At 41.1% G+C, this 72,089-nt stretch overlaps 1 pseudogene across 1 annotated transcript; it reads left to right on the top strand.

The window, feature by feature from the left end:
• Nucleotides 1-36,738: 36,738 nt before the first annotated feature.
• Nucleotides 36,739-37,585, top strand: LOC311607172 (jupiter microtubule associated homolog 1-like; annotated as a pseudogene). The gene has a single exon. The product of its transcript is annotated as a jupiter microtubule associated homolog 1-like (transcript).
• The last annotated feature ends 34,504 nt before the right edge of the window (nucleotides 37,586-72,089 follow it).

Here is a 72,089-nt window from a genome sequence, read left to right as displayed (position 1 = left end):
AAACGGGGCAGGAACCTGGAGGCTGGAGCTGATGCAGAAGCCATGGAGGGGTGCTGCTTATTGGCTCATTCTCCATGGCCTCCTCAGCCTGATTACTTACAAAATCCACGACCACCAGAGTAAGGATGGCCTTATCCACAACAGGCTGAGCTTCCCTCATGAATCACTTATTAAGAAAATGCCCTATAGCCTGATCTTATGGAGGCATTTTTTTCAACTGAAGTTCCTCTCTCTTTGCTGAGTATAGCCAATAAAATAAAATAAAAAGTGAGAACACTTCTCTCCTACTTTCACATCTAGTTTTTTCCCAAAACCAGGATCTTGTAATCATTTCTAAAGTTGGATTTTTTATTTTATAAAATAAAAATATTTTTCAAGCTTCTTTTGAAATTCTGCTCACTTATTTTGTTTTATTCCTAAGAAAAGTAAGTTATAAAATAATCGCACAACTTACTTATATTTGCACAATTACTTGACAATAGACCAAAGACTAAAGGTTTTTCAGTTTTCTCCTTTATCTTAATTTGAGATAATTCCAATGATATCTGTTGAAGCCTTCATTATCTGCCTTATACTTCATCCACATGTAGAACCAGATTGTTGAATTAACTTTATTAATGTTTTGAATGAGTATTTAAAAGGTTCTGAAGCGATCTCAGAGGTTCCCACTACCACCTTTAGATGGCACAAGTTAGCTAATCCAAGCTCCTTATAGCTCAGAAATTACAAGAAAAGCTTATGGAAAGTAGGAATGAATAAGTTTAAAAAGTAGATGTGTTATCAGAAAGGCTTTCTGCACTCAGAGCACAGAACTCTTCTGAATGTTCCTCTGCAAGAGGAAAACACTCAGAAGGTTTTCTAGACATTCTCCAATCCTGCCAAGGTCAGAAGTCACAAGAAATTTATGACTTCTGGGATAGATTCTGGAGTAAGGTTAGAATTGGATAAGCTTCTGAATTGGATGGAACAGAACTCTTGGAGCTCTGTTTCTCCCAGCCCCTAGACACACAGGACAAGGTCTGTCTCCATTGGCCCTTACAGGTTAGTACAGCTGCTCAAGACATTTGCTGATTCCTGCTCTCAAGACTTACACATGCTGACTGACAAGCTCTCCATGTGCCTCTGTGGTTCACTACTACCCCACAATGCTTTGCACTTATTAGGGCTCCAGGTGTTATATGTAGGATTTAATTTTTAGTTATTTAGAATTGAAATAAAACAAAGAAGTTGGCTCTTCTAATTATTCTGCACTGGAAGTATTGATTGCAAACTCCCGCTGACATCCCAAGATTCATGATCCTTCTGACTCAGACTCCCAAGTACTGGGATTATAGGCAGGTACCACTATGCCCAACCTATCTGTTAAATTCTTAAATGCAAAGTGTTTTTAAAAAATATAATTTTTGGTGTAAAACAAATTGAATTATGGCTATAAATTCTATTGTTGCTCTGTTGCATCTTAATTGTGTTTTTTGTTGGGGCCGTCAGAGTTCTTGCATTCCCATCACTCTCTTAACTTCCACCTGGAAAAGGCAGCAAGTCTGGCTCCTTAGCTGGTGCACAGGGCAATTATCAGATGGTGTTGACTTAGGTTCTAGTCTGTTGGCCCAGACTTAGACTGCTGCGCCTCCTACAGCAGGAGTTTGTTGTCAAGGAAGTACTTTATGGCTTCATTAAACTATTAATTTTCAAATCGGTATGCAAATACAAAATAAATTATGTGTTTTAATGTGCAAGTGTTTGTGTGTGTGTGTGTGTGTGCGTGCGTGCGTGCGTGCATGTGCCAACATGCTGGTGGAAGTCAGAGGTAATCAGTTATCTTCTTCCACTATACAAGGTCCTGGGAATTAAACTCAGGTCATCAGGTTTGGCAGCTGGATTCTTTACCTACTGAGGCTCTCACTGGCCTGAGTGCAAATTTTGTTTGAATATAGTGTGTGTGTGTGTGTGTGTGTGTGTGTGTGTGTTTGTGTGTGTGTGTGTGAGTGTGCTTAGAGACCATCTTGTGTATTGTATGGATGCAACAAGTGTCAATAAAAAAATCTGATTGGTTATAGCATAGGTGGGAAATAGAAGGTGGGACATCTGGTAGGCAGAAAGGATTCTGAGATACGAGCATGGGAGAGTCAGCCTGCAAGATGTGAGGAAGATGGACACAATGTACCTAAGCACAGGTAACCAGTCATGTGGCAAAATGTAGATTAGTAAAATAGGTTATTTTGAGTTATTAGCTAGTCAGAGAATGAGCCTAGCTATATGACCTAGGTATTAGTAACATTGTTTTGAGTCTCATGAGTCTGTTCTGGGAGCTTGAAGACAGGAGGAAAAATCCTCTGCTGCAAAATTTGTGTGCTAGGTAGATGTTTCTACACCTGGTATTTTGGCTAGTTTTTTCCTATGTTTGAACTTAATGTTTTAAGATTAGCTTGTAAAATAAGATAAGATAATTTCATAACTTATAATGTTAGCTTATTAAATGGTTTTACTATGACATACATTTTCATGTCAGTATATTTTGCTTATAGTTTTGTCTACTTTTCCCTCACTCCAAATATCTATGATCACTTTCATATTTTATCTTTTGTGTTTAGAACCTCTTTTCTCTGCCTGTTCTTGGTATATGAGGTTAGTTTCTTCCTTTCTTTCAGTTTTGCAAAACAGGAATTTTCATTTAACCAGCTTAAATTGACCAGAAAATAATGTATGCTGACAGGCACTGATAAGGGATAGTGTTGTTCAGTGGCCTGGGCTGCCTGGGTCTTTATGCTGCTCTACTGTTACTGCTTTCTAACTGGGTAAACATGTCCATTCACCTTGTGAAGTGAAGTATGACAATTAAAGTATTTCCATTGAAAGTTGTTAATATAATTTATTGGGATAATCATTGTAAACTCCCCAGACCAGTACCTAGTAATCATGAATAGCAGTTAGTGTTACTGTTATTACTAATTAGTATTTTTATTCATAATTATTAAGGACCATTAAACATGAAATGTCCTAGAGAAATTTACAATATAGCTGAATTAATATTCATATATAAAGTATAAAACCCTAAGATCAGAATTAAGTAATTGATGTAGATTATGATGTTGGCAGTAAGAGCTATAATTAAGGAGGAATTCACAGAAGATTTAGGGATTTGGCCAAGCCTTGAAAGGTGGGTAAGGCTAAAGTCAGCCAAGAAACAAGGAAGACAATGTTCCTTTTATACAGCATGTGCTATTTAATATTCACTGAGTTCCAAGAACTTTGGGTCTCCCCATCTTTTATGGATAAGCTACTTCTGGGGCTTGATTCTGGCAAGGCAAAGAAGACTGTCACTTTGGGAACTCAAGGTTTGATGAACTTATGTTGTATCAATAGCAGACTAGATGGATAGATAACAGATATGGTAATTAAGCAATGTGACAGGATAGACTGTGGCATAGTCAGAATTAGTGAGATGTCTCAGGTGAGCACAGGGCAGACACAGAAGCAGAACCAAGAATTGGTGATGTCATTAAACAGCATTACATCACATGCGAGAGTGGGTTTATTGAAATTATAAAAAAGCTTCTTAAAAATAATAAAAATACAATTTTAAATACCCACAATTGATTCCAGTGAAGCGTTATGCCAGAAAGGATTCTAACTTCCAAAAAGTACTTCTAGAAAAAGAACCAAAAAGCTGCATTCCTTAAAGCCTGATGTAGCTCACTGTCAGCATGTGGTTCTGCCAACTTTACCAGATAAAAAGCTGTTTACTTCATTGGAAACCAAGAGTAGAGACAAACGAAACTAGAAACAAATTCTTAGCTTTGCATCTTTCTGTCTTGTATGCCTTATAATGTCACCCAAGTTCTCTGCCATGTGATTTTTTTTCCACATACCCTCTGGATAGCACACATGCATCTGTTGAATCTGAAACAATTAGGCGTATCTGCGCATCAAATGGGTAATGCTGTGAACTTGACTGTATCTAGGATCACCTAGGAGAGAAAGCTCGGCACACGCACCTTGAGGAAATATCTAGATTAGGCTGACTGAGCTGGGATGACCTGCCTCACCATGACAGCACCATGCCATGGGCTGGGATCCTCAACTAAACCAAAAAAAAAAAAAAAAAATGAAAGCCAAACATGAGCACCGTCGTTCTCTGCTTCCTGACTGTGGGCATGACGTGATCTGCTGCCTACTCAGGAGCCTGCTCTCATGATAGATGGTACTCTCAGAGTGTGCATCAAGATAAGACCTTCATTAAGATCATGTATTTTTGTGACAGCAATGAGGAACACTACTAATACAAGTGGATTTGAAGCAGGCCTCCCAGGGATATCCACTGAGCATGACATAACACATTACAATAAGACCAGATACAAAACCTATATCAGCGCTGGATGAGGCAACCCAGTAGGAGAAAAAGAGTCCCAAGTACAGCAAGAGAGTCATGTTGGAAGAGGGTCTCATGCACTGTGTTTCCAGATGCTGAATTCAGCCCCATGAAAGGCTGTTTTCCACATGGTTACCACCTGCCACTGGCATTGTTATGAATGTTGAACGTCTCCTGTATCCATGTGATGTAAGGAATGTTCCCCAATTATCCGTGACTGGCTAATAAAGATGCTGAAGCCAGTGACCTGGCAAAAGAGAGGTAGACAGAGTTTAGGTTCCCAGGCTTGGTGTTGGAAGACCATGAGGAGAGAGGAGAGATGTAATGGAAAGAGCAGAAGATAGAGCAAGAAAGGTGTCTCCATGAGGCAGGATGGATGATGAGCATGTGGCCATGAGGACAGACTGATGGAGCACAAGCTGCCCAGGAGTCATCAGATTGGCAAGTGATTGGCTTTTAAGGGTAGTAGGACTAGAATAGCTCAGAATTTGCCCAGCATAGTACCTACAGCTTAGTTATAAGTTGTAGTCTCTCTCTGTGTCAATCATTGGGGAACTAACTGGTTAAAGAAAACTGCTGCTGTATTAACTTCATGTATTAATTAATAGATACAGGACAATTGCTTAATTATAGAGAGTCAGACATCGCCCCTGCCACTCACTCTCACTGTTAGGAGTCCCACACATCCTCCAAGCTACACAACCATAACATATATGCAGAGGATCTTGCTCAGACCCATGTAGGCTCCGTGATTGTTGCTTCAGTTTTTATGAGTCCCTATGAGCCCTGCTTAGTTGATTCTGGGAGCTGTGTTCTCCTGACATCCTTGACCCCTCTGGCTCCTATAATCCTTCACCCCTGTCTTTTTTCAGTGTTCTCCAAGCTCTGTCTAATGTTTGACTGTGTGTCTTTGAATATGCTCCCATTGGTTTGTGGATGAAGCCTCTTTGATGATGATTGGGATAAGCACATACAAGGGATCATGTCTTTGACTTTTTTTTTGCCAGTTTTGTTTGGTCCTATCCTAAGTCTCTGAGCTACCCAGACTCCTGTTCCTGGCCATTTAGGAAGGGTCAGGCAAGGGCTTCCTCTTCCTGGCATGGGCCTCAAGTTAGATCAGTCATTGGTTGGCTACTCCCAGAAGTTCTGCAACCCCATTCTAGTCTCTTACTTTTTAGCTGCCCTGATTTGCTCATCTCAGCTTGGGTGTGGGTCAGTATCAAGCATTCTATATGTAATTAAGCAAGAGATAAACATTTAGATTCTAGTTTGGATGGAAACTCAAGTACCTCAGCACCTAGGAAAAATTTGGAAAAATATTTTTCTCAATGGAATTAGAAAATGCTGGAGACCAGAGTTCACATATCAGATGGGCTTTGAAAGATTAGGTGCTAGAGTGTCTATGTCTTCTTTCTCCATCTACAATTCCATGGTTAAATCTCTTCCTTCCTCTTAACCTTGGTTTTGGTGACTCATCAGGATTAAATAATTAGGCACTTTCTTTCCCTCTTATCTATTAGAGAAAACAAACACCAGAATTGTGATCTCATGCTAAAATAAACTAAAACAAAACCCTTTTCTTTCAAAAACCCATTCTGGTTATATAAATTCAGATCTCTCCCTCTTAAATCACACAGTGCTTTCAAACATTAACTTTAATCATGCTTTATAGTGGGTTAAATATTGTCTTCTTCAAAATATTTTGAACTGAAACTTGGAAATGTGAAATTATTTGGAAAAAGAGTCATCTTTGCATATATAATTAAGGCTGTCAAGAGGAGATAATCCAGGGTAAGAATGAGTCATAATCCAGAAACAGAGATGAGAAGACACACAAAAGAGAAGACTCAGAAGGGAAGAAAGTGAAAAGGACAATACAACTATTGGTAATGATACAGGCTTGATCCAGGAATACTCAGATTTTCTATTGGCCAAATAGCAGTTAGAAGAGAAGCTCTTGCTCATCCCAGCTCTGCAACAGAGGACCAGCTGCAGTCTTCCTTCCCCTCTGCCCTCATCTCCTGTGGATGCCACGGAACAGCTCCCTTACAGAACACCAGGTACATTGAACTAGAAAAGAACGTTTCCTTGCCATATAATAATCAAAACACTAAACATACAGAACAAAGAAAGAATATTAAAAGCTGCCATGAAACCAGACCAAGTAACAACACATAAAGGCAGACCTACTAGAATTACACCTGAATTCTCAACAGAGACTCTCAAAGTCAGAAGGGCCTGGAGAGATGTGATGCAGACTCTAAGAAATCACAAATGCCATCCCAGACTACTATACTCAGCAAAACTTTTAATCATATAGGTGGAGAACACAAGATATTTTATAATAATGTCAAATTCAAATAAAATCTATACAGAAATCCATCCCTACAGAAGATGCTAGAAGGAAAACTCCAAACTAAGGATGTTAACTATACCCATATAAAACGTTGACAATAAACAATCTCACACCAATAAAACCAAAAGAAGGGACGTGTGTGTGCTCATATGTGTGCGACCCACCCACTACCACCACTACCACTGCCACCAACAAAATAACACCAATCACTGGTTATTGATATCTCTCAATATCAATGGCCTGAAAACCCCAATATAATAAACATATTAACAGAATGGATGATAAAGCAGGATTCATCCTTCTGCTGTATCCAGGAAACAGAATTCAACATAAAAGATTGATACTACCTCAGAGTAAAGGGTTGGAAAAAGATATTCCAAGGAAGTGGCCATAAGAAAAAAAGCTGGTGTAGACATCTAATATCTAACAAAACAGACTTCAAACCAAAACTAATCAGAAGAGATAGGGAAGGATAGACTATACTCATCAAGGAAAAAAATCCACCAAGATGATATTTCAATTCTTAACATCATGCCCAAAACACAAGGATACACATGTTTGTTAAAAAACAAAGCAAAGCAAAACAAAACACTGTTACTGCTCAAGTCACATATTTAAAAAAAATTTACTTATTATGTATACAGTGTGCATTAGATCACATTATAGATGGTTGTGAGCCACCATGTGGTTGCTGGGAGTTGAACTCAGGACCTCTGGAAGAGCAATTAGTGCTCTTAACCACTGAGCCATCTTTCCAGCCCTCAAGTCACATATTTACCTTCACACTGATAGCAGGAGACTTCAATACCCCACTCTCTCAGTTTGTCTAGACAAAAACTACACGGAGAAATGCTGGAGCTAATAGGCATTATAAAATAAATAGTAATAAAACAGCATGGTATTGGCATAAAAACAGGCATACAGATCAATGGAATGAAGTAAAGACCCAGATATAAACCCACATACCCACGGACACTTGTTTTTTTAAAAAATATGTACACATCTCATTTCATTTTCTTTTTTTAAAGATTAATTAATTCATTAATTTATTTATTATGTACACAATGTCCTGCCTGCATAAACTCAGGACCTCTGGAAGAGCAGCCAGTGCTCTTAAGCTCTGAGCCATCTCTCCAGTCCCCTGAACATCTGGTGTTAAAGAAGTACATGCTGGAAAAAAGACAAAATCTTCAGCAGATGGTGTTGTTCAAATTGATGTTGTTCTATATTTCTGCACATAGATGATTGCAAATAGATTCGTATCTATCACTTTGCACAAAACTCAAATCCAAATGGATCAAAGACCTCAATATAAAACCAGATAACCAAATCTGATAGAAAAGTGGGGAATAGCCTTGAACTCATTGACACAGGAAGACTGATCAGAACATCTTTAGCACAGGCATTTGGATCAACAATTAGTAAATAGGACTCATAAAGCTGAAAAGTTTCTGCATGGAAAAGAACACCATTATTCAGATAAAGAAGCAGCCTATAGAATGGGAAAAGATGTTTACCAAATTCACATTGGATAGAGGGCTAATATCCAAAATATATAAAGAACTCAAGGACTTGATCTGAAAACAAATAATCCAATAGAAAACGGGATATAGATCTAAACAGAGTTCTCAAGAGAGGGAACTCAAGTGCCCATTAAACACTTAGAGAAATGTTCAACATCTTTAACTATTAGAGTAATGCAAATCAAAACTACTTTAAGATTTCATTTTACACCTGTCAGAATGGCTCGGATCAGTAACACACGTGACAGCCCATGCCAGTGAGGATGTGGAGAAAGGGGAACACTCCTCCTCTGCTGGTGGGAGTGCAAACTTGTACAGCTGTTATGGAAATCAGTATGGTGGTTTCCCAGAAAGTTGAGAATTGTTCTACCTCACGATCCAGCTATACGACTCTTGGGCATATACCCAAGGGATGCTTCACCCCACCACAGAGACACTTGCTTAGTCATGTTCACTGCTGCTCTATTCATAATTTCCAGAAACTGGAAACTACCTATGTGTCTCTTAACAGAAGAATGAATAAAGAAATTGTGGTACATTTATACAGTCGGGTATTACTCAACTGTTAAAAAAAATGATGAGATGAAAATTGCTGGCAAATAGATGGAACTAGGGAAAAACCATCCTGAATGATATATAATTCTGAATTATCTCTGAATGAGATAATCCTGAGTGAGTGTCCTTTGCCAGAGAACTCACCACGCTGACAGAGATCCTGCCTGCACCCACCCACTGAGCTTCACTCCCCTCAGTCCTGTCTGGTGTGCTGTGGGGCTGACGACACCAAGAGAAAAGCAGACACAAGGCAGCAAACCCCAGGGAAGAGGAGGCAGAAGGAGTGGGGGAGACAAAGTGCGTGAGGATACCACAAGAACAAGGCCGGCTGAAACAACTGAGCTACAGGTCCTCTGCACACGTGCTATAACTTTCAGTTTAGTACTTTGATGGGACTCCTGAGTGTGTAAACCAATGGGTCTCTGATTCTTGTGCCTGCTCTTGGGGTTATTTTATTTTTTTGTTTTCTATTTTAAAAAATAATTTACTTAATTTTATTTTAGAGTTAGAGTGTCAGAGGCATTGGAACTGGAGTTACAGACAGTTGTAAGTTGCCATGTGGTGGCTGGGAATTGAACTCCGGTCCTTTGGAAGAGCAGATAGTGCTCTTAACCACTCTAGCCCCTGGGTTACTTTATTTTAAAGTTGGCTCGTCTTGTCAAACTTTGATATGATGTTTTTTTTTTAAATCTTATCTTATATTTTACTTTGTTATGTTTTGTTATTTCTTTCTTAGAAGCCTGTACTTTTTCTAATGACAGACAGAAAGGGAGTGGATTGGATGGCAGAGGAAGTGGAGAGGAACTGGGAAGAATAGAAGGAAGAGAAGCTGTATTTAGATTATATTGTATGAGAGAGGAATCTACGATTCTAAAGTGGGGAAAAAGAAGAGAAGCACAGGATGGATTCTCTCTCTAAAGACCAAACTTTGTTGATACCCTGAGTTTGAACTTTCAGCCTTGAAAACTAAAGCTGAATAAACCCCTGCTGTTTTGAGTCAGCAGCTTTCTGTGGTTTGTAATGGCTGTAAAGAGGGCATTGCCTTGCAGAGCCTTCTTGGGTTTAGGTGAATGAGTGCAGAAGCTTGTTAACGTGTTGGCTTTGGGCTGGAGAGGTGACTCAGTGGTTAAGAAGAGAGACTGTTCTTCCAGAGGACCTGAGTTCAGTTCCCGGCATCGCCACCAGGCAGCTCACACTCTCTCATATCTCCAGCTTCGGGGGATCTAATGCCTCTGGCCTCCTCAGACTCCTGCACATATATACACAGCCTTTCCTCTCCATAACTAGAAAGAAAGGAAGGAAGAAAGAAAGAAAGAAAAAAAGAAAGAAAGAAAACATGTTGACTTTGTCACTTAGTGATAACCCTCTGTACTTCACTCTTAGGTTGAGGGTTCTGGGGCCAAGCAGACAGAAATCTTGAACATGGATGAAAAGATAAGTTTATTTCCCCCGCCAGACCATGCCATGATACTGATGTATTCTGTCCATTTCTGAAGAGACCATCAATCTTCTAGATCTGCACTCAGACCATGACACATACAAGGTACAGGCAGATGTATTTAGTTCAATGCCTTTTTGAAAACAAGGTACCATTACTAAGTGGGCTCAAAGAATGAGTTACCCCAATCATGTTCTGGTTGAATTGTTTAAATATTGCTCTGTATATGTGCTTGCTATTGTAAGCCCAGGCAAGAGCAGTGTTTTTGAAATATATATATATATATATTTGGTCTACAGAAATACTTGCTTTACTCACAGCACAGATTGGTTGGCTAACAAATAGAAAACAGAACTCTAACAATTGGGATTGGCTTCTCACCTTATTCATTCTCCTCCAAACTATTCTAGTCCATAGGTCCTAATCTGTGGCTCCGTAGGCTACCAGTGACTTCTATATACTGAAGTTTTTTCTCTTTCTTTAAGGAGATTTTTGTCTGTCTTTCAGCTGTGAAAAGCTGGTTGTTCTTGCACAGGAAATGCCCACAAAGTCAGTTCCTTTATTTTTGGTCAGTCAAAGTTAAAAATCACTATTGTGCTGGAAGTTCAGAAGTGGCTGGCCCAGCCCTTGCATCCTATAGTTCGGTAGCTTTCATGTTGTAGTTCTGTGAGTGGCCCAGTTTAGTTCCATTATGCAATAAACAATAACTGTAGGCTGTCTTAGACAGTGCATAGCTCTCGTGATGGTGTTTGGAAGGGGGAATATAACCAGAGTGTCAGACTAAAAACTCAAGGAGAATTGTAGAGCTTAAATTCACTCATCGCAAAACAAGAATAAACACCACGAGCTTACTTCCTAGAGAGAGTCAGAAAGCTTTCAGAGTTATTGGGGTAACAGCTAATGCATTCCTTTTTTTCTTTCCGGGAATAAAATGAGACATGTGTACTAAAATAGAGGAAAGGGGTGACGTTCCAGGGAACACGGAGTGAGCGTAACAGGCCTGTTGTAGTAGAGGCAAGGATGGGAAGCAGTGCTCTGCAGGGGATGCCTCGCCTGTCACATTTTGTTGATCAAAATATGGTATGTTTCTTTTTAGAAATGTACCTGATAAAATTAGATCCATTCCTCTTTAGGAATGAGGCCCTGGCATTGACACCGATGCTGTCTTCTAAGGCTCAGTGGTGATTTTTCCCTTCGGAGGATACTTGCTGGGCAATCGAACAGGTGGACAGAGACTGTATTGTGGGCAGACTTGGAATCTTCAGATGGCCATATAAAAATACCAGGCCGGAATTTCCTTTTCCTTCTTGTTTCTATTGTCCCATTGAGGCTGATGGAGGACAGGGGCTGCTACCTTATATTAGCTTAAGCATTTCTTTTAGATAAACTATGGCCACTAGGGGAACCTATAAGATTATAACTTTAAGATAATAAAAAACCATATTAATAATTCACATTTTACTGTACTTTACAATCTACCAAGTAGTAAATTTTTTTATAATTAAAAATTTAAATGTGGTCTGATATGTATAACTTAATCTCAACTACTTTAAGCATACCGTTCAGCATAACGTTATGTTCATATTTTTTACCGCTATCACCATCCAGCTTCAGAATTCTTTTCATCGTGCAAAACAGAAACTTTGTACCCATCGAACTACAATCTACTATGGGTTTTCTTAGACATTATCTCATGAGATTTTTCTCTTTGAAAGTAGGAGGGGGCATTAGGAACTCTGCAGAGTACGTGATGCCGGCTCTGCAATGGGGCTGTCCGGTCGAAAACTCAGACTTTGGGTACTAACTTGTGGTCTTAACTACGCAGGGTTGGCGTGGGGATTCCAAGAGCTCATTCCAGAGTGTTTAGGATACGTTTATCATCATCTCTGTTTTTCACCAAGAAGCTTAAGACTCGGCTACCTTAAGACGTGGCTAAATCTACAAAGTTGGTACATGGGTGGTGGAGCCTGAATTGAGGAACTAGCACAAGCACGTGGGTAGAGGAACCTGACTGATGACCTGGCACGCCTTCCTTGACGCCAGTGCACAACTAGTCAGCTCCAAGCCAGTGTCGTTCCAGGCAGAACGTAATAACCCAGACGTCATGCTAGCTTCAAAAGGCAGTGATCTCACTTAAACTGGTTTTATGTTTCTATTGAGGTGATAAGGCTTTGTAAATCTCCATTTCAGCCCTGGCGTCTCATTGGAGCTGAGCTCAGTTGAGCTAGGGGCCTTTATTAGGGAAATTGACACAAAGAAAAGGAATTTTTAAACTGCGGAATAGCACCGATGAAGGAACCAGGAAAGCAGCATTACGTTAGGTCATGCTCTCTAAAATAAGGTGAGGAATGAAAGAGAGTCCTGGCCCCAAGGTATGGAATTGCAGGAGAGGTTGTGTGCGTGCGTGCGTGCGTGCGTGCGTGCGTGCGTGCGTGTGTGTGTGTGTGTGTGTGTGTGTTGGTCTGGTCACCTTCTAGTTAAGAGAAGGAAGGGTTGTTATTTTAAAATATTTTATTTATTATCTGACGATTTCATATGTATATACAGTGTACCTCTATCATATCTACCCACAATTCTCTCTTCCCACTCCCTTGGTGCTCACCCCTCCCCAACACATGCATCTTCCATCTTCATGTTTTCCTTTTCTTAAAAAAAAATAACTCACTGAGTAGTCCGGTGAGAGCTGCCTGCATGCGCATGTGGGACCATCCAGTCTAGCCTGGGCTACATATCAGTGGCAGGTTGTTATTCCAGTGACAACCATGCTATCAGGGCATCCATGGGCACATCTTGCCTGGTGGATCAGGGTTCACATCTGGGTAAGACCATGGCGTTTCTCTTCCGGTGGCCTGCATAGCACATTTCAGCACTAGCTGGCAGGGTGGAAGTTTTTATGTGAGTTCCAGTTTTACCTCTCTGTGCACTGCAACCAAAACGTGTTGTGTCAAAAATGGGATGCTGTTGCCATACTTTGGAGGCAGAAGAGGGTTACCAAGTATTTTTAAAAAAACCCGGGACTCTAAGAGTGGAGTTGGGGAGGAAGTCTTTATACAATATGTGAGCAGAGATGAAGCCAGGGCAGGACCAATGCTAGAACATTTACAAAGCACTGTAGTTCTGTGCTTGCCATCCTGCGTCCTATTATTTTCCTCATGGAGACCACGCCTACCAAGCTTCAGTTGTTTTTTTTCTTTTGTACTGTTAACTTTGTTTTCTCCACTGGCACATCCTTTTTGCTCTATAAACTTGTTCCAGAATCTCATACCAATAGAAAGAAACAAAACCAGCCAGATGGATCCTCGCATATCCATCTATTCTAATTAATTGTTGAGTCTTGCTTTCCTTCATGGTCACACTCTGTGTTTCTTTTTGCAGTGCTGAGGATCTAGCACATGGTCTTATCTGCACCAGGTGGCTGTCCTACCACTGAGCTACATACATAGCCAGTGTTTAGCCTTTAATTTCTTTTTAATGAGAGAGTCTCACTAAGTTGCCTACAGTGGCTTTGCATTTGTTACACACTCCACACAGATCTTAAACCTTCCTTAGCTTTTTGATTACTTACCAGGCTGCATTATACTTATGGAAGCATTGTCTTCATTTTTCAGTTATACTTGCTCACCTCTTAACTCAGCTGGAACCCCTAAAATGTGATTTCTTCCTTCTCCCTTCCATCACACCTGCATGATGTTCTACAGTTCCAACAGCATGGCCTTTCATTGTCTTTTTAGGACAACTGTGTTTGTTTGCTCTGCTCAGCTCTTGCTATTCAGTAGCACATGCTTTTCACGCAGAAGGTGCTCAATAAATATTTGTGGAGTTGACTTGACCTCTCTGTGGCACCTGAGACTTTTCCTTAGGACAGGATCAGGCTGTGGTACTCCAGATTACGACTGTATGGCATAGGGATCATTTTCAGCTATATAAAAAAAGAATCAAAGGGTATTGATCCTAGGACTTCCAGGTACGATGACAGATTAGAAGCTGCATCAGAGAAAGTGGATGAAGCAGGACTGCAGCTGCTGCAACACGATGCAGTGCCAGGTCACCCCAGCTCGCTCCCAGACTCACTTACCTTGGCAGTGGCTGCTGTATGCTGCTGTCCTAGGTACCCTGCTGACTGGCATTGCCTGTGCCCACCACTCACAGCTGCTCACAGCAGTGGCACCAGAAAGTTCTAAGAAAGAAGGTTCACGTCCCCTGGATGGGGAGACCTGGTGGCACTCAGAGGAAGGATAGCAGGCTACCAAGAAGAGACTTGATACCCTATGAGCATATATAGGGGGAGGAAATCCCCCTCAGTCACAGTCATAGGGGAGGGGAGTAAGGGGAAAATGGGAGGGAGGGAGGAATGGGAGGATAAAGAGATGGGATAACCATTGAGATGTAATATGAATAAATTAATAAAAAAACTAAAAAGAAGAAAGAAAGAAAGAAAGAAAGAAAGAAGGTTCATACTGTGCCAGAGCAAATGCAGCGTTCACTAAAGCAGGATAAATGCCACAGTGTGTAGTGGAAGTGTGGCCCAAACCCTGATCCCAGACAGCAATCGAGGGGAGATGATGTGTCCTGGCCTGCTACCCGACTGCTGGCCCCAGAATCACTGGAAACGTGCCATGGAACCCAGTGCAATATCCTGTTGGCCCATGAAGGTACTCAGGTGGATGGGTCTTCTAACCTTTTAAGCCAAATCACAGAAAGCCCTGCCTACAGAAAGGTCAACCTTTTAAGTCACCAGGGGCAATATTGTAACTTGCTGGGAGGGGACTCTAGGCAGGGAAATCTGGCAGAAGTAGTTTTCTTTTACAAAAGTCCTTCTTATGTTGAAGTGCACAGTGACTTAAGATGTCTGAATTACTGAGATTATGAGTCTGTGTTCCCACTGTGGGGATGGATACAAATTACCATCCTAGGGGAGAGAGAAAACATAGTATCTCAATGAAGGGAAAAATTTGGATTAAGCATAATACCTCCTGTTTCATATCACTGCCTTTTAAATAATTTAAACAACTTAGTTATTCAGTTTCTTAAGAATTTGGTTTTCATTACTATTCATAATTTTGTACATTGTTAAGCTGTATGCTTTAACTTTGGGATACTGCAAAGGACATATGTCGCTGTCCTTTACTTTTCTACACCTACAAAATTCTCTGGTTCTGTGTCTGGTGGGGCTTCTGCCTCCTCTGCCTCCAGCCCACCCAATTCCTCTCTGACACCCTGTCTCCTAAAGACTGCTTTCTTCAACATGAGCTCTCTCAGATCCTCGGAATGAGCATTTCCTAGTGATATGGGACATTAAGTAACATTCAATAAATAATTTCCTTTCTCTATTCTTTCTTTGTTTTACAACTTAAGTATCAATTCCTTTATTTCTAACATCTAACAAGTGTACTTTCCTCACCAATATTCCAATGCGTCTGAAGCTTAAAGGGGACACAGATGAAGCCACAGGTGCCCCCTATTATAGAGCTAAGCCTGCAGTGCTGGGAAGTGGAGGGGGGGAGCGGAGGGGGGAATTAAACAGGGAGGATGGAGTAAATATCATGAAGTAATGACTTCAATTTAGAACCTAGACCAGAAGATGTTTTCACAGTAAAGGAAATGTTAAGTAACTTAGAGAACATTTTTTTTTCTAATGTAGGAAACAATCAGCAAGAAAATCACTATGCTGAAAAAAGTACTGAACAGGAATCCGAAAAATGAAAGAATCAATCAGCCAAATAGTAAAACAGAGCAAACTGGGAGGTGGTTCATCTGGGAAAGTGTTTGCTGTGCAAATACAAACCTGAGTTTCCATTCCAAACAGCATTTCTATCCCAAAAAGCCATATAAACAGCTGGTTGCAGGGGCAGTCAGGGCCTGGATGGATGGATCAGTGGCTAAGAACACTTCCTCTCTGATGGGTAGTTTTCATAATGCTGGAAAGTGCTATGCAGGCTTCTGGTGAGAAAATGCATCAATAGTTTTACCCAGCAGTAGTCTTGTGTACTATACAATTGAGTTGTCAGACAAGATGTTTTTACTGATGCGATAGTAGCATGGCTGTTAAAGGTGTAAACAACTAGTTTCTGATTGGATTTGAAGCCCACTCCACAGGAAGGAATTCATGCCTGGGTATTGTAAACCTGGTCAAAGCTCATCAATGAGCAAGTCATGCACCCAGGAGGAAAACTGCTACTGCTGTTGTGATAAATGGACGCGTTTTACCTGCAAATCTGCCTTTAACTATTTATATTTATGCCCATGCACAACCATTAAAGTGTTAAGAATAGTGAGTGTTGAGTGCTCAGTTCTTAATGGGATATCTATATGATCCCCACAAGGTTCAGAGAACCTCACGGAGGAAGGGCAGGAAAGAATGTACGACCAGAGAATGGGCAGGAGCGCTGAGAATGCTGTTGTCAAGATGTGATGGGGCCACGGCACTCACAAGCGCACAACAACTCTGTTTATGTGCACAAGACCAACACAGTAACAGGCCCATCAACAATCCATAATGGTGGGAAAAGGCTCGCAAGCCCCATCCTTTTCATGAGGCGCTACTGGCAGTGAATGGCTAATGGGAGAGGCATTTTCTTAAGTGGTGTAGCCATTGTTAAGTTTCCTATGCTCCTGTGAATAACCTCCATCCAAGTTCATGGAAGGAAGCCCAATTAACCTCAGTGGGTTATGCACCAAAAGATGTGAAGGTGTAAAGAGATCTTGTTGGGAAGAAAAGATGTAGCAGGAGAAAGAAGGGAACTAGAGATGAGGATGGGGTGACTATGATCAAGAAAAGTGTGTACATGTATGATATTGTAAAAGAAATAATTATAAGTCAAATTTAGAAAGAAGTGGAAGAAGACACCAGATGATGGAAAAACTGTCCATGCTCTTGGACTGGCTGAATTAATAATGCAAAATGTCTATATTACCAAAATAATCTATAAATTCAGCACAATTTTCATTACAATTCCAATGACATTCTTCAAGGAATTGTTAAAATACCATAAAATTCATATGAAAACACCAAATACTCTGAATATCTGAAGCAACCCTAAGTAGAAAAAAAACCATACTGCTTGAAATATCACAATATTTGACCTGAAATTATACTTTTGAGCCATAGAGACAATACCATAGTAGTGTTATAGAAACAGACATACAGACCAGAATACAGCACCAGAAATAAATTATAGACACCATTTGTTTCCTTTACAAGAGTGTCATATACATGTTTGAAGAAAAGCCTATTTAACAAATGGTGTTGACAAAACTAAATATCTACCTGAAGAAGAATGACAGTAGATTCATATCTCTCACCCTGCACAAAAATCAATTAAAGACATTCATATGAAATGCTAAAATCACTAAAGGGGAAACTACTGTACGATATATGTTCAGGCAAAATCTTAAATGTTATGGGCAATAATTTTGAGAATTTAGCATTGTGATTACAACAATTAAAAAAGTCTACACAGTACAGGAAACCATCAGCCAAGTGAATAATCTATAGATACTGAGAAAAAAATTGCCAATTGTATTTCAGAGGGGTTTAATGGCTAGAATATATAAAGAACTATAAAAAAGTTTGGCAGGCCACATCAGCCAGAAGAACAGGTGGGCCACTTGAGTGAAGAACTCTCTTACACACTCATTTCAGCTCCCATGGTCCCAATCTGCAGTCACCCACCCTACCCTGACCCCTGCTACTGTGTCCCTGCTCACAACGCAGGCAGATGACCCTGGCTCAAATGCAGGCTATACCAGTCAGAAGAACAGATAACAGATAAGCCACACACCCACAGAACTTTTCCACTTCTTCAGTTCCCACAAGCACATTCCTCCACCATCCCTCCACTCCCTGCTCAACATTGCCTTGTCCCTACTTCCAACTTGGGTGGATATGCCCTTATTAAGTGCAGGCCACACCAGCCAGAAAAACAGGTAGGAAAACCCAGGCAGAGACTCACTGCTGGACCAGAGAACAGAGCTGCCAGAACTCCAGAGAGGCTACCCTTCCCACACGCTCCCTCTGCTCTCGCAGTGCCTTACCCTCTCCTCATGATCTCCAATATCTCCTCTTCTCCTAGTTGCTGTGTCTTAACCTCTAACTTGGTCAGAGACAACCTGCTGTACCAGAGGCCTTGCAGGCTGACAGAATTCCAGGTAGGCTGCTGGTATCTCTTCTGGAAATATCCCCCAAACCCCCTTACCTCCTCACCATGTGCCATCTATTTTGGGCAGAGGCCCTCTGTGTGACAAGAGGCCATACTGACCACCAGAAGCCCAGGCTTTAATTTAGGAAGAGAATATTTGCTCAACCAGAGGCCACATGGACCAGAAGAATCAGAGAGAAAACAAAGGAACAAAACAACTACACAACAAAGACAAACTCAGAAATCAGACCTATAATCACCCCATATCCAGATTCCTAGATGACACAGTAAGAACACTATTAGAGGCTGATCTGATCCATTTTTATGCTAATTAATGGCTCCCAAGATTTGCTTGCTACCTTGGTCCTGTGTAACCTTGCCTCCCTGTTTGACCAGTAAAAAGACAACATACCAGGTTAAGATTTGAGGCTTGGGGAGGAAGGAGGATCTTGGAAAGAAACAGCAGAAGAGGAGAAGGAAGGAGGCTGCTGTAATTGGGTGAGGTGGAGTAAGAAGCACATGGCCAGCATGGATGGAGGATTTGGCTCAAATGAAGAACATTAGCAAGTATTTGGGATTATGGATGGTAAGTAGCTCAATAGCAAATATTAGAAACAGATGGTGTGAAATGTGGGCAGGGATATATGGAAGGGTGCTTAGGTGATTGATATCTACCCTGTCCTAGGTGAAGTAAGGGTGTCTGGTCTTTTATTGATTGATAGTGGTTTAGAAAATACCACCATACTAATGATAGGGCTAATTATAGACATTATTAGATCCTACCTTTAAATTAATAGCAACAGAACACAATCAACAATAGCCAGGGAAATATGACTCCAGCTGTTCTACTACAACAAGCTGTGAATATTCAAAACAGCTGAACACTAGAAAAAGACCTTAAAACCATGTTTAAAAAGATGATAGAATAAGTTATTACAGAAGAACAGAATAAATCCCTCAAGGAAATAAAGTAAAAGACAAAAATTGGAGGAAATGAATAAATCCTTTAAAGAAAGCTAAGAATAAACAAACAAATAAACATTGAGGGAAATGAATAAAACTGTTCAAGCCCTGAAAATGGAAATAGGAACAGTAAAGAAAACACAAACGTGTACTTCTGGAAATGGTAAATCTATATAAGTCAACAGGAACTACAGACACAAGCATCACCAACAGAATATAAAAGATGGAAGAGAGAATCATAGGCATTGAAGATATAATAGAAGAAATAGATACACCCATCAAAGATAATGTTAAATCTAAAAAATTTTTGACACAAACCACCCAGGAAATCTGGGACACAATGAAAAAGCCAAACATAAGAATAATAGGAAAAGATGATTTCAACAAAATCATAAAAGGAAAATTTCCTAAGCTAAAGACTGAGATGCTTATAAAGGTACAAGAAGCATACAGGAATGCTGCCAAGATGGCGCCGACCAGTAGGCACCATAGCTGATCTTCTCTGAGGAGACCAGGGACTTGAATGGAACCACAGACTGCTGGATTTTGAGAACTGTAGGTGAGTGGGGCCCCAAACTCCGCAGACCACCAGGGGGTCCAACCCCGGGACAAGTGACAGCCCCGAGGGCTAAACGCACTCCCCAAACTCTGAAAAGGAATCCACAATCAAGCTGTAGCCAGCACAAAAAACCCAAATTCGCCATTTGGGGAGGAGATTTTCCGGAGCCCCAAGCCTGAGGAGTCTCAGCGAATAGGGTGAAACTACCATTGATCCTGTACATCCACACCGCGCCGAACTGCGGACGGCACCTGCCTAACCCGGGTGGAAACACAGGTGGCGAGTCTCACCAAAACCAACTAGATCTGGGGACCGCGTCCGCGTCCTGCGCTCAAGCTGAAGCCAGACACAAAGGTTTGGACCCTGCAAACTGGGGCAGTTAGCAACCGGCGTGGTCTGCTCCCACAGCCCAGTGGGTCCGCCCACGTTATAGGGAGCCGAGGGTCACGCTTGCAGGGACTAACTACTGCCCTAAAGGGAACTGGCAGTACTCCGGCAGGAGATTCACGCCAGTGGTCTGAACTGCCTTTGGCGCCAGCTGCGTGGCCCGACTGCCGGCAATCCCCAAACAACTGAACTAACTGGGCCCATCTTTGTGGGCCCGCGACAGATCCACCCAGGTTATCGGGAGCTGTGGGTCTTACTGGCAGGGAATAACTGCTGCCCTAAGGCGACGCACGCTGCCTTTCTCTAGCAGAAAGGGAAAATACAGGAGATTTGTCGCCAGCCGAGGGGACGAGCTGCTGGCTCTGACTGGGCTCTACCTGAACAATAGACCTAGCAGGGGTCATTCTTGCGCGCCCGCGTTAGGACCGCCCACTTTATCCGGAGCTGTGGGCCTTGCTGGCAGGGAATAACTGCTGCCTTAAAGCGTCTGGGAGCGGTCTAACCTGCTTTTGTCCCCAGCCACGGGGACGAGCTGCTGGCTCTGACCGGGCTCTACCTGAACAATAGACCTAGCAGGGGTCATTCTTGCGTGCCCGCGTTAGGACCGCCCACTTTATCCGGAGCTGTGGGCCTTGCTGGCAGGGAATAACTGCTGCCTTAAAGCGTCTGGGAGCGGTCTAACCTGCTTTTGTCCCCAGCCACGGGGACGAGCTGCTGGCTCTGACTGGGCTCTACCTGAACAATAGACCTAGCAGGGGTCATTCTTGCGCGCCCTCGTTAGGACCGCCCACTTTATCCGGAGCTGTGGGCCTTGCTGGCAGGGAATAACTGCTGCCTTAAAGCGTCTGGGAGCGGTCTAACCTGCTTTTGTCCCCAGCCACGGGGACGAGCTGCTGGCTCTGACCGGGCTCTACCTGAACAATAGACCTAGCAGGGGTCATTCTTGCGCGCCCTCGTTAGGACCGCCCACTTTATCCGGAGCTGTGGGCCTTGCTGGCAGGGAATAACTGCTGCCTTAAAGCGTCTGGGAGCGGTCTAACCTGCTTTTGTCCCCAGCCACGGGGACGAACTGCTGGCTCTGACTGGGCTCTCCCTAGCTGTATCCCACAATATAGGGAGCTGAGGCTCATATGTGCAGGGTATAACCGCTAATTTATAGCAAGCTGGGAGTGGCCTGGCATACAGGGGCGTGGAAACTGCTACCTCCTCAGATACTCCCAGTGGCCTGAGACCGTATGGTTACAGGCACAGATCCTGTAATCTCCAACAGGCAGATCCTAGCTGTGTCAGCTCCTGCAGACCCAGCAAGAACTCCCAAATTCATGGGAAAGGCTGAACGCTCCTAAGACAGCTACAACCCAGAAGATCTGATCCACCTGGGGTCTTGGCTACAAAGCAACAGGAAAGACAGACAGCTGGGATCAACCTACACAACCAGAGAGCTTGTGTGCTGACCTTACTCTAGATCCCAATACTGCTGACTTGAGATACAGCAGTAAGGGGAAAAGGCCCAAACAGAAACCTACTTCGCGGGACTCAGCCTGGAGCCTAAGGTGTTGAGAAAAATCTACAGGAGTAGAATCTGATTCACCAGCCTGGTCCAGGGAAGTACTCCCTGTTCCCCACAGATTCACCAAAATGACAAGGGGACAACGAAAGAATGCTAACAAAAACCAAAACAGGATGGCATCTCCAGATCCCAGCAATCCTAATGAAAACAACCTGGAGAACCCAACATCAATGGATGTACATGAAAACCACCTCAAATCCTTAGTAAGTAAGATGATATTGGAAGAATCAAATAAATTTTGTAAACAAATGCAGGAGGAAGCAAACAAGAGGGCTGATGACTTAAAAGAGTCATATAAAGAGGCATTTGAAGAATTTCAGAAAAACACAAATAACCAGATGAAGGAAATTATTAAAACAGTTCAAGACCTGAAGATAAAAATGGAAGAAATCATAAAAGAACGCACGGAAGAAAAACGCGATCGAGAAGCATCAGAAAAGAAAGCAAACATCTCAGAGGTGGCCTTATCTAACAGATTGCAAGAAATGGAAGAACGAATATCAGGACTTGAAGATACAATCGCACAATTGGAAACAATCATCCAGGATAATGCTAAATCTGAAAAGTTCCTGACACAAAGCGTTCATGAAATAAAAGACAACATGAAAAGACGAAACTTGAGAATAATAGGGATAGAGGAAAGAGAAGGTAACCGACTCCACAGCCCAGAAAATATCTTTAACCGAATAATAGAAGAAAATTTCCCCAATTTGAAGAAGGAGATGCATACGAACATACAAGAGGCCTACAGAACACCAAATAGAATAGACCCAAAAAGAAAATCTTCCCGCCACATAATAATAACAACACAAAATATACAGAACAAGGAAAAAATATTAAAAGCGGCAAGAGAAAAAGGACGAGTAACATATGAAGGCAAACCTATCAGAATCACTCCTGACTTCTCAGCAGAGACCATGAAAGCCAGAAGGGCCTGGACAGAGGTTCTGCAAACGCTAAGAGAACACAGATACCAGGCAAGACTACTATATCCAGCAAAATTATCAATAACCATTGGAGGTGAAGACAAGATATTCCATGACAAAAACAAATTCACACAATACCTAGCAACAAATCCGGCTTTACAGAAGTTACTAGAAGGAAAACTCCACCCCAACCGGTCAAACTACAACCAAAAATACATAAGAAATAAATAACTACACCATTGCAAAATCACAACTTCACAAAAACTCGATTGTTATAAATACCAAAAATGAAGGGACTTACCAATCACTGGTCATTAATATCTCTCAACATTAATGGTCTCAACTCTCCAATAAAAAGACACAGACTAACAGAGTGGATGCATAAACACGACCCAACATTCTTCTGCATTCAAGAAACACATCTCAACCACAAGGACAGACATTGCCTCAGAGTGAAAGGTTGGGGAAAAATATTCCAAGCAAATGGCCACAAGAAACAAGCTGGGGTAGCTATTCTAATATCTAATAAAATAGACTTTCAACCAAAATTAGTCAAAAGAGACAAGGATGGTCACTTCATACTTGTCAAAGGTAAAGTCAACCAGGAAAACATCACGATTTTGAACATCTATGCTCCGAATACAAGGGCTCCGACATTTGTAAAAGAGTTATTAACAAAGCTTGCCCCATTCATCGATACCCACACATTAATAGTGGGAGACTTCAACACCCCACTTTCACTCAAGGATAGGACTTTGATTTCAAAACTAACCCGGGAAATAACTTCATTAACCAATGTCATGAATCAAATGGATCTAACAGATATCTACAGAACTTTCCACCCAAACGCAAAGGAGTATACCTTTTTCTCAGCACCCCATGGAACGTTCTCTAAAATTGATCACATAGTTGGTCACGAAGCAAACCTCAACAGATACAAGAAGATTAAAATAATACCTTGCATCTTATCAGATCACCATGGTCTAAGGCTGGACTTCAACAACAATAGAAATAACAAAAAGCATACCAACACGTGGAAACTAAACAACTTTCTACTTAATGACACATGGGTCACGGAAGAAATAAGGGAAGAAATAAAAGACTTCCTGAAATTCAATGAAAATGATGGAACAACATACCCAAATTTGTGGGACACATTGAAAGCAGTGCTAAGAGGAAAATTCATAGCACTAAGTGCCTTTAAAAAGAAAATGGAGTCATCCCACATAAACAACCTAACAACACATCTGGAAGCCCTAGAAAAAAAAGAAGCAGAAACACCCAAGAGGAGTAGACGCCTGGAAATAATCAAACTCAGGGCTGAAATCAATAAATTAGAAACAAAGACAACAATCCAAAGAATCAACAAAACCAAGAGCTGGTTCTTTGAGAAAATTAACAAGATAGACAAACCGTTAGCCAATCTAACTAAAAGACAAAGAAAAGCTATCCAAATTAACAAAATCAGAAATGAAAAGGGAGACATAACAACAGACACCGAAGAAATACAAAGAATCGTAAGGACCTACTTCAAAGACATTTATGCCACAAAATTTGAAAATTTAAGGGAAATGGACAAATTTCTCGACCGATTCCATTTACCAAAATTGAACCAAGACCAGATAAACAAATTAAATAGCCCTATTTCGCCTATAGAAATAGAAGCAACCATTGATAGTCTTCCAACCAAAAAAAGCCCAGGGCCAGATGGTTTCAGCGCAGAATTCTACCAGTCCTTCAAAGAGGAGCTAATACCGATACTATTCAAGCTATTCCGAAAGATAGAAATGGATGGAATATTACCAAACTCCTTTTATGAGGCCACAGTCACATTGATACCTAAACCCCACAAAGACCCAACAAAAAAAGAGAATTTCAGACCAATTTCTCTTATGAACATTGATGCAAAAATACTCAACAAAATACTCGCAAAGCGAATACAACAGCATATCAAAGACATCATTCACCATGACCAGGTAGGCTTCATTCCAGGAATGCAGGGATGGTTTAACATACGGAAATCCATCAATGTAATCCACCATATAAACAAACTGAAAGAGAAAAACCATATGATCATCTCTTTAGATGCAGAAAAAGCATTTGACAAAATCCAACACCCATTTATGTTTAAAGTTCTGGAGAGATCGGGAATACAAGGCACTTTTCTAAACACAATAAAGGCTATATATAGCAAACCAATAGCCAACATTAAATTAAATGGAGAGATACTCAAGGAAATCCCTCTAAAATCAGGGACCAGACAAGGCTGCCCACTTTCCCCATACCTCTTTAATATAGTTCTTGAAGTTCTAGCCAGAGCAATAAGACATCAAAAGGAGATCAAGGGGATCCAAATGGGAAAGGAAGAAGTAAAATTATCCCTATTTGCAGATGATATGATAGTGTATATAAGTGACCCCCAAAATTCCACCAGAGAACTCCTACAGCTGATAAACACCTTCAGCAAATTGGCAGGATACAAAATAAACTCAAAAAAGTCAGTAGCTTTCCTATATACAAATGACAAACAGACAGAGGAAGAAATTAGAAAAATTACTCCCTTCACGATAGCCACAAGCAATATAAAATATCTAGGAATAACCCTAACCAAGCAAGTGAAGGATTTATTTGAAAAAAACTTTAAACCTCTGAAGAAAGAGATTGAAAATGACATCAGAAGATGGCGGGATCTACCATGTTCGTGGATTGGAAGAATCAACATAGTAAAAATGGCCATCTTACCAAAAGCAATTTACAGATTCAATGCAATCCCTATCAGAATACCTACTAAATATTTTGAAGATATTGAAAGAACAATTCTCAACTTCATATGGAGAAACAAAAAGCCCAGAATAGCAAAAACAATCCTTTACAATAAAAGATCCGCTGGAGGAATCTCCATACCTGATCTCAAGTTGTACTATAGAGCAACAGTAATTAAAACAGCATGGTACTGGCACAGCAATAGGCTAGTGGATCAATGGAATCGAACTGAAGACCCAGAGATGAATCCACACACATTTGCTCACCTGATTTTCGACAAAGAAGCCAAATCCATTCAATGGAAAAACGACAGCATCTTCAACAAATGGTGCTGGTCTAACTGGATGTCTACATGTAGAAAAATGCAATTAGACCCCTATTTGTCACCATGCACAAAACTCAAGTCCAAGTGGATTAAAGACCTCAACTTAAAACCACAGACATTAACCCAGTTAGAGGAAAAAGTGGGGAAGAGTCTGGAACTCATAGGCACAGGAGACAACTTCCTGAACAGAACACCAACAGCCCAGGCCTTAACATCAACAATTAATAAATGGGACCTCATGAGGCTGAGAAGCTTCTGTAAGGCTGGTGACACTGTCAAGAGAACAAAGCGACAGCCTACAGACTGGGAAAAGATCATCACCGACTCTTCATCTGACAAAGGTCTAATATCCAAAATATATAAAGAACTTAAGAAATTAAACACCACCAAACCAAATAACCCAATAGAGAAATGGGGCGCAGAGCTAAACAGAGAATTCTCAACAGAGGAATATCAAATGGCTGAGAAACACTTAAAGAAATGCTCGACCTCCTTAGTCATCAGAGAAATGCAAATCAAAACGACACTGAGATTCCATCTTACACCCATCAGAATGGCTAAGATCAATAACTCAACTGACACCTCATGCTGGCAAGGGTGTGGAGAAAGAGGAACACTCCTGCATTGCTGGTGGGAATGCAAACTAGTACAACCACTTTGGAAAGCTATCTGGTGCTTTCTCAGAAAAATGGGAATAGGGCTTCCTCAAGACCCAGCCATTCCACTCCTTGGAATATACCCAGAGGATGTACTACCACACAACAGGAACATATGCTCAACCATGTTCATAGCTGCCTTATTCATAATAGCCAGAACTTGGAAACAACCTACGTGTCCCTCAACAGAAGAATGGATGAAGAAACTGTGGTACATTTACACTATGGAATACTACTCAGCTATTAAAAACAAGGAATTTCCAAAATTTGTGGACAAATGGATTGAACTAGAAATTGTCATAATGAGTGAGTTCACACAGAAGCAAAAAGAGCTAAATGGTATATACTCACTTATATCGAGACACTAGCCCAAGGTGTACGTCCCCATGAAAAACTGTACCTACCAGAATAATGGGTAAGAGGGGAGGACATCCTATTGAAACTTTAGGTGTGAGAAGCCTGGGAGAAAGAGGAAATGGAAGGATCCAGTGGGTCCTGGAAAACTACAGGCGAGTCTGGGCCCTGGGGTCCTCCGCAAACTGTGGCAACAGCCAAGGAAAAAATAGGCAGTAAAAACCTTGTACCCCTACCCGGACTAGCCGATGGACATTCTCCACTGTTGAGTGGAGAAGAAGATCTAACTCTCACACAAACTCTGGTGCCCCATATTTGATCATGTCCCTTGGATGGAGATGCCTGGTGGCACTCAGAGGAAAGATAATAGGTCACCAAGGAGAGACTTGATACAGTATGAGCATATTCAGGGGGAGGAGATCCCCCTCAGACACAGACATAGGGGAGGGGAGTAGGGGGGGAAGTGGGAGGAAGGGAGGGATGGGAGGATACATGGGATGGGCTAACAACTGAGATGTAATATGTATAAATTAATAAAAATGTATTAAAAAAAAAAGAAAAAAAAAAAAAAAGAAGCATACAGAACACCAACTAGATTGGACAAAAATAAGAAGCCCCCACCCTTGACACATAAAAAGCAAAAACTAAATATCCAGAGCAAAGAAAGAATGTAAAGCTGTAAGGGGAAAAAAGCCAAATAACATATAAAGTCAGACGTATTAGACCTATTAGACCTATTACTCCAAACTTCTCAATGCAGACTGAGAAAGCCAGAAAAGTCTGGACAGATGTCTTACAGATTCTGAGAGACCACAGATACCAGACCATACTACTACCCACAGCAAAACTTTCAGTCACCATAGTTGGAGAAAACAAGATATGTTGTGTTTGATTTGGTCACACTGTGAATTCAGAGATTGTGTTGCTTACTAGAAAAACCTGTTTCTAATTGTGGTATGATTCAGTCTTAGCACATACCTTTAATCCAAAAGCTTTCTCCTTGAATATTGTAAACAGGATTAAATAAAGTCAACCATAAGTTAAGAGGCAGAGAAAGCAACCAGTTGACAGGGGATGAACATAGGAAAAAAAACCATAGAGAGTAAGAGGAAGTCAGAAGGATGGATAGAGAAATGCACAGGAAGTAGAAGGGAGGGACATTCAGTTTGAGTGGTTTTTGTTCTTTTTTTTTTTTTCTTGAGACTGTATGGGGAAGGAAGCTTTCTTTTGGCACATTGGCTCAATGGGAAGATCAGCTGATTTTTTTTCTCTGTCACTATGATATAGCAGGCTTTCACCCAGCATCTGGCTTATGAGTCTTTTTTGTTTAAAAAACATTTGGTGCTCCAACATGTGGCACAACCACAGAGACATAGAAATAACTCCAGTTGAAGACAAAATGAGAAGCTACCAGATTTGGCAAGTCACTTGGGAAGTCCTCAAGGACACAGTTTAGGATGGGAAGTACCATAAGACAAGATGTTAGGACCCAGTACATTGTTACTTTAAACGGCTTAAAAATAGAAGCAAAAAATGAAAATCTAAACGACTTAAGTGAAAGTGGCTCAATATCAATTATGATTATTATCATGTTGGTATTTCATATTTTATTCTTAATAGTCATAGTGGGTTTCTGTACCCTTTCAAAGAAAAAAGCTTTAGAGTACAGGAAAAAGAAAAATGTAAAAAGTGGATTGAAAGGATACAAGCCTTAGAAGAAAACTTAGAGAGGCATAAAAATGAGAAAAATACTCAGACACAGAGAAATTTAGGCAAGAACTTACCATGCCACTGCATAATGACGCTGAGGAGGGGCAGCCCCAAGGTTGTTAGAAAACCAGCCTTAGTTTATCCAGTTACTCTACAAAACCTGCCAGGAGATTATAGGCAACCCCAAGGCTGAAGGTATGAGGAAGTTAAGTAGAATTTCATAGACATATTAAGATTTGAGGAGATTTAAGAAAACAATCATTTCATGTGCTGTACATTCACACTCTGTGAAGCAGATGTTAAATTTATGGGCAACTCAGAACAGAATTATCCTTCAAGACTAGGAAGATTTTGCAACAGCAGTATTGGAAGCTGGCCTTCAGTTACAATGGCTAACATGGTGGAAAGAGGAAGCTGGCGGCACAGAATAACTACGTAAGTCTAGAGGTATTAACATTTCCCAAGATCAGTTGCTAGGTGAATGTCAGTATGCTGAGTTACAAAGGCAGTTTGAATTTGATCACACCTTGGCGCTATGTCATTTAGCGGCTTTAAGTGCTTGGGACACGGTTGAAGAATAAGGAAAGAGGTCTGAGCCATTTACTAAAATTATACAAGGCCCAAAAGAATCTTTCACTGATTTTTTTCCCCCGAAGATTGACTTTAGCTGTAAATAGAATAGTATCAGATTCTGAAGTCAGACAAATTTTAATTGACTCTCTGGCTTTTAAAAATGCTAATTCAGAATTCAAAAGGGTACTCAGGCCTTTAAAGGCAAGATCAGCATGAGTAGATGGATTAGAAATATGTTTCTCATGTTTATGATGCTAATAGGAGAAGTAATTTCTAAAAATTTTAAGAACAATTAATATGGCAGATGCTTTAATTATGGTAAACCAGGTCATTTGGAAAGTGATTGTAGGCAAAGCATTCTAGAAACAATGTTTTTTTCTAGAGATAATTAAAAAAGAAGGCCTCTGCCTTTTGTTGTATGCAGAAGGTATAACAAAGGCCGATACTGGACTAAGAAATGTAGATTAACAAGGGACAGGCACGGTAACTCTTTGCCATAAAAACACCCTAGGGCACCTCCTATTGGCCCCGTATCAAATTTGATTCAATTGTCCCTGTCATAGTCACTGGAGAAACTCATCCACAGAGTAGTTAAAAGATTTACTGCTTGTTGTTAAAAACAGCACTGCTCTGGATGTAACCAAAGACATAGCAACTTCAGTAGATAAAACAAAATATTCGGGGGAGACTAAAAAACAAGTATTTTGGCACACTGCCATAAATGATCAAAGACCAAGGCTAAAATACAAACAAACAAACAGCATTGAAATAGAAGATTTAGTAACACAGGAACAAATGTAGCAATAATTTCACCAAAATCTTGGCATCTAGATTGGTCTCGTCAGGAGGTAAATATTCTGCTTCTAGGGATTGAAACTTTATCCCAGGTAAAGCAAAGTAAGAAGGGTTGCACTTTGAGGATATAGGGTCAGAAGGACGAATAGGAAAATAAAAACCACATGTGGCTAATATAGCCAGGAATTTATGGGGACATGATTTGTTGGAGCAGTGGAAAACACAGATTAACATTTTTCTAATCTCAGAAGCAAACGATAAAATAAAGAATGCTTCTGAGAAAAAAATATTACAAGGTATTATCAAGAACAGCCACAGACCATTCAGGTTCTATATAAGCAAACACAACAGCTGTTGGTCTTTCACAGGTACCAACTTTCCTACCTTTAACTAACTGATAGGCATACGTGGGTAGAACAATGACCTATGACAAAAGGAAAATTATAGGTACTAGAAAAGCTGGTACAGGAGCAGCTAAATTCTCAACACACTGAAGAATCTACCAGCCTATGGAATTCCCCTGTGTTTATTATAAAAAAGGAATTATGAAAATTGAGGATATTAACAGATTTAAGAGTCATAAATCAGACAATTTAGCCAATGGGCTCTTTACAGCTTGGAATCTCATTGCCTTCTTTATTTGATGGCCTAAGTCATGGCCTTTGATAGTAATTGATCTAGAAGATTGCTTTTTTACAATCCCTTCAATGAGTGGGATAGGAAAATATTTACTTTCTTAGTACCTATTTATAATAGTAGTTGTCCAATAAGAAGATATCATTGCAAAGTCTTACCACAAGGAAATTTAAATAGTCCTACCATATGCCAGTATTTTGTATAACAGCTGCTAGAAATAATTTATGAACAGTTTCCTCAATCTATAATTTACCATTATATGGATGATATCATACTTGCTGAAAAATTGCTCCTGAAAAAAATACAAGGAGGAGATTCTGTCAATTATGTAGGATATAAGATAGGTCTACAGAAAATTCCACCACAGAAAGTACAAGTCAGGAGAGATTAATTACAAACTCTTAATGATTTTCTAAAATTGCTGGGAGATATTAGCTGGCTACGGCTGATAATTAGATTAACTACTCGAGAGCTAAGTAATTTATTTCAAATCTTACAAGGTGATAAGGACTTAAATAGTCTGAGAGTGCAGCTGAAAGAGAATTAGCTCTTGTAGAAAAAAAATTACAGGATACACATGTAGATCACTTGTATTCAAAGCTGGATTGTATTTTAATTATTTTGCTTTCTCATTTTCCCATAGTAATTCTTATGTAGAGAGAAGATAACATCTTTGAATGAAAAATTTTTAAGCAAACAAACAGAGTAAAAAAAAAAAGACCTATGTAGAAAAGTTTTTCTGAATTGATTCTGAAAGGAAAAATGAGATTGTCAATGAGCAGGAATAGAGCCAGCAGAAACTGTGGTACCTTTTACTAATGCTAAAATTGCCTCATTATTGGCAGAAAATGAACATTGGCAAAGAGTTTGCACTAATGTTTTGTGAGAAATTACCAACTAATATCCCTAAAGCAAGAGATTTCAGTTTATAAAAAGAACTAATTGGATTCCCCCTTTTACAGTAAAAGGCATACTGATTTCTGGAGTGCCTACATTCTATACTGATACAAGTAAATCAGAAAAGGCAAATTGAAAGTAGGAAAAATAAGTCAAGTGTCTCAGAATCCTTATTATTCAGCTAAAAAAATCAGAGGTATGTTACTCTTATGGTATTATTAGATTTTCCTGAATATCTTAATATAGGTAATGACTGGCAAGATGCAAAGAGTTGTTTTGCACATTGAAACTGCTGAACTTATTCCAGACATTTAAGAATTAACGTTGCGATTTATTAAAATACAACAAGTAATCAGAAGTAGAAACCATCAATTGTACGTAACACATATCAGATCCCATGTGGCTCTACAAGGAAACCTAGCACAAGGTAATGATGAAATTGATAGTTATTAATGGGAAATGTGCAAGAAGCCTCAAAATTTCAAAGAAACACCATGTTAAAAGCAAAGGCTTGAGGAAAGATTTTTATATCACTTGGCAACAAGCCAAGGAAATAATATGGGAATGTTAAACTTGTTCTTTGTGTAACCAAACTCCATTACCTGCAGGAAGTAACCCAAAGGTACTCAAAGAGATAACATTTGGCAAATGGAAGTGTATGTACCATACCATAGATGCATATTCATGATCTCAGTGGACAATTGCTCTACGTTCTGAAAGGGCTGATTCTGGCATTACACATTTATTAGAAGTTATAGTTATTATGGGGATACCTGTACAAACTGAGACTGACAATGTTCCAGCATATGTCTCTAGTAAAATGAACCAGGTTTTTTGTTTGTTTTTGTTTTTTTGCATATTACAACCTAAAGCATGTTGCAGGTATACCACAGAATCCTACAGGAAAAGCAGTTATAGAAAGATCTAATCATACTTTAAAAGATAAGCTTACTAAATAGAAAGGGGTAATAATGATCCCTAGAATTAGATTATACAGTGCTTTATTAATTTAAAATTTTTAAATGCTAATGTGAGAGGAACAACAGCTATGGAAAGACATTGGATAAGAGAATAAATTGCTGAATTAAACCAGCTTGTGTATTTTAAAGATGTGTTGACCTCAGAATGGAAACTGGGATATGTGTTATGTTGAGGAAGTGGGTTTGTCTTTTTTTCCCCCACAGGAGATGAAAAGCTGTGGATATCATTAAAATTGATAAAGATTAGATTTGAATAGGAGAGATCTCCTGAATAAGAAGAGGTGACAGCTTGGTCATTGAATTCAAACTAACTTACAAAGACTAACAAATGCCTTTCATTTGATCAATCATGGAAAAAAAATAATATTGTGGAATGATGATTTACCAAAAGCACACTTGCCTTACTGGCATGAAATGAAAAATTGGTTTTCTTTTTTTTCTTTTTAAAAATTTTTATTTAAGTAATTTGTTCAGCTTACATCTCATTTGTTATCCCCTCACTTGTATCTTCCCATTCCCCCTCCCTCTTCCTTTCATCCTATTCTCCTCCCCTAAGTCTGTAACAGAAGGGGACATCGTCCCCCACTATAAGATCACAGCCTATCAGTTCTCTTCCTGATAGCCTGATTACTCTTCCTCTGAGTGTCACCAGATCTCCCCACCAAGGGGAAGTGGTCAAATAGGGGGCACCAGAGTTCATATCCAAGTCAGTGCCTGTTCTACACACAATTGTGGAGAATGTGGTGTCCATTGGCTAGATAGGATAGGGGTTCAAAGTTTACTGCATGTATTGACCTTGGCTGGTGCCCTAGTTTGAGCAGGCTCCCTGGGCCTAGATCTGCCCATCATAATGTTCTTCTTGTAGCTTTCTGGGACCCTCTGGATCCTTCTGTTTCCCCATTCTTCCTTAACTCTCTCACCTAGCATCACAATAGGAAGTCCTAGTATCTATCCAGTCTCCTGTTAAGTGAATACATTCAGGGGACATCTCTGTTGGGCTAGTATCAAATTATAAGTGAGTATATGCCATGTGTATCTTTCTGGGTCTGGGTTAACTCACTTGGGATGATCATCTCTAGTTCCATCCGTTTGTCCACAAATTTCGGGATTTCCTTCTTTTTAATAGCTGAGTAGTATTCCATAGTGTAAATGTACCACTGTTTTTTTAAAAATCCATTTTGGCTATTACAAATAAGGCTGCTATAAACATGGTTGGGCATATGTCCTTGTGTGGTGGAGAATCTTTTGGGTATCTTCTAAAGATTGGAATAGCTGGGTCTTGAGGAAGCCCTATTCCCAGTTTTCTGAGAAAGTGCCAGATTGATTTCCAAAGTGGTTGTACAAGTTTGCACTCCCACCAGCAATGGAGTGTTCCCCTTTCTCCACATCCTCGCCAGCATGTGCTGTCATTTGAGTTTTTGATCTTAGCCATTCTGATGGGTGTAAGATGAACTCTCAGAGTTGTTTTGATTTGCCTTTCTCTGATGACTAAGGATATTGAGCCTTTCTTTAGCTGTTTTTCAGCCATTCGTCATTCCTATGTTGAGAATTCTGTTTAGTTTTGAGCCCCATTTATTAATTGAGTTATTTGGTTTGGTGGTGTTTAATTTCTTGAGTTCATTATATATTTTGGATATTAGGTCTTTGCCAGATGTAGGGTTGGTGAATATCTTTTCCCAGTCAGTAGACTGTCACCTTGTTCTATCAACAGTGTCTTCTGCCTTATAGAAGCTTCTCAGCCTCACAAGGTCCCATTTATTAATTGTTTACTTTAGAGCCTGGGCTGTTGGAGTTATGTTCAGGAAGTTGTCTCCTGTCCTAATGAGTTCGAGGTTCTTCCTCACTTTTTCTTCTAACCAATTTAGTGTCTCTGGTTTTATGTTGAGGTCTTTAATCCACTTAGACCTGAACTTTGTGCATGGCAATATATATGGATCTACTTTCATCTTTTTATATGTAGACATTGAGTTAGACCAGCACCATTTGTTGAAGATGCTATCCTTTTTCCATTGAATAGATTTAGCTTCTTTGTCAAAAATCAAGTGTCCATATGTGGGTGGATTTATTTCTGGGTCTTCGATTCTATTCCATTGGTCAACTAGCCTATTTCTATGCCAGTACCATGCTGTCTTAATTACTGTTGCTCTATAGTACAGCTTGAGATCACATATGGAGATTCCTCTGGAGGTTCTTTTATTGTACAGGATTGGAAAAAAATGGGTTTTCTTAAACCATGTGTCTTAATTTCATGTTAGAATCTTAGATTGCCACTTGGTTCATGCCATTGTGAACATCAACTTTTGAGTTGTCTTCTTAAATAAAAAGGATTTTGTTTTGGGTTTGGTATTAAAAGTACAGATAAGAAATTTAAAATGTTTTAAGTAAATTCAAAGGGTTACTACTGTCCAAATTTGCTTTCTAAATGTCTAAGAGTTGGGGTGATTTGGAGTTAAGATAAAATATTTGAGTAGGATGGTGGTAGCCCAGGCTTTTGATCACATCAGAGACCCACACACCGAGGTTAGTTGCTTTCTAAATTCTAGAGTTACAATGAAGAAGGTGGTAGTGGGACACACCTTAATACTACGCATCAGGGACAAAAACTCAGATACAGCTTCTAATTGTTTGCACACTAGAGAAATCACATACCATTTATTTTTATTTCTTTCCTTTTTATCCCCACATATCATTTTTTACAAATTATTATAAAAACCTTCTACAGGGCCACTAGAAAGGCAGCTAATTTCCAGTGAGATCAGGAATAATGAGCAGCTCTTGTAAGTGCCGGTAAGTCCATCTCTGTGCACACAATCCTGAACCAGATGATACCTTAGTTATGTAAATCATAGTTATTGATGAATTGGCAACTGGGGACTCTTCATAAAGCAAAAAGGAGTCCACCAACATTTGTCTGTTGGTTTCTATTGCAATCTCTTCCTATATAAGGAAAATGAATATTCTCTCTTTGAGAAACAAATCTGGGCATTTTACGAGGCACGGAGAACCTTATACTCAGTCATTTCCAACCATCCGGTGGTCATAAGGGCTCCACTTACAATGATGAATTGGATCTCTTTGAAGACTTAGCCATGGAAGGAAAAGGCATTACAGTGGAACTGGTACCTATCTGAATTGCTTCCTGACCAGGATGTGGTAGCAAAGGGATTTGTGCCTTCCCACACTGAAGAAATAGCTCAGTTGCCTATAATCTCAGATATAGCTATTTTTTTTTCATGCCTGATCAAATGAAAATTCCCACCCTTCCCCCAAAAGAGGCCCCTATTGAACTGTGGGGACCCACTGAATGGCCACAACATCTGGATAATGCATAGTTTGCTGGTGATTCTTCAACCACTGATGGAACCAGAGCTAATGGAGAATGCTAGCCAATACACTGGGGGGTTGGAACGGCCAGTTCTGAAGAAGGAACCACAAAACCAGTGCAGCACACTGCCTATCAGACGAACAGCTAGGAAAGAAAAGGAAAGCCCCTATCTTCTCCAATCCATGGTGCATGTGCAGTGGTATAGCTATACGGCTATCACAATGGAAGCCCACTAACTTAGACAAATAGCAAAGATATCTGGTCATGGGAGGCAATGATGGAAATTATAAAACGTAGCAGAACTTAGGAAAGGCATCAAATTTTATGTAGCTCACCCAGGCAGGACAAGTGAACATCTGAAAACAATGAAATAGTGGGACAAATTGGCATCATGTGTAATTAAGACTAGAATATTAAATTTTTTTTCAGGGAAGAAATTAGGAATAAATGAGCAATAATGATAAAACTTGAACTTTTACCCTTAACACTAAAAAAAAAAAAAAAAGGGGGGGGGGAATGGAGAACCTAATTAAACCAAGTGGCCCTAGGAGAATCATTATTTAAGGAGTCCATAGCCAGGTGATGGTTCACACCTTTAATCTCAGCACTTGGGAGGCAGAGGCAGGCACATGAGAATTACAGTAATTTAAAATTAAAAGCTGATTGTAAATGGCAGGCTGAAATTCAAAGTGAATGTTTTATCATGATCTAAAAATGAATACACTTAAATCTTGAGTTTATATATGAAGAGAAAGGGAATATATACTTATCCACACATAGTAAGGTACATTTAATATCAGAATTTCAAAAAAAATTTTTTTTAAAGTTTCAGTGGAAATATAATACTTTTCCTGTTGTCAAAAAAAATTTTGCCAGCGGCAGAGGCTCGTAGAACGTGGAGCTGTCTGCGCCGGGTTGGTCCCAGTCCCTCGGCGTCCTCTTGGCGCCAGTCTACCTTGCCCCTTGGCTCCATGACCACTACTACCACCTTCAAGCGTGTGGACCCCAAGAGCAGGAACAGCTCCCGGGTTTTGAGGCCTCCAGGTAGCAAGTCCAATTTTCATTAGGCTTTGATGAGCCAACAGAACAGCCTGTGAGGAAGAAAAAGATGGCCTCTAGCATCTTTGGGACACCTGAAGAAAGTCCCTCATCCTGGGTCAAGTCAGCAGGTGGTGGTGCCAAGTCTAGTGGTGGCAGGGAAGACTCGGATTCACCTGGAACACAGAGAATCCTCTGAAGCAAGCTCTAGAGACTTAGACCTCAAGGGAGAAGGTAATATGCATGAAAATGCGGACACAGATTTCCAAGCCAACCTGGGGCAGATGGAAGAGAAGCCGGTGCCCGCTGAGCCTGTGCCCACCCCAGTGGCCCCAGAGACATCCAGGAGAAACCCCTCTGGTGGCAAATCCAGCCTGGTCTTGGGTTAGCTCCTTCTGTTGGAACTCTGTCCTTCTGTTTGTTTTTCCATGCTTGTGAACTGCACAACGTGAGCCTGATTGTACCTCTTTTGGATTTGTTTCATTAAAAGAGAAGCACTTTATGTACTGCTGCCTATTTTATTTTCCTTCTTCCTCCTTCCCTGCTTTCTCTGTTCCTTTTTCTTCTGTCTGACTCCTGGGTCTGTGGGCCATGGCATGAGTGTTTTCTAGTAGTAGACTGGAGTAGTAGACTGCTTCTAAGAGCAAATGATCTGGTTCCTGATGTGTTAGAGATTCTTTTGTACTAGGATCCTGATGCTGTACTTGGCTTCCTGTGATGGGACAGACAGCAGCCATGGGCACTGGCCCGCAGCCTTACACCAACTGTCTGAGGTCATCGCTCTACTTTCCTTGGTGTCGTGCCATCACGACAGGAAGGTGCTGTCCTGTGCCTCAAGGAATGATGAAAGCAGCTGTACCTCACACCCTGCTGCCCGTAAAGCAGAGGAGCTGCCGTTTGTACCCTGAGGATGCCAGGGCCCACTGCGACTGGCCGGCTGCTGGGCAGAGCCACCTGGGCACACAGGATGGCTTCAGGTGTCCAACCAAGCTGCCCTGGAATTGCAAGGTGAAGCTCATAAGGGAGGCAATCCCGGAGTGGGGCTGTCGGTGCGAGTCCCACAGGGACATCCTAACCTAACAACTCAACAACTCCATGTGTGCTGCCTGCATGACGCGGGTGCTTGACCATGAAGAAAGTCTCATCCGTGAGACTTGTACTTTTCAGTCTTGGACTGTTGCTTACAGTAAACAATGACACCTTTAAAAAACAAAGATAAAACAAAACAAAACAAAACATTTTTGCCCTAGCAAATATATAAATTGCCAAAAAAGATCCCTGAGTTAGGGTTTGGGTAGGGTTTTATTTTTACCTTTCCACGAGAATAAAAACATCCAGCTAAGGAGTCCAGAGATCACTGAACAAGTAAAACATCTGAAGAAAAAGGGTGGATTTTCAAGAGAAATTGTCCGAAGAAAAACTCAATTGGCCAAGTTGTATCGCCCACCTCCAGCTTGTCTCTGCTGCCCTCTCCAGACTTGAGTGGCAAATGGTCTTTATTTGGTCACAGTCCAGTTAAAAAATTAAAGCTAGCTTTGAGGTTGGAGCGATGTACGCATAACAATATTGTGTAATTCAAATGCTGATTTCTGCACTCCCCATGTCTGGTTGCAATCCTTGTTCTGAGAATCTCTGGTTTCAATGTTGTGTAAACACTGCTCCCCACTTGTCTCCTAACATGTAAATAAAGGACATTACAGCCAATCACTGAGCAGGGGAGAGAATAGGGCTGGACTTCCTACCAGCCAGCAGAGGAGGAGTTAGAAAATTCAGCTAGGGCATTTAGCCAGAGGCAGAGGTCTAAGAGAAATCAGGAGAGGAGCTGGAGCAAGGAGAGCTACAAAATGCCAAGTATCTCTGAGATGTATGCTAAGAGAAAACCAGATTAGCTTAGAGGGTTAAGAACAGAGTAATAAGTGCTCAGTTATTGTGTTGTGAAGCTTATTTTTAAACAAATATAAGGGAGTCTCAATTATTTGTGTGATAGCAGGGTTAAGAGAGAAACCGAGAAACAAACACAGTTATATAAAAATAACTGTAACATAGTGTGGCTTTTTCATTCTCTAAACCCATGCACGCTTGTTAAAGGAAAACCTAAAACCTCTGTCTCATATGAGAAGAACCACCTGGTATGGGAGAGGGGAAACAAATAAAAGAAAAAAAAAAAAAAAGAACTATTCTATTGCCATTAATTTCATAATTTTTCATTTGATTCTTTAAAACTTTTCTAAAGGTATAAACATCTCAAAATCTATAAGATTATTATGTATATATAAACTTCTGTCATGATACAAGTAGACATAGAGAGTACTAAGTAATTCTAGAAATAGGCTTCATTTAGCTTCCTGTACAGGAAGGGTTGAGTCTGAAGCTGGTAACTAGGAACAAAGTTTGTGTCCTTCCGTTGGATTCAATAGATTGTGGCTCTCAAATTTACAGAGACCTGCTAAATATGGCATTTAACATTTTTAAGTTTTCCGCAATAAACCATGACCATTCCTGACAGTAACTTATGATATCTCCGAGAAGATGATGGGGCCCTGCCATGACTAATCTACCTGGATTGTGGTAACGCTAACCACTGGACTAGTCTGCCCTGTGCCTCTGCTGCTACCAGGTTCTGGGTGAACAGTAGACACCTTTGGGATGACTGCTGTGTTCTATGTAGCCATGATTGCCACTAAGCTGACAAACACTACTCAAAGATCAGCTTTGGGCTACAAACTTCTCAGGATATTCAAATTGCTGAGTTCATAGGTGACTGACACAATCATTTTAGAGAACTTTGAAATAAAAAATACTTAATCCTAAGACTGCCAAATACAACCAAGCAGCATGTTGTGGAAGGCTTAGCAGAAATAGCTTTGTCATTGTAAATAGTTTTACTGTGTTAGAGTTAAAACCTTTCTTTTTATTTTAGACAAAAGGGGGAAGTGTTGCAGGATATTTGCTCACACTGTGAACACCAGGATTGTGTTGTTTATGGGAAAAAACTGTTCCTAGCTATGGTGTAGCTCATCCCTAGCACTCACCTTTAATCCACGAGCTTTTTGCTTGAACAGAATTAAATAAAACCAACCATAGATCAAGAAGAGGAGCAAGCAACCAGTTCACAGAGTGTGAACATAGAGAAAAACCATAGAGAATAATGGGAAATCAGGAGGAAGGATAGAGAGATACAAAAAGGAGCAAGGTGCTCAAGAGAGTAGGAAATAATTAAACCCAAGACTGAAATAAATTAATTAGAAACAGAGAACAATACAAAGAACCAATGAAACAAAGAGTTGGTTCTGATAGGTAAACCCTTATTCAAACTAACTAAAAGACAGAGAGAATATCTAAATTAACAAAACCAGAAAAGAAGGGATATAACAACAGGCACCAAGGAAATTCTGAGAATCACTGGTAATGCTTTAAAAACCTGTACTCCACAAAATTGGAAAATCTAAAGGAAATTTTCTCTGTAGATACTTCCTAACAACTTTAAATCAAGCTCATATAAACAATTTAAATAGAACTATAACACCTAAGAAATAGAAGCAGTCATTAAAATCTGCCCCACCCTGCCCCCTTAAAAAAAAAAGCCATGGGCCAGACAGTTTTAGCATAGAATTCTACCAGACTTCTAAAGAGGAGCTAATACCAATACTTTTCAAACTATTGCGCAAAATAGAAACAGAAGGAATATGGCCAAATTTATTTTATGAGGTCACAGTTGCCTTGCCACCGAAAATATACAAAGATTCAATAAAAAAACAGAACAACAGACCATTTTCTCTCATAACAGAGATGCAAAAATAATACTTGCAAACTGAATCCAAGAGCACATAAAAAAAGATCAGCTATCATGATCTAGTAGGCTTCATCCCAGAGATGCAGGGATGATTCAACATAGGAAAAATAAGTCAATATAATCCACCATATGAACAAACTGAAAGGGAAAAAACTATCATCTCATTAAATGTTGAATAAAACCTTTGAAAGAAATCCAACACCTCTTCATGATAAAAGTCTTGGAGAGATTAGAGATATAAGGGACATGCTCAACATAATAAAGATAACTTACAGCAAGTCAAAGGAGGGAAAGACAAAACAATTAAACTAAAATCAGGGACGAGACAAAAACTGTCTACTTTCTCCCTATCTATTCAATATAGTACTTGAAGTTCTAGCTGGAACAGTAGGACACCTAAAGGAGATCAAAGGAATACAAATTGGGAAGGAGGAAGTCAAAGTATCTTTATTTGTAGGTGATATGATAATACACGTAAATGAACCTAAAATTTTGATCAGGGAACTCCTAGAGATGATAATCACTTTCATCGAAATGTCTGGATACAAGATTAACTCAAAAAAAAAAAAAAAAACAAGATTAACTAAAAAAAAATAAATAAAAGCAACAGCCCTCCTATAAATAAATGACAAACTGGCTGAGAAAGAACTGGGGAAACAACACCCTTCACAACAGCCAAGAATAATATATCTTCAGGTAACTCTGACTGAGCAAGTGAAAGAGTTAAATGACAAAATCTTCAAGTCTTTGAAGAAAAAAAACTGAAGAAGATATCAGATGATGGATCGATTTCCTGTGCTCACAGATTAGTAAGATTTACACAGTAAAAACATCCATCTTACCAAAAGCAACCTACAGAGTCAATGCAGTTCCCATCAAAGTTCTATGACAATTCTTTACAGACCCTGAAAGGACAATTTTCAACTTCATATGAACAAACAAATAAACAAACAAAAAGCCAGGATAGTTAAAACAATCTTGTACTATAAAAGAATGTCTGGCAGTATCACCATCCCTGATTTCAAGCTGTGCACCAGAGCTATAGTAATAAGCACCAGATGGTATTGTCATAAAAACAGACACATTGATTAATGGAATTGAATAAAAGATCCAGAATAAAAGATCAAGGAAGAGCCTTAAATGCATTGGTACAGAGAACTCCCTGAGCAGAACACTTTATAGCACAGGCACTAAGATCAACAACCCAAACTCACTGGGTTTTTGATTAAAAAAAAAAAAAGCAGAATTATACAATTAAAAAAAAAAAGAGAGAGAGAGAAAGAAATCATCCACAACAAATGGTGCTAGTCAAACTTGATGGCTGCATGTAGAAGAATACAGATAGATCCACATTTATCACCCTGCACAAAACCCAAGGCCATGTCAATCAAAGACTTCAACATAAAAACAGATGCTGAATTTGATAGAAGAGAAAATGAGGAAGAGCCTTGAATGCATTGGTACAGAAGACAACTTCCTGAGCAGAACACTTTATAGCACAGGCACTAAGATCAACAATTAATAAGTGGGTCCTTGTGAAAGTGAAAAGCTCCTGTAAGGCAGAGGGCATCATCATAAGGACAGAGCAGCAGCTTATAGAATGGGAAAAGATTTTCACCAACTCTGTACCTGACAGTGCGCTAATCTCCAAAATATATCAAGAACTCAAGAAGCTAGACACCAACAGACCAAACACCCCAATTAAAAAAGTGGACAGAGATCTAAACAGAACTCTCAACAGAGGAATCTCCCGTGGTTCAGACACTTAAGGAAATGTTCAACAGCCTTAGCCATCAGGGAAATAGTGATCAGGACTACTTTGAGAGTCCATCTGACACCTGTCAGAATGGCTGAGATCAAAAACATCAGTGAGACTGTCCTCCTGGAGCTGCACTGCCACCATCATCTTCTGGCCTCCATGAAAGCCCAGGTACCAAGAGCACAGCCTCTCCTCTGGCTTAGCCAGCCTGACTCCTGACCCCTGTTGATGTGATGAGGACCCATTGAACGGCTCATGTCTTTCTATGGTCCTCCCTGAATTCTGGGGACACTTGAAAGTACAGGTTGCAGCAACATTCCCCTGCCCCCTTCCTCTCATCCATGGCAATGGTGTCTTTCATATCCTCTCATTTCTCTTTGGGAAGATGCCTCTTGGAAAATCCAGCATCTACACCTGATACCTGACCTGAAGGGCCCTCAATTTATTCACTTTTGTAACAGAATTTGGCCTCAACAGCCCTTAGATAACCAATACAAAAGCCCGCCTAATACCTAACAGCACTTTGCCACTAATCAGGGACGTGAAAAGAGATTCATTCCCCAATCCCTATTTCTCTTTTCTTTGCTCTAAGTTCTGTTTGTTATTGTCTGCCCTTCCCCAGTGTAAATGTCCTGTGTTTTTAGTTACCACTGATGGATTCTAAGTTTGTTGCAAATCCCTCACCTAGCAAGAGAGGGAGAAAGCAAAGGAGTAGGCCAGCACACACACACACACACACACACACACACACACACACACACACACACACGTGCATGCGCTTTGTTGGCTGATGCTCCCCTGAGGAATCCTCTGGATTCAGGTGTCTTTTAGGTCTGTGTGGCATTAGACTGTGTCTTTTAGGTCTGCGTGGCATTAGACTGTTGTTTTCTGCTGTCTTACTCTAGTTAAAAGCTAGCTCTGGAGTTGGGGTATGGCTCCTCCTCCTCTAGACCCAAACACCTCATTTAAAAGTCTCCTTCAAAATCTGTATCCCATATCAGGCAAGCCGCCTGACTGTGTGAGAGAGAAAGGTGAGAGAGATATAAAAAGGAGGGACAGACTATTCTCAATGGGGACTATTGGTATTCATCTCACACGCTTGTGGTTTTGGTTTAAATCTCTAAAACTTTTCTAAGGTATAAATCTTACCTCAATGTGTAAGCATGTTGGGTACAATTAGGAGCATGTAGATTCTGTAACAAAGGGGCCAACTTAAAACTCATAAGACTGGGGTCGATATTTAAAAATCCATACAGAGGCAATCCTAAAGAAAACAAGGAGCTTGCTGCCATCTTAGCTGCTATCCCCCCATCAGGACGGAGGCAGCCATGTGGGTTCTAGGGTGGGAAAGAATGGGTTTTGCCATGTGATTTTACTCTCAGCTTGAGAGTAAATGTGACCATATGGCATAAGCTAACCAAGGAAAAAACAATTTCTAGCTATGAAGGCCAAACAGGATGATTTCTCTACTGTTTATGATCATGCTGATAAGCCTCTGCTTTTTTTTTTTTTTTTTAACCTCAACCATAGTCCCCTTTCCCTTTCTAGCCTCTTAGGTCTCCCTTTGTCCCTGCCCAAATGAAGCCTCTCAGGTGGCCACTTTCATCCCAATAGCAGGCCTTAGCCCCCTGATACTCATTCCTGCTCTGCCGTGGGACCTCCTTTACTTCCCCTACTCAGCCTGAACTCACCACAGGGCTCTCCTTCTGGGAAGTTGTCAGGGTGGACAGCTTGGTGAGGGTCAAATAGAAAAGAGACTGGGGTCCTACACTGCTAATTCTTCCACCTTTATTAAATAATTCCAGTATATTACCCAATTGTACAGCATCATCACCTTTTGTGATGGCTATGTGATTCTCTGCAACAATCTCCCTGAGGGCACATACAGATAAAATAGACCAACCTAATGCCACCCACCCAGCTGGGGCTGAGGCAGTCCCTGACTAGGACCCAGAATGGAATTAAAATACCCCCAGGAGCATACTTGCAAGGGTTCAATTTATAACTTGCCTTCTGGCTGGTGTCTACAAGGCCACCCTTAAAGTGGTAAATTATTTTTTTAAATCCAAAAGGTAATCCAGGAGAAACAAGAAAGCCTGTCTCAATTCCTAGACCACCTTACAAAGGCCCTCTTGCAATAAACCAATCTGGATCCCAAGTCTCCAGATGGAAAAACAAATCCTTACGACCTACTTCTGCCAGCATTTACCTCATGTTAGGGCCAAACTTAAATGTCCAGAGAAAGGACCCATGACTCCACAGGCAAAAATCTCAGCCATAGCCTTAAAGGTGTACAACCAGAGAGATGATAAGGTCCAAAATAAAAGAAATACTTGATGCTGGCTAAGGATTTTCAACCAGTCAATAGCAGCTACCTAGGCTCCCAAAGCCCAAGAATCTCTTGGTCCTGTTTCAAATGAAGTTAGGAGGGTCAGTGGGCCCAGCTCTGTCCAAACCCTCACAAACCATTCCAGCTGTGCCCATGATCCCATCAAGAGGCAGGCTGGGCCACTGACTGTTCCCATGCCCTTTTCAGCACGAAGACCTCAAGTCCAGATCACCTTCCATGCTCCAGACCTCCTAGGTTTGGCCATGAATACCCAAAACTCCTCCATAGCCAAACATCACCTCCTCTTATCCAATTACAAAACCCTTTCACTCCTATCCAGGGCAAAGGGCAAGACATAGCCTGCTGACCTTGTTCTGATTGTTTGGAAAGTTGTCTGTTTTCTGTGTGCAGATTGGATTCTGCTTTCTGGTAAACAGCTTTCTTTGTAAACATGGGAGCTGAGATGGAAGTTGGTCAGGCTCAGCTGAATGTATGGATAATGATGGGTCTTTTAGTGTGTGAGTATTCTGTGTTCTGTGTTTATTGGTTTTCTTTTTGCTTTCTGTGCCACCACTGCTAATGCTCCTTGCTATGGCTGCATTGATGGATAGAGCTCAGAATTTACTCTGGGCTTTCTGATCACTGGATTCAGTTTATGAGAGATATGACTTAATAACAATGCTTGTTGCATAAAGCATTAAAGTTACACCTCCATGCACTCATATACAAGCCCATATATTTCTGGCCTCAGTCGAACTTTTTATGTATGGATCAGAGATGTTAACCTTCTGTTCACCCATTACTGTCTTCTCTCTTCACCCCTGCCCCACCTTCCAACATATAAGGGTCTCCAAACACTAACTTCCCAAATTCCCTCCTTAGCTAGCATCGGCAGAGGGCACCATACTCACCTTTCAGCCATGTTCACATCTCAACATTCTAAATGGACCCAGTTGCTAATTTGATTCTCTTAAGGTGTGCACAGATCATTTGTCTCTTCTGGCTTCAGCCACCTATCACATTTGGTTCCAAATTCTAGAGTTCACCTCCTCAGTTGCCCCTCCCTTCCACCTGCTCTAGTCATCTGTCTTTCCGCACTTATTCAGCAAGCATCCTCTCTTGCTCCTGGAGCTTGTTATGCCCTCCAGAGCCTCTCTAGTGGGAAACTCTCTAGTTATTAGGACACTTGTTCCTCTACCTGCTTCCTTGCCTCCTCCCCCAGAAACTTAAACATTTACCCACGTTAATCCTGCAAATACCATGAGACAAATCTGGGCCATCCTAATCGCATATCAGCTACTGAACAGCGCTCTGCCTGGACGCTTTGGAAAGTGCTGGCTTTATGTCCCTTCCAGGTCAAACTCAAGACCCCATTCACAGCCTCACCCACTGGACTAACTAGACTCCCACCTTGCCTCTCATTAGCTGCTCTGAGTCAAATGCCACTACTACCCCTTATCTCTCCCATCTCTCTCTCGTCTGTATTGGAGACTGTTTCAACTCCTCAGGGACATACTTTATGGGCACACTGGATCCCTCAGACTATATAAAATTTTGGCTCTGAGCACTGCCATCCAGCCCTTACTTCTGAACACTCACAAGGCCTTGATCTTCTATGGCGCTCAGGCTTCTTATCTCTCACCCACTTGGTGGTCTAGGACTTGCGCCTTGATGTACCTTTCCTCAAATTTGTGCCTTGATGTACCTTTTCCTTAAATTAGGAGTGGTACCTGGTGAAGAACACTTGCTGGTTCCCATCACAGGATATATGGACGGGCCAATGAGCAGTTCAGAACTCATCCTTTCTTATAGTCCTAGGTGTAACTGCTGGCATCACCACTGGAGTGACGGGCTGACTACTTCCCTAGATATTTACCATCAGTTTTAGTCTAAGTTCATCCAGGATCTCCTATGAGTGGCTTAGACCATCCTTACCACTAAGGGCAAACTATACTCACTGGTTGCCTTACTGCTACAAAATCAGCAAAGATTAGACTTACTAACAGCACCAACCCACCCACAAAACTTTCAACCTAATCTTTTTCCTGCCTATAAGATGTGCAGGGATAAAGATGGAGCAGATATTGAGAGAATATCCAAACAATGACTGGTACAATGAGACCCACCCTGACACTATTAATTATACTCTTATATGCTGCAGACATGAGCCTAGCATAACTGTCCTCTGAGAAGCTCCTCTCAGCAGAGGATGGAAACAGATGCTGAGACTCACAGCCAAACATAGGGAGTCTTGTGGAAAAGTGGGGGAAGGATAAAAGGGCCCAGAGGGGACAAGAATTCCACAAGAAGACCTATAGAGTAGACTAACCTGGGCCCATGGAGCTTACAGAGATTGAAGCACCAACCAAGGAGCATGCATGGACTGGACCTAGGTCCCCAACACATATGTAACTGATGGGCAGCATGGTCCCATCATGTGGGTCACCTAAGAAGTGGAGCAGGGACTGTCTCTGACAAGGACTCTGTTGCCTGCCTTTGAATTGTAAGACTGGGGCTTAGGCTAGATCCTAGTTCCCGGAGCCCAATGAGACATGAGAGTCCAGTCGGATGCAAATAGCAGGGGATGGTTTATTGATCCATCATGACAGGGTCTACCAAGCTCTATTGAGCTGGAGACCCTGAATAAGCAAAGCTTGGGTCTTTTATACTCTTACAGGAGCAGAACTGGTGGTTAAGCAGAGTTGTTGGACCATGATTGGGTCTTAAGAATGCCCTTTAAAATGATTGGCTGCTAATTATTTTATACCTGAGTGGGCAAGAGCTCAGCTTGGGACATCATGTGTTGTCAGGTGTTCAGGACAGGTATGAGGGTGTGGTTTTTCTCGGAAAGTATAGAACAGCCCTGAGGCCATCTTGGAAGGTACTAAGTGGCCAGGGTTGAAAAACAACTTTTCTATCTTTTCATTCCCCCATCTCTTATGTTACTCTTTTAATCTTAAAAGACTGAGACCATCACAATTCATGTTCTTGGAGGGCTGCTGTATCATTGAGCCTTGAGTACTGTTGTCTAAGCATCATGATCTGGACCGTATTTATACGTTCTCTAATAAAGGATAGCAAGCGGTTAAGAAAGAAGGGGCAAGGTACTTTGTCCTCATGACTATTAGCTGGATGGCACCCAATCTTTGTTTGGTATAAGGTAGGACACAAAGCATAACTAGGTAGGACACAAAGCATGGCTAGGTAGGACACAGAGCATGGCTAGGTAGGACACAAAGCAAGCCTGATATGACTGGTTTAAACAGAACTAAGAGTCTAATTTTTAAAAAAAAATTTTATTAATTTATTCTTGTTACATCTCAATGGTTATCCCATCCCTTGTATCCTCTCATTCTTCCCTCCCTCTCATTTTCCCCTTATTCCCCTCCCCTATGACTGTTCCTGAGGGGGATTTCCTCCCCCTGTATATGCTCGTAGGCTATCAAGTCTCTTCTTGGTAACCTGCTGTCCTTCCTCTGAGTGCCACCAGGTCTCCCCCTCCAGGGGACATGGTCAAAGGTGAGGCACCAGAGTTCATGTGAAAGTCATACCCCACTCTCCACTCAACTGTGGAGAATGTTCTGTTCATTGGCTAGATCTGGGTAGGGGTTTAAAGTTTACTGCCTGTATTGTCCTTGGCTGGTGCCTTAGTTTGAGTGGGACCTCTGGGCCCAAATCTGCCTTTCATAATGTTCTTCTTGTAGGTTTCTAGGACCCTCTGAATCCTTCTACTTTGCTATTCTCCCATGCTTCTCTCATCTAGAGTCCCAATAGGATGTCCTCCCCTTTGACTCAGTTTCCTGGTAAGTGAAGGCTTTCGTGGGACATGCCCCTTGGGCTAGTATGCAGATATAAGTGAGTATATACCATTTGACTCTTTCTGCTTCTGGGTTAACTCACTCATTATGATCATTTCTAGTTCAATCCATTTGTCCACAAATTTTGGGAATTCCTTGTTTTTAATAGCTGAGTAGTATTCCATAATGTATATGTACCACAGTTTCTTTATCCATTCTTCTACTGAAGGACACTTAGGCTGTTTCCATATTCTGGTTATTATGAATAAGGCTGCTATGAACATGGTTGAGCAAATTTTCTTGTTGTGTGCTGGGGCATCTTCTGGGTATATTACAAGGAGTGGAATAGCTGGGTCTTGAGGAAGGCCTATTCCCAGTTTTCTGAGATAGCACCAGATAGATTTCCAAAGTGGCTGTACTAGTTTGCATTCCCACCAGCAATGAAGGAGTGTTCCTCTCTCCCCACATCCTCACCAGCATGTGGTGTCACTTGAATTTTTGATCTTAGCCATTCTGATGGGTGTGTAAGATGGAATCTCAGAGTTGTTTTGATTTGCATTTCCCGGATGACTAAGGAGCTTGAGCATTTCTTTAAGTGTTTCTCATCCATTTGATATTCCTCTGCTGAGAATTCTAAGAGTCTAATTTTTGTAATCATTTGTCCCATGTGCCAGAGAGTTGCCCTTGACTTAGCGTTTCAGCCTATAAAGTGGAGAAATGGGTGAAGTCATTCTCTTCTGTAATTTCTTCTTGCTGATATTATGGGAACTGTTATCAGGCCTAGAAAGGCTGAAAAGCTAGTCAAAGGCTAATGGGGGCATTCATCTAAAGCATCTGTTTAGCTGATCCAGTTGAAGAAACAGGGAGTAGCCATATCTGTGGGACTGGCTTACATCAGCTTCCAGCAGGTCCAGATCTCAGCAGCTCTGGATGGAGTCTGTTAGCCAGGTAAAAATCTGCTGAGACAAATTCAGACTAGGGATAGAATTTAAAATTGTGTCTATAAGACAGCTAGAGTAGGCTATGCCTTTGAAACCCAGTAAATGCATGAACATTATTTTCTCAGTCCAGAAGACTTGATATACAGATTGGACAGACTCATTTTTAGCATAGCGAGAAGCACCCTTAAGTTTATATTCAGAATACAACCAAAGGGAAATTGAATCTTGAGCTTGGGACTGATTAATAAGCAACCAGTATTCTACCAGCTTATTGATCTCATTTTAAATCTATAACTTGTACTTATGTACCTTTAAACTTTTCTTAAGATCTTTTAACTTTTATAACATGCACTTACCAACATTTAAACATTTTCTTAGACCCTTAAATATTAAATACTTTCTCAGACTATCAAACACTTGTATTTTAACTTGAAATACTTTCTTATTAGCATTCTTCTCTTACATGTATCAACCATTAACCGCTTTTTCAAACCCTCAAATGCTTTACTTGTCCAACTTGAACTTCCAGATTCTCAAATCTCATATAAAACACACCTTTTTCTATCCAGTTATTTACTAAGAGACACAGGCAGTTGAGTTACACTAAAAACTGTTTCTCATTTAACATGAAGCCTGTGAGCAAGACAAACCTGTTTGTCTTTTTAAATAAGAGAGGAGACCTAGTACGTAGTAGTTTTGACTAGCTAATGAATTGACTATTGTATTAACAGTGGACCTAATTTTCCTCTAGCTGTCAATCTACTATTAGCTAAGCCATCAGTGTAATCAGAGACCTGAGAAGGATAAATTGTAACCTAGACAATTTTCTGTACCAATTAAAATGACAGAGGTCATTAGGTATATTCTGGTACCTAGACAGTTGACCCACTTATCTCCTGTGGTAACATGGCACCATGGGCAGAGACAGTCTGGCCATCAGGCACAGAGGCACAGAAGATGAGAGGCTGTTTTTGTGGAAGGAGAAGACAGAAGAGATTGACCTCACCTTGTACTCAGCAAAGTGAGACAGTGACTCTCCGGGTGTTCTGTTCGTCCACAGTACATGTTGGGCCTAGCAGCAGGTGAAACATTTGGGCAGTTTTGCCCAGTGGTTAGAAACTACAATCCAGAGGTGGAGTCATCTGCCATGCCTAGTCTTCTCAGAGACTGACTGAAGGAGGAGACAGAGAGATGACAGAGAGGACTGCAGCGTCGGACCATGAGGGGTGGATTGATTCAATCGGGATGCGAAGTAAATAAATAAATAAATAAATAAATTAATAATAATAAAAAAGATTTACTCACAGCAGAGAGAGGTGGCCATTGCTTTTTCTTTAAAAAGAAATGTTATTTCTGTATCATCCAGTCAGGTATAGTAAGAGACATGATCCGACATCTCCAGATATATTGCCAAAATGTAAGAAACAGCTGGATGCCTCTGGCCAGTGAATCATTGACAATCCAGTATGGAACTGGATATTACCCTTCTTAACTAACCCCCCCCCCACTTCTCCTTTTCTTACTCCTACTAATTGTACCTTGCCTTACAAACTTCTTGTCTACATTTCTTTACCAGCAGATCCAAAAGATTTCTTAGCAGACTTTGAATCAATGGTTATTACAGGATTATTAGCCCCTAGCTGTGGAGCCAGAAGCTGTTCACTCCCAAATATACCCTGATGATGAAGGTCAAGTTATACTAAAGGACTTCACCCCCTTTCCCAATCCCTGATTGTTTATCAATAATAAACAAAAAGGGGGGAATGTAAGGTCCTTGAGGCCCTGCCCCTGAGGACCTCCAACTGCCAGGTTCTATCTACAGAACATACTCTACTCCAACTGCACTAATGGCCTGCCCTGCCCTACCCAGCCTACAGAGTGAAAAGTCCAATTCCAGGACTTGAAAACCCACCTGTCCCCACCCTGGAAACCTCCACTCTGGAAAGCTTTGGCCCTCAAGGAACCCTATATACACCCCTCTTTCTCTCTGACTAGAGGCCGCCACCCTCCTGGGTTCTTCCCTCCCAAAAAATCTCTTGTAAGGTTTGTTGTGCAGTGCGACTTTGTGTATTCCTTGGCTTCCAGGATCTCCCCTGTGCTCCCCCCCACCAGAGCTGTAACACCCACAGTGCAGCCTTGATATGAAGGTTTGTATCTGGTCTTACTGTAACTTGCTATGCTGTGTTCAGTCAATATCCCTAGGATATTGTTTCCTTTTTTGGAAGGGAAACAAAGGAGGAGTAGAGGAGTAGGTGTGGGGAAGAGGGGAAGTGAGGGGAAATTAGGAGGAGTGGAGGGAGGGAAACTGTGGTTGGAAGTGTAATGTATGAGAAAAAATTTGAAAAATTGAAAAGTAAAAAAAATTTTAGCTAAAAACACTGCTAAATTTTTTAGTTGGTTCAATGAACTGAATAGATAGTTCTCAAAGGACGAAATACAAATGGCTGATAATATTTAAAAATGTATTTAGTAGCAAATTAAAACTACATTGGCATTCCATCTCACCTTAGTCAGAATGTCTAGCATTGAAAAGGCAAATGTCAGTTCCATCAGCAAGAGGGTGTAGGGGAATTGAAACGTTTCGCATTCTTGGTAAAGTGAAGCCAGTATAGAAATCAGGGTGAAGAGTTCTTGAAAAACTTCCCTACAACTCAGCTCTATCCTGCCCAAGCTACATCCAAAGCTAGCCTTCCTTCCTTCCTTCCTTCCTTCCTTCCTTTCTTCCTTCTCCCCCTTTTTAAATCATTTCCAATTTTCATCATTTGTGTGTGTGTGTGTGTGTGCAAATGTGTGTGTATGCATATGTGTGTATATGCATGTGTGTGTGTGTGTGTGTGTGCATATGTGTGTGTGTCACACTCATGCTACAGAGGACGACTTGCAGGAGTTAGTTCTCTCCTTCCACCATGTGGCCTCTAGAGACTGAGCTGAGTTTGACAGGCTTGCCTGCTGAACCATCTGGTCCAGGATTCTATTTCTCACCCAGAGATGCTTGCACATCCATGCTCACTAGATGTCCATCAATGGACCTTTGGATAATGAAAATATTGTCCATATACACATTGAAATTTATTCAGTCATAAAGAATAATAGACTTATTCAGTGTGGAGAAAAATGGGTATATCTGGAAGTTATAATGAGAAAACCTAGAATCAGACTGACAAATACTGCATGTTTTCTCTCATATGCAAATAGTAGTGTTAAATTTTTAAAAGCAGAGTTGGAGTATATGTGGAGATTTTAATATAAATTGTAAACACTAGGGTTGGGAGAAAGGAAAGCTCACAGAAGAAACTAAGGTACACCTGAAAATGTGGGTATGGATTTCTCAAAGGAGAATCACCCTAGCGTTTAGTGTTTACATAGGTTATGATTCATATTGTATGTATAGGTCATGAAACAGAAAGCAAAGCATGAGTGGGGAAAACAGGCTTTTGAGGGAGGGAGCATGGGAGAACAACAAAAACAAATTATGAGGGAAATGCCATAGTTAAGTTCATTACTTTTTTGGTAATTAAAAATAAATAACAAAAATAATAAAAAAATTGGGAGCTCTCTACTGAAGGCTGTCTTGATGTCGTCTTACCTTCTGAGAGTGCAGACTGCTCTCAGTCCTTCACCAGCGTGAGTCACTGCCATGAAGATGGAAACTTGAAGCCCACATGGCTCTGTACAAACAAATCTTGGTGCAGGACATTTGATCCCATCGTGAACCCCAAGACTGTGAATTGTGAAAACATGTTTCTTGTTTGGCACGGTTCAGCCCCAACACCCACCTTTAATCCAAGAACTTTCTGTTTATTGTAAACAGGTGATTATGGTGTGGTTCAGCCCTAACACACACTTATAATCCAAGAGCTTTCTGTACTCAGGATTTAATAAAGTTAACCCTAGGTCAAGAGGCAGAGCAAGAAATCAGCTGACAGGGATTAAAGAGTAGGAGGGAATTTAAGACAGTGTAGATGCGAAGAAGGGTTTTTTGAGCTTTGAGCTAGCAAACCTGTAGCCTTGAGTTTTTGGCCTTTTCCTCCTGGGCTGTCAGCTGAGCTTTTTGGGCTTTTCCCTCTGAGATGTGAGCTGAGTTAGGAGAGTCAGCTGGGTGCGTTCTCTGCCTCTCTGAGCTGGCAGGTTTTTCACCCCAGCTTCTGCTCCTGATTCTTCATTGGTAAAATTGAACACTTGGCATTTACTTTTCTTTTAAAACAACAAAATCCTTTTCAAACAGCCATTGTATCCCATTAGTTTCACTCCCATATCTATCTTTGAAGAGTTTGCAGTCCTTAGGATCCAAAGTCCTTTTTCTGTTGTCTTGTTACATTTCTACAATTTATCACTTTTAATTAAAGATGGGGGTTTGAATAAGGATGGTCCCCACAGCCTTATGTGTTTGAGTGCTGGGCTCATAGGGAGTGGCAGTATTATGAGGTGTGGCCTTGCTGGAGTGGGTGTGGCCTTGTTGGAGGAAGTGTGTCACTGTGGGGGTGGGCTTTGAGATCTCTTATGCTCAAGCTATGCCCAGTGTGATACACAGTCTATTTCTGTTGCCTGTGGATCAAGATGTAGAACTCCCCCAGCTCCTTCTGCAGCTCCATGGCTGCCTGGATGCTGTCATAATTCTTGCCTTGATGATAATGGACTAAACCTCTGAAACTGTAAGCCAGCCCCAAGTAAATGTTTACCTTTATAAGAGTTGCCATGTCACGGTCATGGTGCCTCTTCACAGCATCTCCTGCCCCTCCACCTCGCTACAACTCTCTCTCCTTTGTTCTTCCTCAGGTTTCTTTCTTCTTTTCCTTACTTAGCTGCATTCTAAGAGTCAATAGATGCTCTGGGTTTGCCCTTTGGCCCCTGATATTTCCATCTATAGAATTTTTGTGGGTGGCTTCACTTGAACAGAGTAGCTACTCCAAGATAATGAGTTCAAAAATCTCTGAGGGAGCTCAGAACTTATAGTCCAAGCGCCTACTGGAAAACACCAATTAAATACCTGAGAGCTGACACATCTTTCTTCCCCAGCTTGCTTCTTCTGTGGATTCTTGCTCAGTGAGTGACACTCACCACGACCTAACTCTCTAACTTGGAAAAGCGCAGCCATGTTTCTTTTCTTTCCTTGTCTGACATGTAAGAAGTTGTGAAATCTTACAAATTCTGACTTTACAAGAGATGTCAGATATGCCTGTTTTCTATAGCATCACCAACCCTCACCCAAGTCTAGGCCACTACTGTCTCTCCTCTGTTAACTAAGTAGAGATCTCTCATGGCTTGTCACTGGCCTGTTATTCTCCTTAGTCTCTTTGTCTTTTTTCTGTTCTTGGTGGCTTGGATAAACCCTAGTTATCCCTCAAGCTCCCACATTGAACCTTCCCTTGGGAAATTTTCCTGACTAAGCTGTCCCCGCCCTTTAGCCCCAGGGTGTGTGGAGTGCTTCTGCTAAATGTAGTCCAAGTACTTAGCTCATTTATAATTGCTTACTTGCTTGTTAATTGCCCAACTAACTAACTCACTGTACTGTAAATTATCTGCTTTGTAGTGTACTGTTTTTAGCACCTAGTATATGGTACTAAAAATATTTGTTGAATAAAGTTAAAAAGGCTCTCTAAAAAGGCCTTCATTATTTTCTCTAGAGAACCAACATTTTGTAGTTCATCTAAAAATAAACAAGATCAGTGGTTTAGCAAATAAATCTATGGTGTGTGTGTAAACCTCACACTTTAAGTTCATGTGGTTGAAGAACCTCAACTATGTAAGTGAAACCTTATTTTCCAAATTAAAAAAATATACAGTGCAAATGGAAGTGTCATAGCTTTTGGTACTCATGGCAACAAGGAGTTGCAACAAACAAAATTAGCCCCTCTCAAAAATCCACATTAACAAAACCCCATTTATGTATCCAGAGCTTTTCTGTTTAACTCTGCAGTTTTAACAGTTCAATAATTCAACTGAAAATTTGTTAAGACTCACTGCTTGCCAAGCCCATCGCATGCTCAAGCTCATTTTCTCGTCTCTTTCGGCTGGGAAAGTATTTTTCTGTGTAGTGGCCCAGAAAAAAAACTTTTTCCCATGTTAATTACTCAAAGATTAAGAAAGGTAAAATAACACAGTTTGTTTTGCTCCCGGGATTACTCAACAGTGAACATCTGTACTTATCCTTGCTCATTCTCGCAGTGCTGTAATTTTTTGAATAATATATTTTCCTCGTATATATCAAATAGGGTTACTAACTGCGGTCTTCCCATTCTCATAATTAATAACTTAGTCTCAACTTTTTTGCATCTGTGAGTTTTTGGATCTTCTGCTGTGTATAAAGCACTGTGAAAATTGCCGAGGGAATTACATGTGTACTAGATTCTCAGTTCCTGTTGGAGAGTGTGACACCCACCTCCCCCATGAGACACATTAGGATAGGATGTGAGAAGAAACTGGTACCCAAGACTTGGCAAGTAGGATGTCTTTCCATTAACCACCAAGCGCTGCTTTGGGGCTTCGTATACTTACTTGGATGGAACCTGAACTTGGCTACTTTACTCTGAGGTTGAGTGTTTATAACCAAACAGCAACAAAATGGGGGAAGCTGCTTCCTTTTAAAGTTATAGTCACTAGAATCATGGTTGCATAAACATTTTTATAGTATTATAATGTATAATGTACCCAGGAGTGCAAAACTTCATTTCTTCCTCTTTCCATCCCTTCTTTTTATGAAAATTAATATTTTGTTTGAAATCAAAGTAGAAAGTAAAATAAAAGTTTAAAAAGTCAACTAATGTTAAAAGGCTTATGGAAAAATTATTGTAGTAATTCTTCTATCTCAAATTGCCTCATATTTACCTGGGTCCCTTCCTCCATCAGAATATCATTTTCAAAAATTTCAGCTACCTAATCTGATATTTACTCCTAATATAAAAATACTATGTACATCTTGTTACTGCTTTGATTCATCATCTTAAACATTCAGTTATTTGGTCCTTTATGATCATTTACTCATTTTCATTTTTAAGAAGTCCTATCACAGTTGAATCTATATTCAATAATTTAGTATGATTTTTATGTAGTTACATATACATATAAATTATGTATATAACATAGTTTGTATATATAATTATGTATGCAGTATTATGTATAATTTGTAGTATTATTAGGTATGTAGTTGATTTTATATACTTTACACTTTAGTCACCTGTATTTATGGTCTATATATGGTCTATAATACTATATATTATACTATCAATCATATGTAAGATGTGGGATAAATATATAGTTTATGTTACAGTTCTATGCGTTGCATACTTTCTATACTTTCTTGGCACTAGTGATGGTCTTTATATTATCATGTGTTTAGTGTTGATCTTTAAAACTTTCTTCTTTGAGAAGTGGTTCCCATTAGCTTCTTACATAACAAGATCTGAAAGACAACCGGCAAGTCCCCCATGCTTTTCTGTCCTGATGGCTTTTACGCTTGTTTCACTTAGGACTCATGTATACCTCCTTACTAGGTCTTCACTTTTACACCACTGCATAGGTTGGCTTTGTTAGCGTCACACAAAGTCACCTGGGAAGAGGGAAACTCAACTGAAGGATTGCCTCCATCAGATTGGCCTGCAGGCAACCGTCTGGGACATTTTGTTGATTGATGAGTGACGGGTGAACGCCAGCCTACTGCAGGTAGTGCCACCCTGCACAAGTGGTTCTGGATTGTATAAGAAAGCAGGCTGAGCAAGCAGTAGAGATCAAGCAAGAAGCGTTCCACCATGGTGTTTGCTTCAGTTTCTGTCTTCAGTTTCTTGAGTTGAGTTCTTGCCTTGATTTCCACTGAAGATGGGCTTTGACCAACAATCCCTTCCTCCCACAGGGGCTCTTGATCCTGTGAGTATTGCAGCAGGAAAAGCTGACTGATGCAGCCATCTTGTGAGAGTTCTCTCTAGGGATTTTGTTTGCAATGTGCTGAGCCTTGCTCCTTCTGACTTTCCTTATCATGTCATTGGTGCAGCTTCCTCAAGGACACTCAGAAAATCCATGCCAGGGATTTGCAAGACACATGGACTATTCGAAATGGCTTCATTCTGCCTTTACATAATTTGATGTTGGAACCACTCTTCTTCAGAAACTGTATTCTTGTCTCCCTTGTTCCTCCTTGTGTTGGGATTGAACTCAGGGCCTTCCCATGATGGCAAGTGTTCTGCCACTGAATTCATTTTCTCTTCTTTCTTTGTGTGTGTGCCATTGGGTATATGTGTGATTTTTTGTGTGTGTATGTGTGTTTATGTTATGAGTAACATATGTTGCACATATGTTACTGTGTGTTGTGTACATGTGTCACTATATGTGTGTATGATGGTTATATGTATATTGTGTGATATGTCATTGTGTATGTCATATGTAGGTTGTATATATATGTCACTGTGTATGTGTGTGTGTGAGAGAGATAGAGATAGAAATAGATAGATAGGCAGATAGATAGATAGATAGATAGATAGATAGATAGATAGATAGGGCAACCTTGGGTGTCTGTTGTCACCTTCTACCTTGGTTGAGAAAGGCCTCCTTTTCTTTTATTGTGGCTTGCCACCTGTGCACAAGGTTAGGTGGCTGGGAAGCTTCTGGGTTTATCTCGGCTTGGTCTCCCATCTTCCCTTGCATCCATGGGATTACAGACCCAGAGTACTATGTCAGGCTTTTTCTGGGCTCGGGAGGTTCAAACCAAGGTTGTCTTGCTTCCATGGCCAGCACTGTACCCGTAACTGAGCTATCTCCCCGTTCTCCTGCGCCTCTCTTGAAAAGACCTTTTCAACTACCTGATAGTCTTTGGCCATTTGTTCACCTTAAAATGTGAGACATTAAAAATATGATAATAAAGCTATAATCCACAGATCCAGAGAGGTTAGGTAAAGAGGAGAACTCTGAGGGTGGAGCACAAGGACCTCCCTGGGAAGGGGAAATAGAATAAATTTTGTGAGAGTGGGAAGGATCAGGTAGGGGTTTGAGGAAGGATGGAGGAAAAGAATGCAGGGAGAGACTGCTGGAATTAGGGAGATGCGGTGGTGGTGTGGAAACCTAGTGTAGTGGAAACTTCCTGGAATCTATGGGGATGAGCCTGGTGAGGTCTCCTAGTGATGGAGGATACAGAGTCTGAGCTGGCCATCTTCTGTAGCTAGGTAATGCTTCCAGTGGTGGAATGGGATCACATTTCTTTGAGTTGTTGGCCAAGGGAGTCATGTGGAGATCACTAAACAACCCAGGCTGATGCTAGGACAGAAGGCTGCTCTTTGAAAATTGGCCTTGAGGGAGAGGGGGAATCATTTCTGAGGACAACATCTATACATCTCACTGAACATAGAGAGGTAGCGCTGGTGCAGGCGTAGAGTCTTCACTCCTGCCTTCTAGCCTCTATGGTGTGGGAAGGTACCCCACAGACTATAGAAGGAAAAACCTGGCACCAACCCAGCCACAAAACTCTCCACCTACAAACTGTTCTGCCTGCAAGATGTGCTGGGGCAATGGTGACGTAGAACATGTGGGAGCAGCCAATCAATGCTTAGTTTAACTTGAGGCTCATGCCATGAGAAGGAGCCCATGTCCAGCACTGCTTGGATGGCCAGGAACTGGGGACTGGTTAGCCCAGAGACCTGTGGTAGAACCAAGTGCATGTATGTGCACACACACACACACACACACACACACACACACACACACACACATACACACACACACACACATACACACACACACACACACACACACACACACATACACACACACACACACACACACACCCAAGGAAGTGATTCCTAATGATACTCTTCTATACTCATAGATCAGTGCCTTGTTCCATTGTCAGAGAGGCTTCCTCAATCAGTAGATGGGAAGGGTTGCAGTCACTCAGACAGACATTATGCAGAGAGAGAGAGTTTAAATTGGAGATCTCCATTGGGTTACTCCCCTTGGACATCAGAGAACTCAGCAGAAAAGGGGAGGAATGATTCTGGGACTCAGAGGGCATGAAAACACCAGGAGAGCAAGGCCCACGGAACAACCAAGCAGGGCTTATAGGGGCACACAGAGACTGCAGTGTAAGCAGGGCCTGCACGGGTGTGCGCCAGGTGCTCTGTGTATATGTGTGTATAACATGACTGTTAGCTTGGTGTTACTGTGGGATTTCCAACAGTAGGAGTGTGTGTATCTCTGGCTCTTTTGCCCTCTCTTGAGTCTCTTTTTCTCCTTTTGGGTTCCTTTGTCCAACCTTGATATGAGGACTTTTGCCTTGTTTTATTCTATCTGTTTTTTTCCTGTTTGGCTGTAGTCTCTTGGAAGCCTGCCCTTTTCTGAAAAGGAGTGCAGGGGGAGTGGTCCTGGGGAGAGGGAAGGTGTGCTGAGGAAGCTAGGAGGAGTGGAGGGAGGAAAAACTATGAAACTGTGGTCTGGATGTATTGTATGAGATAATCTATTTTCAATAAGAGGAAAAATATTTTAAAAAGAATGAAAAATCTAAAAACAGAAACAAAACAAAACTCCCCCAAACCAAACTAAACCAAGCCAAACCAAACCAAACCAAACCAAACCAAACCAAACCAAACCAAACCAAACCAAACTAAACAACCAGGTATTTCTGGTTTTGATGAGTGTAGCCAGGAGGCCCTGGGGAGGATTATGCTGTGGAGACCCTACAGCTTTGGAGCTTCAGTACTTGGCCCTTCCTTTTTTTTTTTTTTTTAATATTAAGAACAGCTGAAGAGATAGCTCAGAAGTGAAAAGTGCACATCGCTGTTGCAGAGGACCTGAGTTGGCGTCTGAGCACTTAATGGAGTGTTTAGCATGTGGTTACAGTCTGTATATTCTTTTGTTGCATAGATTCTGGGTCTGCGGTGTGGGGAATGAATGTCTTAGCACTGGGAACTTATGCCTGTTCCAGAGGCTGCATAACACATGGCAGGCAGGAAATAGAGGCAGGTTTGTGTGTGTGTGTGTGTGTGTGTGTGTATGTGTGCACTCGCACTGTGGGCAGGTGGGAGGGTGGAGGAGAGGGGAGGGAGGCACCAGGGTGTGAGCTAACTCCAAGGGCTTTCCTCAATGAACTAATGAACTACTTCCTCTAGTAAGACCCCACTTATTAAAGTTTCCAGCACCTCTCAATAGCAGCACCTGATATTTTTTTTTAATAGAAAAGAAACTACAGTAGCCCTCTTCAAACATGTAGCTACTAATGTTGGTACTGAAAGCCCCCCTGAAGCTCCCTAGCACATTATTTGTAAATCTTGAGTCACTTTTTTTTTTACTCAAGGGACTTAAACCAATCAATAGAGGTGATGGGTCATCTAAAGCTGGCACAACAGGCTTTCATTTAAACTTGAATCTTAAAAAGGTGTTAAGAATATATATATTCTTTTAAGAATGGACCATTTTTAAGGGATGCTCAGCATGCACACATCCCAACACATGTTGGAAAAATGATTTAGCATGTGCTGGACAGTTTCAACTGAACAATGACATCGGTTTTTCAGTCTCTGTGGTTGAAATTCCAGCACTAATAAACGCTACAGTCTGAAAACATAAGGCTATTTTGAGCCTGGGGCTTGTAGTCTTGTAAAAGGAGGATTGTTTCTGCTAACTGCTCTTCTTCTTGTGATTTAGTATGAACTAAGGTAGGAAAGAAAATAGGAGAGCTTACTCATGCTCTGCCATTTAAACAAAGAAAGAGGAAAGAAAAGTTTGTGTTCCCTCCACCTGTTGGATAGTGAGTGTCTTAGGGCTCCGCCAGGCTGATGTCTTCCAGATTCCCTGAAAAGTAGAGTTAATGAACACTTCTCATGTGTGTGGGAGCACACTGTATTATCACTTACACCGCGTACTTATTGGCTATATATTTTACTGGTGTTTGCAATTAAAGGATGCATACATTAAAATATAAACAGCTTATCAGAGTAGCAGCCCCTGCTGCCCATGGGAGGATGGTCTTGGTAGTTACTGGTACTGCAATTTTCCCAACTGCAGTGACCCAGCCTTGAACCAATGATGGGGCCAGAACGTTCTTGGTGGTTTGCTTGCTTGTTTTTCCTGTGGAGACCAGGTGGCTCTGTTTTCTAGAAGTTTTTGAGGGAGGTCTCAGCATTCCCACCAGAACTGAGGAGCCTCCTGTCTCTTTCCTCTCTCATCATTATCATTTTTTTTTAACCCAGGGAATTTTCCAGATTTCATGATGAAAATGGACCTCCAACTCAGCTTTGCATCAAAGTTCAAGAGCTTTAAGAAGGTTTATACAAAAGTGGTACACACTTGGTAGTGAAGGAGGGGACTTCCTGGTGTTTTATAATAGCCTAGAGGACAAATGCGCAAGTTGGTAGAAAAAAGAAAAGAAGAATTGCATGTTAGTAATGTTACTAAGAAATAATTCTGCCAGACTGGTGGAAAGAGAAGGAAGAACTAGTCTTGGGATGCTTAGTGATGCTTTCTGGGGAACCATGGGTGGCCTCTCAGAGAGTCCCTGCCAAGTAAGATGAGTAGTTTTCCCAATTGTCCTAGGACTGAGGATTCTTTCACAGTTTGAGGCTCTACAGTCTTGACTCAGCCTATCAGAAGGAGGTGCTTACCGCACTTCCAGGCAAGGCCAGCACATGTAGTCCAGCGTTGAATAAGAGCTTTGCCTTAGTGGAGGAAAGGATTAGTCAAACACAGTGGCCCATACCTATAATCTCAGCGTTCAAACAGTGCCTGGAAGATTCCAACTTCAAGGTCAGCCTCTTTTCAAAGCAAACCAACAAGCAAACGACTAAACTGAGAAAGGGAAAAGGTTTGTCTTGGTCCACGAGATTCTAAACACTTCTGTGCATGCTTGGCTGGCTTCCTTTCTGTGGGCCTGACAGGAAGTAGAAAAAAAACATCGTGGCTTCAGGAGGGTCAGCAGAAGGTGTGACTGACCACATAGGAGCTGGGAAATAGAGTGAGTGAGAAGAGACAGCAGACAAGGTACATCCTTCAAGAGTATGCCCTCCATGACCTGCTGACCTAGTTCCTCCAACCAGGCTCTGTCTATCTCCAAAGAGCCTTTTTAGCCATGAACTTATCCATTGATGAGCTGAGCTTCCCCTGGATCCAGCTGCTTCTTAATGGCAGCCATGGCTGGGAACTATGATTTCAACACATGGGTTTTGTGTGTATTTCGTATCTAAACCACAGTACTGAGTCATTTTGGCTGGGATCATCTGGGACAGGCTTCAAATGCTCACTGTTGGGGTTTTCCGGAAGCTGAGGCATTATAATTTCGGGAGACACTACATAAGAGTGGCAGGGGCCTATGTGAGGATAGCTGACCTTCATGCTTTCCATTTCGACAAGAGGCAAATTTAAAAACACAAATGTTCATGCAATTTAAAATTCAATTTATTTTCATTCTTCCCTCCCCCCGCCACAAAACAAAAACAAACTAAGAGCTCAGCTTACATACGTTAACATGTTCTACTCTTTTTCTATGACTCAAATGATTTAATGCTCACTGCAGTGACTAGGAGTAGGAGTTAAAAGGACAGTGAGAAGACCCACACAGAAGGAGAGAGAGGAAACCCGAAGGTAAACAGCTTGATGACCCGCTGTGCCAATACCCAAGGACAAGTCTCAGGAAACTACTCTTGTGGGAGTAGTAGAAGCTGGAAGTGAACTGTACAGGCCTCTGTATCTAGAGAGGATGCTGAAGAGGCTCACTTGCTGCCACCTGCCACAGCTGGCTTCTCTGCTGTTGCTGCTGCTGCTGCTGCTGCGGCATTTAGGACCCGGGCAGAGCCTCCGAGTACCACTCAGAACTAACTTTCAGTGTAGATATTACTGTAAAGTCATTTGTGTTCCCAACCGTCTGCAAACTGAAGCCACTGAACCCAAAATTTCCTTTAGAAGGCCGACATGAACACTAGTGCAAAGCAATTACTGATAGTTTGGCCTTCTGGAAGGAAACAAACCAAAATGAAATAAAGAGAAGTTGTCCAAAATTACAAGGTAAACCTATTAGTGTTAATTGATGGAAGAGCAACTCATTCTATGTTTTTGTTCGCTCATATGTAGTAACTAAGGGTTTAGAGGTCATTCTGAATAGCCAAGAAAAGCTCAGCTTCATTAGCATATCTTGTTTAGATTTGGGGTGGGGAGTATTTAACATACTAGAAAGCATTTCCATTGGACTTGTATTAACAAGCATTCCGCTATCTGAAAACATGACCCGTGGAGTGCTTTATTTGTCTATTTATTTATTTACTATCAATAATAAAAACACCACATATTGAAGGCAAAATAAAATGGGGGGGGTTCCTCAGTTAAATGAGTGCCTCTACATCACAGTGCCAGCCGTTCTGTGTTGCTGAGAAAGTTGACTTGCAATGTTCCTGTTGTGGCTCGGGCTGCACAGTGGACACCAAGTACAGGATAAAGCCGATCTTGCAGATATTCTGTTGCCCTGACAGTTGGCACAGAGCCATCACAAGCTTCAGTGTGGCCCCAAGGGGTACATATATTAATGAAGAAACACAAACCATGGTCCAAAATGGCTCATTGAAAATGCAAAGGGTAACAGGAGAGCTTCGTTTGGGGAAAGCCCAACTCTTAGAAACAGGATCATAATACTGAATCTTGGTTAAAATTGCTCGCTCTTGAACTAATTAGTTGGAGATTGAATTCCGCATGAGAAGTCAGAATGTGGGTACGAAGAGAAGAAAAGTGGTGTTTTTTTTTTCTTTTAGGTAATAGCCTGGCACTTCAGAATGTAGTAGCAGGCAGCTCATGAGACTTAGCCAGTTCAATGATATCATAAAATTATATAAAAAACACTCTGGCTGACTTAAAAGGGATTGTCGGAATGTAATTAGAGCCAGATGCCTGATAAAAGGCACTTTGGTGGTAGTCTCTTTGTAATGAGATATTGGCACATTTGTCATTAGGGAAAAATAAAGAGGAATGAATAATACAGAATTCACTGGAACAGTAAATAATATGTTTCCCCCATGTATGAAACCCTATTCCTACTTAGTACTTATATGCTATTGTTTTCTTTTCAAATCTCTTTTGTTTTTCCAAGTTGGGAGCTTTGTGGGAAAATTATACATTAAAAAAAATAAAAAGCCAAAGTCTTAAAAAAAAAAAGGGAGGGGTTAAGTGCTTTTGTTTTACTTGTGAGCCTTTAAGAAAATTATAGGCATGATAATAAAGTCATATTTCCTACTAATGATGTCTCTTACAGGATGTGAGTCCTTGACAGAACATGCCTGCATAGAGCAAGATTTTAACTTCTTAACAGGCCTGAGCTGGATTTAAAAAGTTCATGCCTAATTAGTTGTGTAAACAAATGTGGAATTTAGGGAATTTTCTATGTCACAGGGGAATTAAGGCTCGCTCACTCACTAATTTCCTTTGGTAGATGCTTGCCTACACCCTCAGCCTGAAGCCCACGGTATCTGAAATGAATACTATTTTAGTGTTTTTCCCTTGGAGCTGGTGCTGTACATCCTCAGTAAATGCTGCGACAGCTTTTAGGTGCCAAAGTAAGAGAGCCGTTTGAGAGAAAGTGCTACTGCCCACAAAGGCACGTTGCAGCTGAGGGCACCTGGCTTCTCTGGCATTGCCTGGACAAAGCCCCGCTGTTATGGGAGATTCCAATGCCCAGATCCCTGCCAACCATGAGGATTCTGAAGATGCCCCCCTAGTCAACTGTAGAGTGAAAGGAGTGGTAGAGATGATGCCAACTCAAGGGTTTGGAGACAAAAGGAGTAATTGGACATAGGTATCCATGGGCCAGGAGCACACACATCAGCACAAGGCAGGAATCCCTTGGAAGCCAGTTAGGCACATGGTAGGTCACCTGCAGGGGCTGCATCTTCCCAGCTGACACTTAAATGGCAGACTCATCTGATGCCGTTCCAGGCACTCCACTGGGTGTTTCTAATCTGGTGTTTTAATTAATGTTTTTATTGTACTTCAGCCCAGAGGCTGTTTCAACAGACCTGCATATATTTAGAAGTCTCTGGATAAATAAACGTAAAACAAAGAAAACGGACTCTGCTGGAATTGGGAGAAGGATTGTTGCAGACTCGACTGCCTGAAACTGACCCCTCAGCAGCAGCCCTGGTCTGAAACCCTTTGGGTGTAGCAAGGTCAGGGGTCAGTGTGCCATGCCTGCCTGCAGCCTGGGTCTTAGGGTGCTCAGAGAATCGTGTGGGGTTTGACATTTGTAAACATTTAACAAATGAATCGTAGGAAGCCTTTACTTGGATCTGGGTAGATCTGCTGCCGGATAGAAAGGACATTGGAATGGGTTGATGTCTCTGCCCTCTGAATTGTTTTTTTCTTGAATTTTTACATTAAGAAGAGTGTATATACTTCAGTAGCACTGGCATGGGCACGGGCATGAGCATGTGTGGTGTGTGTCAGTGTTTGTGTGTGTGTGAGTATGTGTGTTGCACATCGGTCTGGGTAGGGCTCATGGAAGCCAGAAGATGACATTTGGAATGCCTCCCTTGATCTCTCTCAACTTTATTTTTTTAGCTAGAGCTTTGGTTTAGCAGATGTGCCCCATTTGAGCTCTTCTGGCCACGTTCCTATTGTCCCATTGACCTCCAGGGCTGGGAGTACAGGTCTCTAAAGCTTTTTACATGGGTAGTAGGGACTTGAACTCAGGTCTTCAAGCTTTCAAGGGAAGCTCTTTCCTCAGCTTGGCACTAGCAAATGTTGAGCAGCTTTTCACCCCAGGCAGGAGCTAGACTGTATAAGTGAGTAGGGTACAAGCAGTGGGGAATGAATGCATTTATAAAACACACATCATGCGTGTGAACAAGATATTTGGGCTGAATTTGGAGAAGATGAAAACATGTTCTGTTTTTCCTGTCGGGGTCTCTTGTCCAGAAGGGTTAGCTTCTGCAGTGGTGATATTCTCTGACACCTAGAAATCTTGTGAAACGTACTCAAGATTGGTGAGGCCAGAGTGTCAGCAAATTACTTCTTGTAGTAAAGGAGGCCTGGCCTGGGCCGATGGATGAAGTTCTGGAACCTCATTCTCCGCTATTGCTTTTTTAGTTGTCTTTATTTAACAGTGGCACCTATGTATTCATTGATTTATTCCCTGTTCTCCATCTCGGCTTCAGAGGGCTCTAAATTAGCTCTTCTTCTTCTTCTTGTTCTTCTTCTTCTTGTTCTTCTTCTTGTTCTTGTTCTTCTTCTTGTTCTTCTTGTTCTTGTTCTTGTTCTTGTTCTTCTTGTTCTTGTTCTTGTTCTTCTTGTTCTTGTTCTTGTTCTTGTTCTTCTTGTTGTTCTTGTTCTTGTTCTTCTTCTTGTTCTTGTTCTTCTTCTTCTTCTTCTTCTTCTTGTTCTTGTTCTTGTTCTTCTTCTTCTTGTTCTTGTTCTTCTTGTTGTTCTTCTTGTTGTTCTTCTTGTTGTTCTTCTTGTTCTTCTTGTTCTTGTTGTTCTTGTTCTTCTTCTTGTTCTTGTTCTTCTTCTTGTTCTTGTTCTTCTTCTTCTTCTTCTTGTTCTTGTTCTTCTTGTTCTTGTTCTTGTTCTTGTTCTTGTTCTTGTTCTTCTTGTTCTTGTTCTTCTTGTTCTTGTTCTTCTTCTTCTTCTTCTTCTTCTTCTTCTTCTTCTTCTTCTTCTTCTTCTTCTTCTTCTTCTTCTTAAGATTTCATTTTATTTATTATGTACACAGTGTTCTGCCTGAATGTAGACCTTAATGGCAGAAGAGGGCATCAGATCTCACTATAGATGGTTGTGAGCCGCCATGTGGTTGCTGGGAATTGAACTCAAGACCTTTGGGAGAGCAGTCGGTGCTCTTAATTGCTAAGCCATCCCTCTAGCCCAAATTAGCTGTTCTTGATCGCACCTGGACCACACACCAAAATCAGTGAAAAGTGACTGCATAGCTGTATGCTACACCTGAGACCAAGGCCAAGCCACTGTGTGGTCACCTTCGAGTGCCTCTTCTGTATGCAAATGAGTATGTTAATTCATGAGAAAGGACCTGCTTATATGCTACTGGTTTCTTGATTTCAAGATGCCACTAGTTTTAAAAGATAATGTTATAATAAAAAAAGAAGAAAAATTATCACATTAAAGAACATGTTTATTTTAGGTCATGATATGGTTTCAGAAGCATTAAAATGTGAAAATCATGTAAATAAATAGATATATATGTATATACACATTTCATAAGGCAATTTGCACCACAGCAAAGGATACTTTTAAAATCAAAGCACTGGGCTAGAGAGATTGCTTGGTGGTTAGGATTGATTTCTGTTCATGTAGAGGACCTGGGTTCTGTTCCTAGTTGGCTTACAACTTCCCGTTGCTCCAGCTCCAGGGATCCAAATCCCTCCAAATCTCGCTCCTTCAGGCACACACACACACATGTGGGGCACATAAAAGTATTGAGGCATGCGTGCGCACACTTGTGGGCATGCACCTACATCTTTAAAAATGAAAATACTGCAAAAAATTAAAAATGGGTGTTTTATTAGGGAAGGGCCCCTACATCCTGGCACCATTGGCATTTGTGGTGGGATGGATCCTTGTTGTGGGTACCTATGTGTCTGTGTGTATATATATGCATGTGCACATGTGTGTCTCTGTGTGTGCATGTGTGTGGTGTGTGTCTGTGTGTGTGCACTACTGAAAGCAGTGCTTTAGATGGTCCAGCCCTAGTGCTGCTTCAGGAGCTGTTTGTGGAAACTCATCGCCAAGGTCTGTTTACTTACCCCATAGACCTGGCCACTAATACATCTCAAATTAAGCCAGCTACAATAGAGTCTGCTCCATATAATTGGGCCTTGGGTGATTCCCCAGACAGCTGTCCCTCCAGCTGAGCCAGAGACGGTCAGGGATAATGTTATTCTGTCCCAGAGCACATCAGACAGGTACAACAGTGCTGTTGCTGTCATTGTCTGGGTGGAAGAGGAGGTGACAAATGTTCTCAGCATCTAGTGAGCTCAGTCCAAAGAAGTTTCTGAAAATTCTACCACACTCATGGGTGCACACACACACACACACTTCTGATGAACAATGCAGGAACAGAGAGATCTGTCTATAGCAGCTTCTTCACACACTGTACTGCTCTGCATTCAAGTTATACAAGAGTGTTTGATGACAGTGTCTGTAGCTGGATTGTGAGGGGAGTGTGAAAAGAGGCTTTAGCTCACCACACTCTGTATATGAAAGCCTCCTGGCAAGCACAGTGGCATACGCCTGGACTCTGAGGGCTCCGGTGCAGAAGTAGAGGACGGTGGCTTGAGGCCAACCTAGGGTATAATATTTTGTCAAAAACAAACAAACAAACAGACAAACAAACAAACAAACAAACAAAACCCAGGGAAGAAATAGGAGACAGGAGGAAGAGGTTTGAGTGGATTTTAAGCAAGCATGTTCTACAGCCTCTTTCCAACAGTTAGTGGCCCGTTCTGGGTAACTGTTGTAGCCAAGATGCCCTCCTCACTCCCCAAATTCATGTCTTAAGACAGCAAGTTGGATTCATTTTCCTTCATTGCCCAATTTCCTTTCATTACTATTCTTTCCACACCCCGTTTCTTCCTGCTCCCACACACAGATCCTCCTGACGTTTGAAGACCATATACTTCATCCTTGGCTCTGAAAAGGCTCGCTGTTGGTGATGTGTGCTGAGTCCTAGGAATGCAACTGTCGCTGCTGGGGTCTGTGGTGCACTGTGGGAACTTGAGGCCTAGGTTTGGCCTTTGAACAGTATTTTCTTTCTATCTAGAAGAGTTGAGTATCAATTAATATAATTAGGTGATCTAATTTGACCTAGCTATTGATAACTAGCCTTAGTGACAAGTAGGTAAGACTTTAACTACGTCTTTTGTCTTTGGAGTTGAGGCCTTCACATGTAAAAAGTGGTGACTCCAGTTAAGCTTGAAATTAAAAAAAAAAGCTCATTTACCTGACATATTTGTTCCTTTACTCTATTGCTAAAAATCTGCTAATTATTAATTTGGTTTAGAGTATGGAGACTTTCACTTAGCCATTATCTTCAGGAGAGATAAAATGTTAGTCACTTGCTTTAAATGCAGGGCTTCTGCATTAAATGCAGGGTAAGTTCAAATTGAGCTTCAAATAATCAGTGGTTAATTTTTTTTTTTTTGTATTTTGAGAAAAGGATTCTCTGTGTAATAGGCCTGGCTGTCCTGGACTTGCTCTGTAGACCCAGCTGGCCCCAAAATCACAGAGATCTGCCTGCCTCTGCCTCCCGAGTGCTGGGATTAAAAGCAGGCACTACCATGTCTGCTCAGTGATTAATTTTGATATAGGCATGAGAATATTTGATATAGTATAAGAATGCCTCAAATATTGTATTTTTACTTATTCTTAAAAAAAACAAACAAACTGGATGCCCTGTATTCACAGTTGGTAGTCTACTGTGAATGAGCTGACAGAGCTATTTCTTGAGAATCGATTTCCTGAAAGGGCCAGAGGACTTAAGAAAACACGAAAAGGACTTCTCCTGAGAGGAATAAAGATGAGTAAGTTGGGTTACTCATTGAAAGGGAAGGGCAAGCAGAAAAAAGCAATCCCCAGATTACTTCTAGTTATCAGCGACTTGTTCCCTGAGCATGTAAATCAAGTACTGATGTGAAGACGAAGCTGCTGCATTTCTGCAAATGTGGTCCCTTTACTCTAGCATTTGGATATGGTCCCAACACCGCATTTATTTGCCCAGGCGCCTAAGCAGAGCCCGGAGGTAAGCAAAGGGGATGAGGAGGGCCTGCACTGGATACCTTGGAGCCTTGTAATCTTGCTTACACAACCTCCAGATTGCATGGTTCTTGGCTTCAGTACAGTTGGGCACAATTTCAAGGCACATCTATGGAGACCATGTCACAACAACAAAACAAACCAGTGTAGCTGTGAGTTACACTAACAGCTTGAAAAAAACAAGTCAACAGACATGAGGGCTGATCTGGGAGCCCCTCCCTGGGACTCGGCCTCTGGCCCAAAGGGACTTGCTGTGCCTTCTTTTGGCTGTTTATTCAGCTAGGATCGCTCTATATGGCCTGTAGTAGTCCACTTCAAATAGTTTTGTTGGGGGAGTAAGACCTTTTCTATTTTCCTTATTTTTGACATATTAGCTCTTCTGGGGGGGGGGCAGAATAACTCCCTATGCATGCAAATTTCTCTATGAGATGGTTCCTTCCTCAGGCATTGTGAACCCATAGACATCCATTCATAGGCTTTTACTACTTCTATTCACAAATGCATTGAACCAGATTGTCTGAATGGTCTAATGCTCAGTAACTGCCTTGATGAGAATGGGGAGTGAGAAAGTTTATATACCTTATAGCATCATCCATGACAATTTGTTGGCAAAGTTTTTCTCTCTATAGAAAGCACAGTAATGTATAAAACTAAGGCTGACAGTATCTTCTCTGTTACTGCACTAAGCACAGACTTCTTCAAGGTCAGGCTGGCCCAGGGTGTATGTGAATTGGGGTCTTGCCAGTATCAGGAACCTCTTGTGCTCATGTATTTTTATTTCTCATTTTTATCAAAGAGATGATTTATGTGCCAGTAACATCAGGGTGTGTGGTTGCACACATGGTGTGAAAGCCAGTATAGCAAAGAAAAAGAAAACATCTTGAGAAGAGTCTTCCAAGTACCTTAATGTGATTTCTTTAAGAGCAAATGCAAAGCATACTTTTAATCTAATTTTTTTCCCTTCATATCTAGTGCACAGTGGCAACTCTAATTTTTGCTTGTTTAATAGTTATAAAGTTATGTTTATAAGAGAATGACAGAAACTGCAGAGTTATCTCATTTTCCCCAGTTTTCTTTGGCTGTATTTTTTTTTTAAAGGCTAAGCTTCTTTTGACTCATATCCTGCTCTATCTCAATTGTATTTGTTTCTAGAGTTTAATTTTTCATTTTCTTCATTTGCCTAGCATATTTTCCTACCATCTTCCTTTGGGAGGCACAATCTTCTTTTTTCTGTTTTTGCTTTTTTTTTTTTTGGAACTTGTATTAAGTTTTTCTCAGGTCCCATAAGACTAGTTTACCCTAGCGATGAGGTGCTCAGCGGCACTCCAGTGAGAAACACGGAATGATGCTGAGTATGCAAAGATGCACGATGGTTTATGTTCTGCTCACAACGCTCTGAGGATGTCATGATTCCAGGAAGAGAGAGAAGCTCAGGGACTGGCGGATCAGGTAAGCACTTTGCATACATTTAAATACTCCAATCTTAAATATTATCATTGAAATTAATAAATTAGACTGAGGAGCTGAAAAACAGACAACCATATTCTCAAGTCACAGAGACTTAGCTGTTTTTCAGAGGCCAAAAGGTCACTACTGTCACATGACTAAAAGTCCTTATATTATCCGAGAGCAGATTAGCTCTCAAAAGAGAGTAACTTTGCAGAGATTAACCCCTATTGCATAGAATAGGCCTTTCTTTAGCACACTTGGCTCTTCTTGACAGTGTGGCTACTCTAAACCTTTCCAGGGAACAAGAGTTCACTGACAGCAGTAGCAATATGGAGAGGCCTTTATCCCCAGCAAAGAAGCTGCTGCCCGAGTAAGAGCTACTGACAAGGGAGCTTGCAGAGTTGTTTGTAACAAGCAACTCACAGCTAAATTCAACTCCTGTCATCTTACAGATGCCATTGAGCTAGTCATTT

The sequence above is a fragment of the Acomys minous genome (genome assembly GCF_964271855.1).
Source record: "Acomys minous genome assembly, chromosome: 10".
Classification (NCBI taxonomy): domain Eukaryota; kingdom Metazoa; phylum Chordata; class Mammalia; order Rodentia; family Muridae; genus Acomys; species Acomys minous.
This window is presented reverse-complemented; position numbering and strand designations above follow the sequence as displayed.